This window comes from Cupressus sempervirens, chromosome 8 (genome assembly GCF_028749045.1).
Source record: "Cupressus sempervirens isolate cs-2001-9-10 chromosome 8, ASM2874904v1, whole genome shotgun sequence".
Taxonomy (NCBI): Eukaryota; Viridiplantae; Streptophyta; class Pinopsida; order Cupressales; family Cupressaceae; genus Cupressus; species Cupressus sempervirens.
In genome coordinates, this window is record NC_143125.1 from 66,836,635 (window position 1) to 66,892,989 (window position 56,355).

Below are 56,355 nucleotides of genomic sequence, written 5' to 3' on the forward strand. Positions count from 1 at the left end.
TAGCCATGGTTAGCAATAAATTGAATACTATAGAATGTCATCACAAATTCAACCACGTGGGTAGTTTTTTACCCTAAGTTATTTGTACTTTTTGGAAAAAATTAATTCTAATAAAAGGAAAAGAGACATCGCTGGATAGAAGTCATGATGAGGAACAAGTTAAAAACTGAGCCACAAAATATATCTAAAAGAGTTAAATCAGTTGTTATGTTATCATTGATGTGAAGCTAATAGTACTAATTCATGTAATTTGTAATCATATGAAGGATTTTACATTGAATAATAAAGTGAGAGATAAAGATTGAAGGTGAGATGAAGAAGTGATGTTAGGTATGAGAACTTAATTGGGAAATCAATGAATTTGTATACAATAATATAATATTGGTTTGATTATTTTACATGATCTCATGAAGTGTTGAGATGATGTACAAATTTTTTATTTTGGTTGATAAAAAAAGAAATAAAGTTGGATGGTGAAAAGGGAAGGTGCATTGAGCTAGAGATATTGGTTAGTAAATGAAGAGGATGAATGTTTTGGTGTTAATTGAGGAAGTCTCTAGTTTTAATTGAGTGCAATATTAATTTAGTGATGAAGGTGTTCGATGAAGCAAGAACACAGTTGGGTAAAAGAGAATAGTTTGTGAAAGATCATGAAAAGGATGACATTAAGTGAATATCTAGACTATTGTAGAATATTCTGAGATAGGGATGAAGTTTATTAGAAATATCAACTACTTGAATAATTTAGGAAGATTTGATGATGAAAATTTGAGATGTGTTTTGAGAATCAACAAAAGTTCAAGTTCTAATGTGGATATACAACTGGAAAGATAAAAAAATTATCTTACCTAGTGCCAGATTTAGTGTACATGAGATTGTGTGGAGGAGATTAATTCACATGAACCTTAAGGAATGACATGAGAAAGCGATTGTTGCTAGTCAAATTGACACTCAGCTTGACACAAAGTTGGTGAAGGAGATCCTATTGAGAAGATCCAAAGTGTGAAGCTAAAGTTGAGTGAAGATTTGATGTTATGGCCAATAGTGAGAAAAGATTTGAGCATAATAGAAATCAGAACAAGAAAATTGAGCTACACATTTATCAGATCATTTAACTATTACTCTCTAACTATTTTAGTACAAAATATCTTAACTAAATGAAATTAATAGTATTTATTTGTTAATCTTTATTATAAGGCAAGATTCCATTCAATGGTTGTAAGTCCTTTAGATAAGTCACTCATTGAAGGGTGATAAAAATTTAGATGGTCTATGGTAAAAATTTCCTTAATAGGGTCACAACTAACTAGTATGTTTCTAACCTTTGACAAGGTTGGCTCTTAACTGATCTCACTTCAGAAGAGTTAAATATTTTTGGGTGACTTGTCAGAAGTGGGTTTTACCCTAATCTAGGTTCCATGCTGAAAGTTATAGTGTTTAATGAGATGATTGATTGATAAGTTTAAGTTATTTTAAGTGTTTTGAATTATTTGTAAGGGACTGAGGATAATTGACTCCCTACATGCCCATCAACTATCTCATTATACTATATATATATAATATTTGTTTAGTGCTATTTAGTGGACTTTCTCTTCAAGATCTTGAATAACTTTTAATAAATTTTCATAGAGATCACTAGTAATATTTGTTTCTTCCCTACTAAAGGTAATCATAAACAAAATCAAAACTATGGTCCAATATACATATTTCAAAGAAGGGGATATTTAAGTTTTAATTCCTATCAACTTTGGATATGAAAATAAAATCAAAATTTATAGGAAGTATACAATTATAATTATGAAAGGAATGAAATAGAAGAGAAATGTACAAAAGATATAATTTAAAATTAAAGATGATAATATTAAATAACAAATTACAAACAACGAACATCATAAAAATTATAAACTAGTTCTATATATACTTGATTAAAATGGTTAAATTGAGAACATGGTCTATGTCATCTTCTAAACTTATAGTTGGTGATTTGTGAAGTTTTATTTCACTTGTGATACAAAATCATATTGTATCATGTCATCAAAATATATTACTAAGTTGAAAATTAAACATATAAGATAAAGAATAAATATATGAATTTGAAATGTATTTTTGAAATTTCATGTTAACAAGTTTTAATGTATCTATATTTTGTTATTATATTTTATCCTTTTAAAATAAACTAAAACTTAAACTTTAAGCCATTGAAATTAATTGTTATTCATACCTAAAAATGTAATGCTTAGATTAAGACTTACAGACACAAATTTTCATTAATTTGAAATTGATAAACAATTTTATTATTTTTCAGACTAAAAACTTATGACAAATGTTATATTGATTTTGTCTATATATATATATATATATATATATAAAATACAGTGATCCTAAAATATAGTTTATATCCATTTAAAACCTTTTAATTACAATTGAATAATTATTTCTAACTAATAAATGACAGGTTCCACTTTCTAATCATATACCCAATAATGAGTACAACATCTCAGACCACTACTCCGACAGAAATATTTTTGAAGTAAGAGCAATGACATTCATGAAGAAACTGTCACCCATTGTGGAGATATGATTAGCATTCTTAGCATTGATGGAGGAGGCGTTCGAGGCATTATCCCTGCAACTATTCTTCAATTTCTTGAGGAAAAGCTTCAAGTAATGATTTGTATCAGATCTGACCCATGATATACTCACAATTATTTAACATGGTTATGTTTTTAGGCTTCAAGACAGCAAATTTAACATACATTTGTTGGCAGAAATAAGATGGTCCTTGCGCCAGACTTGCTGATTATTTCGATGTCATGGCAGGAACAAGCATGGGAGGTCTCATTACCACGATGTTAACTACCCCAAACAAAGAAAATAGACCATTGTACGTGTTGAGAAACATGTGTCTCAACCTTGCAATCCTTTCTTGGAAAATTACAGAATTTGTTTGTGAAAGTTTTCCACTTGTTTATGCATTGGAAAATGGTTAGTGAGTTGTTAAAATGAGTCTTGTCCATAGTAGAATATAGGTAGGTAATTTTTAGAGTCTTGATGACTCATTTTGTGACTTTTATGGGGGTCTAGACTAAGAGACAAAATTGTGGACAAGATTACTATTTTAACCTGGTTGTTTTTCCATATTGGAAATGTAAATGTCAAAAATGGGTAACATGTGGCATGGTAGTTTTGCTCGTGGTTTTGTAAAACCATAAGTGGTTTCTGTTATCATTTGTTTTCCCCGCCAAGATTCAAATTTCAAACGTCCAGCCCGTCCAATGGCTAATTCCGAAAGTTAATATTATTTTAATGCCTAAGCCTTATAACATGGTTTCTACGGCATGCAGGTTCTCCATCGTCAGATCTAAGGCAGATTGACGCTTGGCGCTATCTCACTTTTCAGAAGTTGCACGATGGATAACATAGCGACAATGCGCCCTGGTGAAACGTTACCATGGTGGGTCCGCGAGGCAGGTCATCCAAGGTTCTTTGGCAGGTCGAAAAGTTTCGCAGCACCGTGGGTGCTATGTCGCTATCATGTGTTGGCCAAAAAATCTTCATAGTGACATAGCGCCTGGTTGACACGTGTCCGGTGGGTCCAACTTGCAAGGTAAAGGTTTTTTTTGATGGGTCAAAAAAGTTCCATAGTGCCCGATGGAAATTTCTTACGGCGGGCAGGTTGTGTCACGCCGAAAAATGTTCACGGCGAGTGGTCAGTCTCACAGGCCGGGAAGTCAGAAAAGCTGATGGGGCGCCATGGCGCCATCGAAAAACTCATGAGTTTTTTGATGGTGACATAGCACCCAAACGGAAAATTCCACCGCGACGACTCGAAGATAGATGGGTCCCATTTTGTACCTCATCTGCCCAGTTGGTGGAGTCTGGTGCCATGGTGGCGAATCATTTGAAGACACGTGCAAATCAAAAGACATGTCATCGTTTGGGAACCATGGCGCTATGGGAAGTTGGCCTTGATTTTCCCATAGTGACATAGCACCTGGGTGCCACGTGTCCCCTTAGTAAGGTCAAAGCAGTACGGACCCTCCAGGTTGATGCTTTGTCAAACCAATGATTTCCTGCTAGGGTGGTGCTTCATTAGGCCAATGGGGGACTACCACTTATGTCAAGTTAGAATACAGATAGATCGTGGGACTAGATCTTCAACATGACCAGTGCAGTAAAGGGTTAAATTCTCCACCATCAGATCTGCAGAGATCAAGGGTAGGTGCCATCGCGATATGGAAAAATTGCACGAGATTTACGATAGTGAGTTGGCGCCTAGAGGACACGTGTCCTCATGGGTCTAGGTTTGGAGGTGTAGGAAATATAAACAGTTGGCACGTGGCCAGTTCCCATTGATTGATACCCTGAGGGGTAAGGTCTATCTTTCTCGCCATCAGATCGGTTCAGATCAACGACAGGTGCCATCTTGCTATGGTAAAGTTGCGCAATCTTTACCATGGCAACATAGCACCCTTTCACCACGTGGATCAGCCGGGCCAGGTCTCACCAAAGTATCTCTGTCAGGAATTGCTAGGTGTCATTCGAGCGTAGTGCGATTGCTGAGGTGGCGCCAGGTATGATGGGCTCAGGGTAAGAATAGTATAGTGGTATGACGAGTCTCCACGATCGTCAAATTTAAGGCAGATCGATGATTGGCGCTATCTCGCCATCAGAAGCTGCACGGTGGATACCATGGTGACATAGCGCCTTGTTGAAACATGTCTCGCTGGCTTAGCTAAGGTTGATGGTTAATAGCTGGCAGTCAAAGCAATCATCACAGTCAACATGACAATTAGTTTTGATGTTATGGCTGGATGGTGGAAATGTGGCGCAGTTAGGTTGAGACCACTAGGCGCTATGGCGCCATCAGGATTTTCGAAGACTTTTCCAATAGCGACATGGCGCCCAGTCAATATTAAGGGTTGTCAAACATGGAAAGGGTATCTAGAATGGCAGAAGGAAGGAATGTGATTGGCCCGCATGGCCCAGTCAGCATGTGAAATCATTTGACCTCGCTAATCCTATTGATTCATGAACCAAGAAATGAAGGTAATCGATTTTATTGTGCGATCTGATCTTCATGATCAATCTCGACCTACCCGGAATGAATGCAGAATGAGGAAGAATACTCCACCATCTCAATCGATCCATCTATCTAGTTAGAACATCGATGGCGCCTTTTTCAGTCCTCTCAGAACACCTGTTGCAACAAAGATTAGATTTTCTTTAGATTCCCATGATTGTCCTCCGCAGGACTTAATGGCAGGTAGCTGCAGGGTCACTTTAGCTGGAATGGATCTCAATTATGCTTGAACTATAAAGGCAAGTGTTGTTTTTAGGGGGGAATTTCTCTTTGATTTTCCTCTGCTATTGCTCTGCAATTCTAGTGAAAATTCCCCTGTGCCTCTGAACTGTCTGATTCTCCACTTATCTCCTTCAACCATTGGTATTAAAGTGTGAGAATTCTTTGCCTGTGCCATTGCTTTGTGGAAATCTGTAATCTGCATGACTGTATCTCTGCTGGCCTGTGAATGATATATAAGTGAACTTATTCCTTGTGTCATTCACCTTGGTTTTTTGATTTGTATGTGGTTATTGGATTAAAGCAAGTTTGGATGTGTATATCCTTAGTTTCATTCTAGTTCAATAACGCATGTATGGGCAGAGATTGGTCTGAACACTCTAATTTGGTGCATCATCTCTTTAGATTAGAACTAGGTAGATTTGCTTTCATTCTCTCCTTCTCCCTTTTCCTCTCTAAGAGTAGTTAGGTGCGCCCTGATAGTAAGATGAAGCTGGCCTTCTCCGAAGACTCAACCTTGCAGTTCAAGTCCCACAGCTTGGAGGTTGTTTCCATGTTTCACTAGGTTGTCCTCATGCATAGGCCTTGGGGGTGCAAACCTAAGTGACAACAGTTTTTGGCACGCTTAGTGGGACAACATATTAAAGATTTAAAGTCTACTGGTGTCAAAGAAGAAAGAGTTTGAAGATTAATACTGAATAGATAGTACTGGCTTCAGTGTTTAAGCCTTCAAGAGGCTGATTATTGAAAGTACTTGGTGACTCTGAGCTTCAACAAATCTGGTCCCAGGCCAAAGTTGCAAAAATTCATGCCCAGAGCTGAAACAAGGGTGTCTTCTAGAGGTAAATTTTAATATCAAGAGCTTTCTCTTTCAAATCCTAGAAGAAGGACGACTAGAATTTCATTATCACCAGTTAGTGGTGTAATAATAGTTAATATACCTATAAGATCTGTCTCTACTCCTCCTACTGTTCGAACTCAGCATAGATTGCCATCAACACTCATCAATAGAATACTTGTTTACATGGCACAACCAAGAGTTCACACTTTTTCCACCTTTAATGGTGGAAGTCCTCTATTGTTAGCCCAAAGACATGATATACCAGTATCTGCACTCAAAAGTATACCTGATTTTACTAGTGAAACTTCCATCTCCCCTTTAGAGCATATCTAAGAAGTAGCAAATGTTTGTAACATTCATGGTATTACAGAGGATGATGTTGCTGTTAGACTTCTAGCCTCATCTTTAAAAGGAAAAAAATTACAGTGGTATAGAGGCTTAGCTCATGGTTCTATAACTGATTGGGATGGACTAGGAGCAGGATTATGCAAACATTTTGAGGATAAAAGTGACTATCTGTCACTTTTAGAGTAGCTGACTACTATAAAAAGAGCCCCCCATGAATGTATGACTGATTTTAATTATAGATTTCAGAAGACATGAGATAGAATACCTACTTCGGTGAAACCCACCCCTGGTAATGCCTTCTTGCATTACCTTAGAGCTTTTAACAGTGATATTGCCACTACAATCCAAACTATGGGAGGAGATACCTTGCCTAATGCTTATGAGATAGCCATAAAAGCTGAGAACATCTTGATACAAGGAGGCAAACTAGCTCCGAGGCCTCCTATACCCTTCTTTCCTGATATCCCAAATCATCAACCGACAATGGCCCCTCTTCTTGTAACTTCTACGTCACAAGCCCTTACTCCAGGTCCCCAAGTTTCCACATCCTCAAATGGGATAGATGAACTCAAAGAGATGCTCCAAGGTCTAGTGCTGAATACAGATAAGAGAGAGAGGACCCTAGATAAAAAATTGCAAGAGCAGGGGAGGGAGTTGAAAGACCAAGGAAAGAGATTAGAGTATAGTTTTTCTATAATACAAAAAATGAGTAACAAGGTGGTGGCCTTAGAGAGGCACTAGGCTCAAGGTGGCAAGCCTCCCCAATTGTAATATCAAGCTCCAAATGGTGGTAGGCCTCCTAGTCAATGGAATAGCTCTTTTGATCAGGGTAGGCAAAATAGTCATGCTTCTGCTTCAAGCTCAAATCAGAACAGAGCTATAGTCCCTCAAAATAACTTGGCCCAAGATCAAGACTTCTGTCCTTCCTGCAACTATTCTTATGCCTATTGCATGTGCCAAAAGGCAGAATCTTATTTGGCTCTAATTGACCAAGAACCTACAGCAAAGCAATCATACAAGGAGTATCATCCCAAGGAGGCCTCATATATTCAAGGACATGATGATTGCTCTTTCATGAATCATCAAATTGGGGAGCATTGTAATGTAAATCAGGATTCCATTGCTCATAACACAAGAAGTAAGAGGAGAGCTATGGAACATGTTGCCCCTCCTTCTCCTAAGTAGGCCTCAACTTCAAGTGCTGCACCTCATGCACATGCAGCAAATGAACAAACAAGTACTTCGCAGCAGCAAGGGCAAGATTCTAGAAGGAAAGATGCAGGTGATCCTTATGTTGCCCCATCTCAACCTCTTATAAGTGCAGCTCTCAAAGTTTCTACCAAAGTTCCTAATGCACCATTTAGTGTGGTAGAGAAAATGAAGAAGACAAATGTGAATATTTCTATGTGGGATGCTATTGCTACCATACCAATACAGAAGAGGATGCTGCAGCAAGAGTTGGAGAAGATTGAACCCAAGGATCAACCATCTATCATGGAGAGTGCCACAAGTCTAGTACAACCAGTAGGGGATGTGGAGACCAATAAAAAGGTTAGACCTCCTCCATTCTATGTTTCTCTGATTATAGGGGGTAAATTAGTCCATAATTGCATGATAGATTCAGGGGCTAGTAGCTCAGTGATGCCTAGATGTGTTGTTGAAGCTTTAGGAATGAAGTATGAGCCCATTGTTAGGGATGTGTTACAATTAGATGGTAGTACTGTCAAAACTGTAGGTATCCTTAGGAATGTGGAAATGGCCCTACATGCATGCCCTGGTTGCATTATGATTCAAGACATATCTGTTGCTAAGGTCAAGCCATACTTTGCTATTTGTTTGTCAAGAGACTTCACTGCCCAAATAAGTGGATTCATATCTGCTGATTGGTCATATATGTCATTTAAGATCAGATATGGAGCCAATGCTTCAATCAGAGCAGAGCCTCAAGCCCTTCATCACACTTAATCTTACACCCCCAACTTCATCAATATAAATTGTCCTATTCTAGAGATGGATGAAAATGACATAGTAAATCAGCCTGCCACTTCCATAGCAGAGATTTCTGATTTCTTCTTGGATGAATGGGCTAGTACATATCAGTTTGAACCTATGTTAGAAACTCTTGAGATAGGCCTTAGTACATATTGTATTTTAGAAAAAGATGTGGTAGTTCCCAATCTTGTGGATGCTAAAGAAGATGGAAGTGGGATATGGAGTATGTACTTTGATGGCTCAAGAAATAGAAATGGATCAGGGGCTGGTATTATGTTGATCTCTCATGCACAAATAAGATATTACTTCTCCTTTAGGCTCCAATTTAGTTGCACCAATAATTTGGCCGAGTATGAATCCTTGATTCAAGGTCTCTTACTTGCCCAAAAGAGAGGAAGTCAAGCCTTGAGAGTATATGGAGATAGTGAGTTGGTAGTCAATCAGGTGAGAAACTAGAACATCACCAAAAATGGCCTGCTCAAGTCTTACAAACACAGAGTCTGGGATTTGCTTGAGGGCTTCAACACATTTAATATTAAGAGCATTCCTAGGAAAGAAAATAAACATGCTGATAGACTTGCAGCAATAGGTGCATCTTATGATGTACTAGGTAATCTTGAGGAGAAGAAGAAGCAACAAATAAAGGTGGTAGTGAGGCCTGCCATCCCTGACAACAACACTCATTGGCAGGTGTTTGATTCTGATGAGTAAATTGTGAGTTTCTTGCAGAATGAGGCAGAATTCTCAGATAAAAACCAGTCGAGACTACAAGATCAGTATGGTGATCAAATCATTCATCTCAGTTCTAACAAGTTGCCCAAGGGTATCATTACCTTGGAGAGTGTCTTTAATCCTGATGATCAAACAAGAGACAAAGGAATGAATCTAGTTGCAGAAAAGGATGATCATGCCCCAGTTACAATTGCTAATGGAAAATCTCTAAATATGGGGAAGGTATGTTTTGAAACTGAGCAAGAAAACTTCATTCATCTATGTCAAGAATTTAATGATGTATTTGCTTGGACATATGATGAATTAAAAGGGTTTGACCCTAGTTTGTTTTAGCATACCATAGATTTAATTGATAAGGCCAAACCAGTAAGGCAAAAATAGAGGCCAGTGAATCCTAAGATTGAACCTCTAATGAGAAAGGAGCTATCCAAGTTGATTGAGGCTAATATAATTTTTCCCATCAAGCACTCATCATGGGTAGCCAACCTTGTCCCTGTGAGGAAGAAGAATGGAGAAATCAGATTGTGTGTGGATTTTAGGGATCTTAATCAGGCTTCTCTTAAAGATCACCATCCTCTCCCTTCCATGGAGTGAATCTTGTCCAGAGTCAGTGGGTCAAGGAGATTCTCTTTTCTTGATGGATTCTCTGGTTATAACCAAGTGTTGGTTAAAGAATCTGACAGACATAAAACAAAAATTACTACTAAATGGGGCACCTATGCTTATTGCAAGATGCCATTTGGACTAAAAAATGTAGGTGCCACATTTTAGAAGGCAATGGAGATGGCCTTCAAAAAATTAATTGACAAGTTTGTCTTAGTATACCTTGATGATATAACTATATATTCAAAAAATATAGAAGATCATTTTGATCATCTAAGACAGGTATTTCTAAGATGTAGAGAGCTTAGGGTTTCCCTTAACCCAACCAAGTGTGTCTTTTCTACGAGCCAAAGAAAATTATTGGGACACATTGTATATAAGGATGGGCTGACCATTGATCTGGAAAGAACAAAGGCAATACTTGCCCTTCCTATTCCTAAACACAAGAAGGGGTTGCAAAGTTTCCTTGGTAGGATAAATTTTGTAAGAAGGTTTATTCCTAGTCTTGCTACCATGGTGAAACCTCTTACAGCTATGCTTAAGAAAGGTATGGTCTTCTCATGGACCAAGGAAGGGAAGGAGAGTTTTGAAGAGATCAAGGCAGCCATAGCCTCAGCCCCTACTCTCATGAACCCAAATTTTGAGAAAGATTTCATCCTCTACACTTTAGGTGGTGAGTCAAGTATCTTTGCTGTCTTGACTCAAAAAAATGACAAAGATGAGGAGCGGCCCATAGCCTTCTTTAGTGAAGGGCTCAAGGAATATGAAGATAAGTACAACTTTGTTGAGAAGCAGGCCCTTGCGGTCATCAGAGCTTTGAAGAAATTCAAGCACCTCTTGTCCCACAATAAGATCCATTTGTTGGTGCCCCATGCCAGTGTAAAGGACTTCCTGTAAAGCAAGGATATCAGTGAAAAGAGAGCTAGATGGACCACTAAGGTAATGAAGTATGATGTTGATATTCACATTACCAAGCTAGTAAGAGGGAAGGGGTTGTGCAAAGAAATGTTATCAGGTCAGGATTTTGATGAAGAGGCTGCTATGGTATTAACAGAGCAAAAAGAGTTAAGAAACATTAATGGTCCAAGGAGTTGGATAAATGACATGAAGAACTTCTTATCAGGGAATGGATACCCTCAGGGATTGGACAAAACTAAAAGGAGACAATATAGACTGCAGTCCATTCTCTATGTTGTAATTGATAGTATCCTAGTTAGGAGGGATTTTAATGGAACCCTGTTGAGATGCATTGAAGAGGATCAGGCTGAGAGGATGATTAAGGAACTTCATGATGGCCCCGATGGTGGCCATTTCTCTACAAGAAAAACTACCATGAAGATCATGAGGGCTGGTTATTATTGGCCATCTCTATTCCATGATTGTTATGGATATGTGAGGAAATGTGAGAAATGTGCTTTCTTCTCAGGCAAACAGAGGCTTGCATCTCTCCCCCTTCGTCCTATTCAGGTGGATCAGCCCTTTACCAAATGGGGGTTGGATTTTATAGGACCCATTAGTCCTCCATCTAGTGCAGGTCATAAATGGATTTTGGTTGCTACTGATTATTTCACTAGATGGACAAAGGCAGTTGCCTTGAAGGATGCCACAGAACCATCAGTTGTTGAATTCCATGATGGAATTGTATCTAGTTTTGGTGCTACTTCTACTATCATCTCGGACAATGCTAAGTCTTTTGTTGGAACCCAAATTTGTGCATGGGTAATGAATCACAATATCTACCTGAGCACATCATCAAATTACTATCCCTAGGGTAATGGTTTGGCCGAGTCTTCCAACAAGAATCCAATCAGAATCATGAAGAGGACAATAGAAGACAATCAGAGGGTCTGGCATAATAAATTAAGAACTACTCTGTGGGCTGATAGGATAACACCCAAGAGATTTGTTGGGAATTCACATTTTGTGCTGGTATATGGTAGGGAAGCCAGACTCCCAATCTCATTGGAATTCCCATCCTTGGAGTTGGATCATCAGCTTGAATTGATTGAAGATAGTGCCATGTTAGTAAGAATGGTAGAGCTAATTGAGTTAAAAGAGAAAAGAAATAAAGCTATGCGGACCCTAGAGGTGCATCAACAGTAGATGAAAATGAGTTTTGATAAGAAAACTAGGGTCAAAACCTTCAGAGAAGGAGATTTAGTTCTAAAGTGGGATGCAGATAGGGCAAAACCAGGAAGACATTCCAAATTTGATGCATTATGGAGTGGCCCCTATCTGATTGCTAGTTGCAAATAGGCTAATGCATTCCAGCTACGCCGGACCAATGGAGAGATTTTGCCCATTCCAGTCAATGGGATCTATCTGAAGACCTATTTCTGAAAATTTGGGAATCCATGTACATAAGTAGTTTAGTTTCTTTTTTGTTGTTTCCTTCTTTTCAAGAAGTACACGGGCACAACCGTCTCCCTATGAGGTAGTAGATTTTGAGGTGTCTCAGGTTGTAGAGGAAGTTTTGTTTTGTTTTTCCAGTTGCAGTTGTAGTTTTTTCAGGATTTCATGTTTTGATCTCTCATAGGTAGGGTTAGGGTTTCACAGTATGCACAGACCCATTTTTTGACTCCATAGCCCAATGGATACATGAGGCCACTGGTCAAACACATAGCAGGCTTGTGTCCCCTGTGAGTCACCAGAAATGTTATCATTTGTTCGCCCTGCCAAGATTCAAATTTCAAACGTCCAGCCCATCCAACGACTAATTCCCAAAGTTAATATTATTTTAATGCCTAAGCCTTATAACATGGTTTCTACGGCTCGCAAGTTCTCTATTGTCAGATCTAAGGTAGATCGATGGTTGGCGCTATGTCACTTTTCAAAAGTTGCACGGCGGATAGCATAGCAACATCACGCCCTGGTGACACGTTACCATGGTGGGTCTGCGAGGTAGGTCATCCAAGGTTCTTTGGTGGGTTGAAAAAGTTTCGCGGCACCATGGGCGCTATGTCGCTATCATGTGTTGGCCAAAAAATCTTCATAGCAACATAGTGCCTAGTTGACACGTGTCTGATGGGTCCATCTTGCAAGGAAAAGGTTTTTTTTGACAGGCCAGAAAAGTTCCATAGCACCCGACGGAAATGTCTTACGATGGGCAGGTTGTGTCACACCGAAAAATGTTCACGACGAGCGGTCAGTTTCATGGGCCAGGAAGTCAAAAAAGTTGGTGGGGCACCATGGCGCCATCGAAAAACTCATGAGTTTTCCAATGGCGACATAGCACCCAAACAAAAAAGTCCACCATGGTGAATCGAAGATAGATGGGTCCCATTTTGTACCTCATCTGCCCAGTTGGTGGAGTCTGGTGCCATGGTGGCGAATCATTTGAAGACACGTACAAATTAGAAGACATGTCATCGTTTGGGTGCCATGGCACTATGGGAAGTTGGCCTCGATTTTCCCATAGAGACATAGCGCTTGGGCGCCACGTGTCCCCTCAGTAAGGTCAAAGCAGTACGGACCCTCCAGGTTGATGCTTTGTTAGACCAATGATTTCCTGCCAGGGTGGTGCTTCGTTAGGCCAATGGGGCACTGCCACATATGTTAAGTCAGAATACAAATAGGTTGTGAGACCAGATCTTCAACGCGGCTAGTGTAGTAAAGGGTTAAGTTCTCCACTGTTAGATTTGCAGAGATCAAGGGAAGGCACCATCACGCTATGGAAAAGATGCACGAGATTTACGATAGCGAGTTGGCGCCTGGAGGGCACGTGTCCTCGTGGGTCCAGGTTTGGAGGTGCAAAAAATACAAATAGTTGGCACGTGGCCAGTTCCAATTGATTGATACCTTGAGGGGTAAGGTCTATCTTGCTCGTCGTCAGATCGGTTCAAATCAACGACAGGCATCGTCTCGCTATGGTGAAGTTGCGCGATCTTTACCATGGCGACATAGCACCCTTTCGCCACATGGATCATTGGGGCTAGGTCTCACCAAGGTACATCTATCAGGTATTTCCAGGTGTCATTCGACTGTGGTGCGATTGCTGAGGTGGCGCTAGGTATGATGGGCTCGGGGTAAGAATAGTATAGCAGTACGATGAGTCTCCACGATCGTCAGATTTAAGGCAGATCGACGATTAGCACTATCTTGCCATCGAAAGCTACACAATGGATACCATGGTGACATAGCGCCTTGTTGACATGTGTCTCGCTAGCTCGACTAAGGTTGATAGTTAACGACTGGCAGTTAGAGAAATCATCGTTGTCAATGTGGCAGTTAGTTTTGATGTTACGGATGGATGGTGGAAAGGTGGCACAGTTAGGTTGAGACCACTAGGCGCTATGGCACCATCAGGATTTTCAAAGACTTTTTCAATAGTGACATGGCACCCAATCAATATTAAGGGTGGTCAAACGTGGAAAAGGTGTCCAAAACGGCAGAAGGAGGTAATGTGATTGGCCCACGTGGCCCAGTCAGCATGTGAAACCGTTTGACCTCGCTGATCCTACTGATTCATGAACCAAGAAACGAAGGTAATTGATTTTGTTGTGCAATCTGATCTTCATGATCAATCCTAACCTACTCGGAATGAATGCAGAATGAGGAAGAACACTCCATCATCTCAGTCAATCCATCTATCTTGTCAAAACATCAATGGCACCATTTTCAGTCCTCTCAGAACACTTGTTGCAACAAAGATCAGATTTTCTTTAGATTCCCATGATTTTCCTCCATAGGACTTAATGGCAGGTAGCTGCAGGGTCACTTCAGCTGGAAAGGATCTCAGTTATGCTTGAACTATAAAGGCAAGTTTTGTTTTTAGTGGGGACCTTCTCTCTGATTTTCCTCTGCTATTGCTCTGCAATTCTAGTGAAAATTCTCCTGTGCCTCTAAACTGTCTGATTCTCCACTTATCTCCTTCAGCCATTGGTATTGAAGTTCGAGAATTCTTTGCCTATGCCATTGCTTTGTGGAAATCTGTAATTTGCATGACTGTATCTCTGCTGGCCTATGAATGATATATAAGTGAACTTCTTCCTTGTGTCATTCACCTTGGTTTTTTGATCTGTATGTGGTTATTTGATTAAAGCAAGTTTGGATGTGTATATCCTTAGTTTCATTCTGATTCAGTAGTGCATGTATGGGCAAAGATTGGTCCGAACACTCTATTTTGGTGCATCACCTCCTTAGATTAGAACTAGGTAGATTTTCTTTCGTTGTCTCCTTCTCCCTTTTCCTCTCCAAGAGTAGTTAGGTGCAACCTGATAGTAAGAGGAAGCCGGCCGTCTCTGGAGACTCAACCTCGCAGTTCAAATCCCACAGCTTGGAGGTTGTTTCCATGTTTCACTAGGTTGTCCTTGCACATAAGCCCTGGACAAGGGTGCAAACCTAAGTGACAATAGTTTCTAGGTTGTAAAATCACTATAAAAGGAGTGCTTGGGGAGGTGTTTGTGTAATTGAGTTTAGTTTGCAAGACTGGTGCTTGAAGGAGTCTCTCCAAGTTCGAGTTGTGGTGATGTGCTCTTGTAAGAACTTGCATTGCAAGTGTATTGTAATCATCTTGGTTTGATAATACATTGTGCGAGTTTTGGAGGGTGGGGTTTTTCTCCTGGAAGGGTTTCCCCACAGTAATCATTGCGTTGTGTGTTCTTTGTTATTTTGATTATGTTATTATGCATTTCTTGAGATCTTTGTAATAGTTACTTTGATTTTCATAATCATCCTCTCAAAGATTAGTGTAGGAAGCGATTTAGCACACCTTTGCTTCCTTACAAGTGGCATTAAAGCCTGGCCAATTTTGGTTCTATTTGTTGGGTACAGGATTTTTTGAGCTAATCAAGGTTTGAGTGGGAGCTTGTGCAAAGCATTTCATTTCTATGTTGTAGGATTGAAAAGATGGCAAGCATGTCAGGGAGAATTGATGTTGAAAAGCTTTCTAGCACAAACTTTGAGATGTGGAAGCTGAAGATGGAAGATCTGTTGATTGATCGAGATCTATGGGATGCAATTGATGAGAACAAGCTAAGGCCCACAGATGTGACTTTAGCCACACAATATGATGTGACTGATAGAAAACCTAAAGGTCTCATCAGATTGTGTCTTGCAGACTCGATTCTGATTAATGTCCATGAAGAACCTACCGCAAAGAAGCTTTGGAAAAAGCTTAGTGAGATCTATCAATCGAAATCACTTGTGAATAAGATTTTCTTGAGGAAGAAGTTGTATTCCTTGAGAATGGAAGAAGGTGGACAAATTTCTGAGCATCTAGAAAGGTTTAATATGTTGGTGACTCAGTTGACCTCAGTAGGGGTGCCAATGGATGAAGAAGAAAGGTGTTAAATCTTGTTATGTTCATTGCCAGACTCATGGGATAGTCTTGTGATGGCTATAGGGAGCACTTCAGTTGTCTTGAAGATGGAGGACATTGTTGGTTCTCTACTTTCTAAGGAGATGAGAAGGAAGGTCTCTCTGAATGCCAAAGAGGCTTTGAGTGTTCGCGAAAGACCAAAAGAAAGAGGCAAGAACGAAAAGCAGCATGGCCATTCTAAGTCCAAAAATAAGGGGAGATCGAAATCTCCTAGTAAGTCTAGGGCAATTTGCTGGAATTGCGGCAAACCTCGACACTTTCGAAAAGACTGCAAAGAGGAGAAGAAAAAGAAAAAGAAAAAGAAGAAGAAGAAGCAAGATTCTGATTCTGAGTCCGAGAAGGAAGATGGAGATGCTTTCATTGAAGCCTTGGCCACTCATGCAGGTGAAAATTCATGGTTAATAGATTCAGGTGCGTCGTTCCACATGACTCCTAATAAGAACTGGTTTATTAAGTATGAAAACTTTGATGGTGGTAAGGTGTATTTGGGTGATAATTCAGTACTTGATATTGTTGGTCATGGAAGTATTCGTGTAAAATTTTCTGATGGTAGAAATAGAAGATTTGATGGTGTCTTGCATATCCCTGGATTAGCAAGAAATTTGTTATCTATTAGTAAGCTAATAGATGTGGGTGTGCATGTATAATTTTCTGAAGCAGGTGTAAAAATGGTGAGAGGCGCTATGGTAATAGCAAGAGGAAGTAGATTGGGTATATTGTACCAATGTGATGCACACACAGTCGACTGCAATAGTACTTTTGATAAGATTGTGAAAAAGACTACTCAGTTGGAGAAGGAGAGAGTTTCTCTTTCAACAGATGTTCATGGTTTTTGGGTACCCAAGGGTGCTCTGTCTACCAAATCAAAGTTTCCTACAGAGAAGACTATGTTATGGCACCAGAGACTTGGCCACATGGGTGAGAAGGGCCTACAAACTTTGAAAAATAAGAACCTTGTTGATGGGTTGAATGATTGCAATCTTGAGTTTGATTTTTGTGAGCATTGTATCTATGGTAAACAAAACCGCATTCAATTTTACTCGAGTTCTCATAAGTCTTCATGTATTTTGGATCTAATTCATTCGGATGTATTTGGTCTAGTTGATGTTCCTTCTATTGGTAGATCAATTTATTATGTTTCTTTCATTCATGATTTTAGTAGAAGAACATGGGTTTATTTCCTTAGGAGTAAAGCTGAAGTTTTCAGTCGTTTCAAAAAATTTAAAGCAATGGTTGAATTGCAAACTGGAAAGAAAATAAAAAGCTTGAGAACTGATAATGGTGGTGAATTTTTCTCCAATATTTTTGACACATTTTGTAAAGATTGTGGTATTAAAAGAGAGAAGACAACTCCGTATTCTCCACAGCAAAATGGAGTTGCAGAAAGAATGAACAGGACCTTGATGGAGAAGGCTAGGAGTATGCTAAGTGGTGCTAGACTAGAACAAAATTTCTGGGCTAAAGTTGTAGCCACTGTGTGCTAGCTGATAAACAGGTCTCCTACATCATCTCTTGTTGATAAAATGCCAATGGAAGCGTGGTTGGGCCACAAGCCTTCACTTAGACATCTGAGAGTGTTTGGTTGTGAGGCATATGCTCATGTGCCAAAGGAGAAGCGAACAAAAATTGACAACAAAGTTGTCAAATGTATCTTCATCGAATATAGTTATGGTGTGAAAGGATACAAGATTTGGTATCCTGTTGCACAAAAGGTATTTTATTCTAGAAGTGTTATTTTTAGAGAAACTAAGCCTTCTTCTGTTACAGTACAGCCAGAACAAATTAAAGAAATGAAAGATGTGATTCAACTTCCTACTACACCTGAGAAAGTTGTATCAAGGCCCTTAGAAAGATGAGATGTTGAAGAGAGCTCTACAAGTTCTGAATCATTAGAGGAAGAGGGAGAACCTAATCGTGAACTTGAACCTCCTGAACCTGAACCAGATCTTGTTCGAAGATCTACTAGACAAAGGAAACCACCTAAAAGGTATGGGTATTCTCCTGATGATTGGAGGTGCATATTTGCATTGAATGCTAACATTGATGAACCGAGATCTGTAGAAGAGGCTCTTGGTATGAATGATTCAGAGTCTCTAAAAATAGCCATGGATGAAGAAATGGTAGCTCTTAAGAGGAATCAAACATGGGACCTTGTACTATTGCCTGAAGGACGGAAGTCTGTTGGTTGTAAATGGGTGTTCAAAAGGAGGATGGGTTTAGATGGAAGCATTGAGAAGTATAAATCACGTTTGGTTGCAAAAGGTTACTCTCAAGTTGAGGGAGTAGATTACGGTGAGATTTTTTATTTGGTAGCCAAAATGACATCCATTAGATTTTTGCTTTCTATTGCAGCAGCTTATGATCTAGAGATCGAGCAAATGGATGAGAAAACTGCCTTCCTTCATGGAGATTTGGAGAAAGAAATTTACATGTCACAGACAGAGCACTATGTGGTGAAAGGTAAAAGTCATTTGGTCTATAAATTGAAGAAATCCTTGTATGGTTTAAAACAGAGTCCTAGGATGTGGTACCAAAAGTTTGATACATATGTGTTGAGTTTGGGATTTGTGTGATCTAAATCTAATCACTGTATATATTTCAAATCTGATGGTGATGGTTTCTTGGTTATTTCCTTGTATGTTGATGACATGTTGTTTATTGGCAAAGGAAAATGTTTGATTGTAGAGTTAAAATCTCAACTCTCAATAAAGTTTGAAATGAAAGATCTTGGTGCAGCTAGGCACATTCTAAGAATGGAGATTATACGAGATAGATGGAACAGAAAGCTTTGGCTAGGCCAAAGTAAGTATGTTGGTACTATTTTGAAAAGATTCAATATGCAGGATACAAGACCATTGAGTGTTCCTGTTACTATGGGAACAAAGCTTTCTAGCTCACAGTGTCCTACATCCCCATTGGAGATGGAAGAGATGAGTCGAGTACCATATCAGAGTGTTGTTGGAAGTTTGATGTATGCTATGGTTTGTACAAGACTGAACATTGCCCAAGTAGTGGGAGTACTTTTCCGTTATATGTCTAATCTAGGAAGAGCACATTGGGATGCAGTAAAAAGAGTTTTTAGATACTTGTGGGGTACCTCAAAGTACTCAATATGTTTTCATGGAACAAGAAGTGAGCATTCCTTGGATATTCGACGCTATGTGGATTCAGATTGGGCTGGTGATGTTGATAGAAGAAGATCCACCAGTGCATATGTGTTTACATTATTTGGTGGTGCAATCAGTGGGATGAGTAAGCGACAGGCTATGGTTGCTTTGTCCACTACTGAGGCAGAGTATATGGCAACGACTCATGCTTGCAAAGAAGCCATCTGGCTAAAGAGATTGTGCTCAGATATAGAGTTCAAACAGGGTGCAGTGACAATTTATAGTGACAGCCAGAGTGCAATTTGCCTAGCAAAGAACCCGACTTTTCATGCGAGGACCAAGCACATTGATGTACAATATCATTTTGTGAGAAATATGATCGAGGACGACAAGGTGAAGCTGGAAAAGGTAGAGACTTTGGTGAATGTTGTTGATGCATTAACTAAGCCTGTGAGCACAGAGAAATTCAGATGGTGTTTAGAGTCTATGGGCCTCTCGGCCCCTAGCAATTAAGTCCATGATATTTCAGATCCCCTGACTCTTGCAAGGTGTTCGACAAGTGGGAGAATGTTGAGAAACATGTGTCTCAACCTTGCAATCCTTTCTTGGAAAATTTCAGAATTTGTTTGTGGAAGTTTTCCACTTGTTTATGCATTGGAAAATGGTTAGTGAGTTGTTAAAATGAGTCTTGTCCATAGTAGAATATAGGTAGGTAATTTTTAGAGCCTTGATGACTCATTTTGTGACTTTTATGGGGGTCTACACTAAGAGACAAAATTGTGGACGAGATTACTATTTTAACTTGGTTGTTTTTCCATATTGAAAATGTAAATGTCAAAAATGGGTAACATGTGGCATGTTAGTTTTTCCCATGGTTTTGTAAAACCATAAGTGGTTTCTAGGTTGTAAAATCACTATAAAAGGAGGGCTTGGGGAGGTGTTTGTGTAATTGAGTTTAGTTTGCAAGACTGGTGCTAGAAGGAGTCTCTCCAAGTTCGAGTTGTGGTGATGCACTCCTCTAAAAACTTACATTGCAAGTGTATTGTAATCATCTTGGTTTGATAATACATTTTGTGAGTTTTGGAGGGTGGGGTTTTTCTCCTGGAAGGGTTTCCCCACGGTAATCATTGTGTTGTGCGTTCTTTGTTATTTTGATTATGTTATTATGCATTTCTTGAGATCTTTGTAATAGTTACTTTGATTTGCATAATCGTCCTCTCAAAGATTAGTGTAGGAAGCAATTTCGCGCACCTTTGCTTCCTTACAGTACGTAGCCAATGAAGTTAGACAGTTCTATTTGGATGAGTGCCCTAAAATTTTCCCCTACAGAAAGTTAGTGCTCACAATTCTTTCTCGTTTTGTAGAATAGAAGTAGAATAAAAAATGTAGACAAAGCTAAGTTGTTAAATGAATCCTCAACAGGAGATATTTGGAACCTTGCCATCAATTTACACTGGTCTAACATCACACACTAAAGAAGAAATTAAGTCTGAAAAAGTAAGTCAAACTTTGACTATTTAACACTTTTGCACTAAGAATCAAGCCTTAGTGTGTGATGTTTAAGCTGTTCGATCTGCGAGGCCCCAAATATAATGGGGATTACCTGTACAATCTTATTAAAAGCGAAGTGGGTGGCATTCGATTCAACCAGCTACTCACCAATGTGATAATCCCAACCTACGATATCGTTTTAGAGAAGCCCATAATTTTCTCTACCATTCAGGCATTTGTTTTCCTCTTTATTTAACCATATTCTTTCAATGACAGTTTTCCAAAATCAATAGAACGCGATCTGTACATGTGTTATTTCCAGGCCAAAGATGTGTTGAAAAATGTATATCTATCAGATGTATACATCGCTACATCGGCTGCCCCAACATATCTTCCTGCCGACCATTTTGGAGCAAAAGATTCTTATGGAAATTCCAGAGAATTCCACCTCATTGATGGAGGAGTGGCCGCTAACAATCCAGTAATTCTTGTTCCATATTTATCCCCGCTACTTTGATAATTGCTACCAACTCATATGCTTTTGACTCCACTTTCGAATTCTATTTGCAGACATTGATAGCTATAAACGAAGTGGCAAAAGAATATCTCAAGCACGAGAAAGATAGGGTAATTATACTATGCAAAGCTCACAAGTGAATTAATTAAAGAGAGTAACTATATCTTGGCATGGCGATTTCAACATTTATTAACGGTTGGCACATTTTAATCAGAGGAATAAAACGATTTCGGTGTTATCTCTTGGAACTGGATACAAAACGGCATCTTTCAAAGCCAGTGATATTTCAAAGTGGGGATGGTATGGATGGGCTCGTCAGAAAGTGGAGAAAACGGTACACGTGCCCATAGTGGACACTTTTATGCAATCAAGTTCCGATTTGGTCGACATTTATGCTTCCTCAGTCTTCCGATGCTTTCTCCCTGAGAAGAACTCCAAGTACCTCAGAATTCAGGTATATATTCAAATTTGTTCATCTATGGGATTTGTTTACCCATAAAATTTATAGGCATCTGTACCCATGAATTGTTTTATCTTAGGAGGACAAATTGACTGGAGACGCAGCCTCCACTGATATCTCTACTCCAGAAAATCTGAAGAAGCTTGAAGAGATAGGCAAAAGGCTTCTGGATGATCCCGTTTCAACGGTTGATTTCGAAAAGGGATCAATTCTGCCAGTTGACGATAAGGTTACCAACAGCGATGCCTTGATCAGGTGAACATCTAATATAGAAAGCGAAATACGTAATAAGTTTTTTTTTTTTGGTTCGTTATTAATTCATTTACGAAATGAAAAGCAGAAAGAAATACCTGATGTTTGGAACATTAATGATAGTTTCTCGACTTCTGAGCAGCTTTGTAAAGGAAGTCTCGGACGAAAGAAAATTAAGAAACCAGCGATTTAGTTATGCAGCTCATAGTTCCAATCCGGCTATCTAATTAATACTGCGTGTAGTATATGAAATACCGGAGCTATTATATGGAGTAAACCAGTTTCTGTGTTGACGCAGGATTTTCTCCCATTGCGTGAAGTATATGAAATACTGCAGCTTTCTACAATTTTAGCTGCATAACTTTGTAATAATTAAATTTTCAGTTTTGTAATTTTATAGAGTTCGTTTAACCCGTTCTAAGATTTTATTCATCGAGCATTTTTGTATATTAAATTTTATAAATTAATTATCCTAGAGGGACTTGTGTTGGTGGGCAAAGACAAGGAAGAAGATAAACAAACTCACATTTAGATGCACAACAAATTCAAGTTGTATTGCCTTGTGTAATTACATGCATTACGTTGGTTTCTATCTATAGAGGTCTCAGAAAAATTTGGAAGCAATCACACAACTTTTTATACGCAAAATAGGACACATCTAGAAAGGAGGAGAGTCAACAAAAAAAAACATGTGAAATGTGGTAGAAAAGAATGTATATGAAGGGCAGTGGGAAGCTTCCATATTAAATATGGTGGTTGAAAAGTTGTGTTCACGTCTAGATATTCGGTGGTGGTAGAAATCACCACATGCTAACACTCCCCCCTAATTTCTACCATTAATTTCATCAAAGTTTAAAATATTCATTTTATCTCTTAAATATTCAAATTGTTCTTGTGGTATGGCCTTTGTAAATATATCTACCAATTGATCTTCAGAACTATAATGCTCCATGCCGATTTATCCATTGTTGACCAATCCTCGAATGAAGTGATATCTGGTATCAATGCACTTTGTTCTCTTATGAAAAACATGATTCTTTCATAGTGCAATGGTAGACTTGTTATCACAATAGATTGTAGTAGACTCCTTTCACACATGCATTAGATCTTTTAAGACTTTTTGCATCCATATTGCTTGACATGCTGCTGATGTGCTTGCTAAATGTTTCACTTCTACTGATGAGATTGCCACAATAGGTTATTTCTTTGATGCCCATGCTAAAACACCTATTCCAAGATGAAATACATATCTTGATGTACTCTTTCTATTATCAATAATTCCTATAAAGTCATTGTCAGTATATCCAACCATCTAAAAATTATCTACAGAACAATACAATATCCCATGATTCACAATCCCTATAATGTACCTCAATATCTTCTTTCCTACTTTCCAATGTGAGTTCTTAGGTGAATCTATAAATTTAGAAATTACACTCACCACATACATAATATATGACCTTGTTGTTGTCAGATACATCAAACTATCAAAATGTTTTCTAAATATAGGCATGTCAAAATTCATCTCATCATCTTCTTTGCTTAGTTTTGTGCCTTTCTCCATAGGTATACAAATTTGATTGAAGTTTACAATTTTGAACCTTCTCAAAACATCTTTTGCATATTTATTTTGAAAAATAAAAACACCCTTATCATTTTGTGTTACTTCTATGCCAACACAATATTGTTAATCTCAAATTAGTTTTGACATATGAGTGACAATACACTTAAATCATTTACAAGATAGAACTTAGTTCATGATGAATAAATAATGTATGCTTACCATAAGCTGTCAAATACTATATGTTGAGCAAGATATATAATATGTGCTGAGTAACTAGTAAGTGCCGAGTCACTCAATTGTTGACCAGAGAGTTGATGTTGAGTGATCAATGGACATCGAGTCATTTAGATTATGAGTTAGAACATTAAAGATATAGAGGACGTCGAGCACCCAAGACTTCAAGTGCCAAGTAAAATGTTTTTCGACATAGTTGTTTGTAATGGTACAAACTACTATGTAAACCATTTTAAAATTGACTTAAGGACTATTTTGCTATTCTAGATGATAAGGTGAATCTATATTGAGGATCCTCATGTAGTACATGCAACCAATCAGTAAAAGGGATGGATTAAGCGGATAAATGGGTGAATCATAATTATTGATTCATACTTAACCCTAAGTCACCTAGGTCTTGATCTTAAGAAGGAAAACCCTAAACATTGTAATATGTAGAGAGATAAGTTTGCATGCACAAAAAAAGCATTCATGGTGGCTTAGGATTTGCGAATTGAATTATTAATTGCAGAATAAGTTAAAGGAGAATAGAGGAAAGGAGTTAGAGGATAGAAGTGACACTTCTGATTAGAGAGGATTAAGTACACATCAGGAAAAAGGTGACCTATTATCTAATAATAGAGTGGTAACTGCAAGATCATTGCTAAGACATTCTAATAGGTGAATCAATTAAATCTCTTAATAGAGTAGTCCTAATAGGCTAGTGTAAATTCTTTGATAAGGTGCTTACTTCATTATAATTTCAAGTCCTTTAATTAGGCACACTTCTAAGATGATGTTCAAATCCTTCAATAGGGTAAGATTTAACAGTCTTGTAAGCCTTTAACAGGGCAGATCTTTCACAAGGTAGATCATAGTTTATGATCAAACATTGCAACCTTCATTGAAAACACTTTACAACTATAGTAGTGAAGATTTGTGGGTGTCATCCCCACCCTAGTTTTACCTTCTTATTGGAGGGTTTCTAGGTAATTAAATATCATGTATCATATATATGTTGAATGTCATTTTCTTTCATTCTATGGATAAATATGTTTAGCTAACCATTTCAGTTTACATGCAAACTATGAGATGGATGTGTGCTAAATGATTTTATGGTTAAAGTTTTGAAGGACTAATTCATCCCCCTCTTAGAGTTAATTTTTTCTGTATTATTTCTAACAATTGGGCTCTTCTAAAAATTAGTATGAGAGACCAGATCTCTAGAAAGGAAAGCTTTGCAACTTTGAGGAAATATATTGAAGATGGAAGTATACAAGTTGGGAAAGACTATTAAAAATTGGAAGATTGAAATCTAGTTTGCCCTATATTAGCTGAATGTAGTAAGAAATGAGTTGAAGCACTCATTGAAGAAAAGGAAAGAGATGGCTATTAAAGAGAATGAAACACATTATCAAGAGATTAACACTACTAAATTGTTTATAGATGGAAACATAAGTGAATTTTATGTAGTACTTGAAGATCTGATGATAAAGAATGATGCCCTACATAAAGGGGTCAGAAATCTTAAGATAAAATAAGAAGTCCAATCACTATTACTATGTGAGGTGACCAAGTAGAAAAAGAAAGTTGAAGAAGGCAAAGAAATGATTAAAGATGATAAAAAGATATAGACCATCAGACTAGAAGAGAAGACATTAGAGTTGAATAAGATTGCTCACATGAAATTGGAGACAATGAATTAAATGATGATGGCAATTGAATGGAAAGGATATTGAGATCACAACACTGAAGTTGTAAAATGAATAACTGAGCAATAATCTGGAAAGAGAAAAAAAAATTTGTTGAAAGTTTCAATAGACCTAGTGAAGCCATCAAGTATTTCAAGCAATTGATAAGATATTATAGATCTAATAGTGATACTATTGGATTGGGTTGCACCAACACTGAAGAAGGAGAATCATCTAAAAGTGGTGAATAGAGAAGAAAAAAGGTAATAACTACAAAGCTACTTGTTATAATTGTGAAAAGATAGGTCATACAACAAATTTTTGGAGGAGCAACAATGCAAACTAGAACCCTAAGAAGAAATTCATGGGTGACTATCATAAGTGCAACAATCAAGGACATTAAGCACATGAATGCAAGACCAAGACATTAAGTACAAAAATATTTCAAGGTTACTGCTAAAATTGTAAAAAAGTATGGACATAGAGCATATGAGTGTAGATCCAAGCCTAACTAGTCATCAAACAAGCAAGCTAAAGTAAACCATACTAATAGATCCTACAATTAGGATTACAATACAAGGTATAGTTTTCACTATTGTCAAGATTATGCATCCACATGTTGCTGAAAATTGGGTTAGAAAACATTTTAGAAGTGACTACAATAGATGGTTGAGTCAAGCTACATGTTTTAGCTATTTGAAGACTAGTCCCATAAGTAGAAATTGTCCAACAACGTCAAAAGTACCTACTAGTGAACTCAATAAAGGAAAAGGAAAGGTTGATATTGAAAAAGTCAAAGTGTAGAGGAATGAGACATGGAAGAAAAATGAAGATTTTAGTACATCAAGTTTAGATGGGATCACTTCATCCAATGGGTTAGGTGATCACACCACCCCTAACTAGGAAATCAAGAGTTATGTGTGGGATTGATATTTCAATGTTTAAATACATCAACTCCAAGAATTTAGTTTTCAAAAGATCATATATGCATGAAGTAAGATGTATTGGTTAGAACATAGAAGAAATCTATAAGTTTTCATATTACTACCAAGCATGTAAAGTTTCACTGTTGTTGTTAAGTGAAAGTTTAGTTGTCGCCAAGATATCGAAGGTGATAGTATTGGCTAAGCTTGTTTTAGTTGATGAGCATAGGATAAATTACATGGAAACTAAGTGAGTCAAAATTTCGATTGGAGTTGATCTTACAACTATGTAGGCACTGAGCATTTATTAAAAAGTTTTAAGGTATATATGGTCAATTTTTGACTAATTTATGATCATTCAAGACTAAACAGAGCACAAATAGTAGAAGACAAATTGGAGAAGACAATTCAAGCATTTGCATGCTGAATTCAACTACTACTCAGCACTAGACAACATATTTTTCAAAGTATTTATCATGTGTTGAGCTACACTATTTGAATTTAGGCAAACCATAGCTAGTTGTTATGGTGTCTAGCTCTTCTCCTACTATGGTTGAGGAAGGAAAGGAAGTTTTAAATGTTCAATTTATTAGTAATGGGATAAAATAACCACATTTTTGGGCAATTCCTAATATTGGATATAAAGGATACCCATCTGGTGTGTTATCTATGATACCACCATAAGTTTTAATTATACACGATGTAAGGTGTTGCTACACTAGTAAGGTAGGAAGTATAAGAGACATGGAAATTAGAGACTTGTATGAAAAATTGCATGAAAATTGAGTGCTGAAAGAGGAAAATGAAATTGTAGAGAGAAAAGAGTTCACCCATGCCCTATATTTTCCTTATTTATTCAAGATAGAGTGGATTAAGATAGTTCTCAACAAAACACATGAAAACTTTGTATGGTTAGAAGATGACCTTATAAAGATAACAAAGAAAATTATTCAAAGGGTAATAGGGTATCCTACCCTAGATAGAGAAAAAGCTTTGAGGAGTGATGCAAAAGAGGCAACTAAAAAAAAAAATAGGGGTAGCGTGGAATAAGAGAGGTATGACCATAGATACAATCATTGACACCCTAATTACATTTGGAGTAAGGATCATTGGTCATAAGTTCTTTCAATCTAGCAGATTGAACAGTGTACCATGCATAGCTATGGATTTAGGCTATAAGATTGTAAAGAAGGATCATTCTCATGACCTTGTTGAGTTATAACTCTAGTAATTATCATAAACATTGGGAGCCATAAGAAAGAAAAAAGTGCATAATGCAAATTTGGTTCAATAATTGTTTGTCTATTTGTCTATGTCCATAACACTTTTCTCTCATTTGGAGAAGTTGCTTGGAAGACCAATAGGTCTATTGCAATGCAGATTAGAGAATACATAAAACAACTAGGAGATAATTTTGAGACTATAATGAAAAGTTGCTATGAAGACTTTAAGAAGTCAATGAAATGAAGATAGAGGATACCATTGAGTTATTTTAAGGTGGTTGTATATTTTTGGTCTTGGTATTTGTATGTTGACATGGTATGAGATGTTAGTGTTGGTATCAGTGTCCTTTTGATTTTGATTATCTCTTTTTCTTGAGTAGTTTGTGTTACCCATGAGGTAGTTTTAGATATTAAGATTATTTACCTAGGATTATTTTATGATTTTATTATCTATGTGTGGATCATACATTATCTCTCATGTACAGTGGGAGTGGGAGCTAGATTAGGTGACTACACAATTGGTAAGTTGTGTATTCTTACCATTTGGGCTCCCCTTAGATTTATAGATATTGGATGCTCCTTGATATAGTGGTACCATTATCATTCTTCCCCTTATCTTGAAAACTTCTATTTATTTGATGTATCTAAGTACCATGTGTTTTGAGATCCTATGGGATATTGTATTGTATATTGATATACTTGTATCTGTTTTCACATACCCTGTGACATGTGCAATGGATGTTATTCATTAGATGTGCTTTCATATTATTAGTTGTACTTATGAATTTTTATTATATGACTATGTATGTGTTTATTCATTTTATGATTATGGACATTGTAATTGAGACTTAAACTTATTAATAAAACTTTCTTAAATGTGACTCAACGTGAAGGAACCCTTAAGAAATTGGAACTGTATTTGTAATTGATGACATGTTCTTGATGTCTATGGATATATTGCTTCCACATTATTGTTACTTTGATGTTGTTTAAAATTTAAGAAAAAAAAATATTTCAGTAAAATTTGTAATGTGTTAGGTTTAATTCTTTTGGGTTCTCGAGCAGGGCATTACATCTGGTATCAGAGTCAGAGTTTCAACATTGAAAACTCTAGGCATATTGTGTGCCATTAGTTAGAAAGTAGTTTGAACAATAAATATTTATCAACATTAAACTTGAACCTAAATAGTTTGAACAAAAGTTAGAAGTAGTGAAACTTTTGAACATGAAACTTGGAAACTCTTAACAATTTTATTCTTGACTTTTGATTTATGTGTATACATTATAAATTCTATGTTTTTAGATAGATTGAGAGATGTTGATATTTTATTTGGAGTATTTTAGGGGATCTATTTTAGTATTTATTAAAAAGATGAATGCTAGATCAATATTATTTTTAGTCTATCATTAAACCAGAATCATATTACTCTAAGTGACTAAAAGTGTATACATAGTTGACTTATTTGTATTAGTTTCTTAAATGACCCTTTTATTTGACATTATAGAGAGTACAATTTTACTTTTAGTTACCCCAGTTATTGTAGTAGGCTTCCAGGAGTAAGCCTAATTCTAGTGGGGGTGGATGTAGTGCTAACCCATAGTTTATTTTTCTATTATATTTATTAAACTTTTTTATGCCTATGTCATGGATGTGTTAGTTTCAAGGGTATTGAATTCATAATTATGAAATTATTTCATGACTTTGATTGCATGTATATCAATAATGAATTACTTAGTTGATTATATTTCACATGTTTATTGATGATTATGATTACTAGTGCATTAATGATGCTTTAATTATGATTATTTCATATTTGTAATGATGCATGATTTTATTTGAGCATTTGATATTTGACTTATAATTATTATGGTATGTACCCCATACTTGGATGTGTATGGTGCATATGTCTATTATATCTTTCTATTTGTCATGTTTGATGTGGTCAAGGGAGGGAGTCGTCATCACCTGCTAGTCAGGATCTACATGATGCACCACTCCCCACCATTGCTTGTTTAGTTTACATATATTTATATACATGTACATGCTCATCTCTTGTGCAAAATGTAGGTACCAAGCATCGGCTTCCTTGAATTTCCAAAATGAGCATGCCCTATAACAATAACTCAATGGTAAGAATGGGGAGATAATGTTTAGGTCCAACCCTAGCCATAGCCCAAATACTTTTCGTGCAAGGAGGACTTGTAACTAACTTTCCACCCTTTTAAAACCCATGAGTTTATCTCAGTTTGTGTTTTTTGATTTTGAGTTTTGGTATATTTTGGCAATATTGCTTTTATGTGGATTTCACAATGTGATTTATTTGGTAAATGATTTAGTTATAATATTTAAGTTAATCATACAATATTAAGAATTATTAAATATTATTTGATTAAAAAGGAAAATATTAAAGCATGAGAATATTTAATTAATTAAATATATACTTTAGTTTAAAGAGATTTAATTTAAAAGTTTAATTTAATAAGTTGGATAAAAGTAAAATTAAAATATTAAAGATTTAATATTTCTTTATTATAATTATTTTTTTAATAATAATAAATTAATTAAAGTTGCATTTAAACAATGATTTTTGATTATTATTATTAATTTAAATAATAAACTATGCTTTCCTTTAAAAAAAAATAATAATTTAATCAATAAGAGGCCAAAGCCAAGATTAATTATTATTAGTTATTAAGCTCAAGTGTATTCGAACCAAAGACCTCCCACATAAGAGGCTCACAATTTACCATTGCATTATAAGCTCTTGGCTATAAACTATGCTTTAATTAGTGCTTACACTAATTAATAAATTAGAAGAAAATAAAATATGAAATAATTAAATTTAAAAGATTTGATTAAAGTTATAACTTAGGCGTATTTCTATTTATTTAATTTAATAATAATTTATTTAGGAATTTTACTTTTTATAAACTCTAAATAATATTATTAGTTAAATTAATAAATATTATATTAAAAATATCAGATGATTTAATGAGGAAGAGAAAGTTTTAATTTAATAAAGTTTATTTTAATTAAATTGCATAAAGTGTGTGCATGAAAATTAAAATATAGTAATTAAAGACAGAGTTTTTTTTTCATGATTGCATGATTGAAACCTTAGTTTGGGGGAAAAAGATCATTTTTAAAGAGATTTGAGCTCATTTCTAGATACACAAGTTTTGGGAAGCAAAATTGAGAATTGCATACAAGGAATTGTTGAAACTTTCAGAGGTTTGGATTTGCATGCATTTACAAATTGTCTTATAATTTAGTTGTGATTTTGAAGTAGGGTTTGAAAACCCATTGTAAAATTTTATAAAGGAAAACTTATTAATCAAGAAAACTTGACTACAGAAAAATATAGAAAAAATTGTAAAAAATTATAATGATTGTATTCTTATAAACGCCTTTCTAAAAGAACAAAAATTTTGATTATTGAAGTTTGGAATAAAATAATAAATTTAACAGTTAGCATTTGAACATTAAATTTGTTATTAGAACTATGTGATTATCATGAATTTTTTAAATATAGATAAATATTATTCCTATATTTTAAATAATTTAGTTGAAAAATTTATTGAAAAAAGGAAAAAAAATAATTGAGAGGAAAACATGTTGTAACTAAAATTATCCATGCATGTAAAAACAAACATGCTAAAAATAGAAACTAAGTATATTAAGGTTACATGCATGTGAAGATAAATATGCTAAAAAGAAAAAGCTAAATATAATATGGTTACATGCATGTCAAAATAAATATGCTAAAAATAGAAAGCTAAGTACAGTATTGTAACATACATGTGAAAATAAATATGCTAAAAATAGAAATCTAAGTATAGTAGGGTTGCATGTGAAAACAAATATACTAAAAATAGAAAAATAAGTATAGCATAGTTGCATGATTTAAGAGATTAAAGACATACAAAAATACTAATTGCATGTTTATTTTTATTTAATATAATTTAGTTTTCAGATTTATTTATTTAAAAAAATAATTAATTAAAAATAAATTAGTTAATGAAAAATAAAATTTTAAAATTATTTTTTAATTTCTAAAAATTTAAATAAATATTATTCATTTAGTTAATTTAAGAGATTAAAGACATACAAAAATACTAATTTCATGTTTATTTTTATTTAATATAATTTAATTTTTAGATTTATTTATTTAAAAAAATTAGTTAATTAAAAATAAAATTTTAAAATTATTTTTTAATATCTAAAAATTTAAATAAATATTATTCATTTAGTTAAAGCGAATGCTAGTAATATTAGTGATTCTTTAAGTCTAATTAAACTCTTAGTTGCATATAAATAATTTAATATTTATTAATGCAAGAGAGAAGTTAATAAATAAATATTTATAATTTTATTATATTTTAAGAGAAGTTGTGGTAGAGTTCACTTTGTAATCATTTAGTTAATAACTATTTGACTTTATGAGAGAAATTATAAATAATTAAATTAAGTTTATAATTTTATCACTAGTTGCATTATGAATTAAAGAAAAAGTAAATATTAATATTAGACTTAATTATAAGTCATATTAATATTTTAGAAATTGAAATTAATATCAATATTTAAACATAATAATATACATTTATGTTATTAATTAAATCATTTATGATTTAAGATTATTTAAATTAATAGCATGATAATATTGCATGATACTTTATATGCACAAAAAGATTGAATATTTAAATACTTATTATTTTAAATAAGTATATTAGCATAACAATTTATATTAACATGTCTATTCTTACTTTATTTTTGAACGCACCCTTATGATCCAAACCAAACAAGAGAAATTTTTAGAATTAAATCATGTGACTGAAAACTATGTGTTTTCTAATATTCTATTTATAGTCTTGTGATGTTTATTTTCTTGATAATTTTTCTTTGTGGGTTGTTTGTTGGCTAAGTTAGGATGTGAACTAGAGAAAGTTTTTGAGATTTCATTAATGATTATTTGACTGAATGTTACGATGAACTTTATTATTTGAATTGAGATTTATATTTTATGAGTTTTATGCTATCGAGCAATTATGAGAACTTGGGTTTTGATAACCAATATTTTTTTCAGGTTGCCTATCAAGGAACCAAATTTGATCAATATTACTTTTTGTAGTATGGGACACTATTGCGGTTTGCAATTTTTGAGAAGGTAGTCTAGGTGCATGTCTACGGGAGTGGCTACTAGGGTAACTCATTGTAAGTTGTGTAACAAGTGATAATATAGAAATTAAAATATCTTGCCTAACACTTTTCCTTGACATATATTAAAAAGATAAGTTAAAGATTTTTTCTAATCCATGCCTTGAGTGTTTGTATAGACTTAGGATGAGATGGAGATGATACCTTTAGAGGTATGACTAGTTTTCTTGTCATCATGAGTGGGTATTCTAGTTCTACATAGAGTCACTAGGGGGCCAGGGCCTTGAGAGACTGGCAAGGTAACTCTAGAGTTGGCTCATGTGATGACACTCTATAGCATGTAGCTTGAAATTCTTCATGGTTTTTTAAATATTTTCCTCTAGTAGTGTACTTCTTAGATATTAGTTTTGATGGTGTATTTATTGTGAGTTGTTACTCATTGATTGGATGCCATTTATTTTTGATAATTGACTTTTATTAATGAATAATCAGTTATTCATTGGTGATTTTTTTATTGTTGGAGTTGGTGAGTAGTAATTTACTTTTATTGGTGATAGTTGTTATCTATTGATCATTGTTCTTATGAAATTTGTCATTGATTTTCAGGTGGTTGTATATTTTTAATCTTGGTATTTGTATGTTGATTTGGTATGAGATGTTAGTATTGTATGAGTGTCCTTCCAATTTTGATTATCTCTTCTTCTTCAATAATTTGTATTACCCTTGAGGTAGTTTTGGCTATCAGGATTCTTTGCCTAGGATTATTTTATGATTTTATTATCTATGTGTGAATCGTACATTATCTCTCTTGCACGATGGGAGTTAGAGCTTGATTAGGTGATCATGTAGTCGGGAGGTAGTGTATTCTTATCATTTGGGTCCCCATTAGATTTATGGATGTTGGAAGCTCCTTGATACAGTGGTACCATTATCATTCTTCCTCTTATTTTGAAGATCTCTATTCATTTGATGTATCAATGTACCATATTTTTTGAGATCCTATGGGATATTATATTGTATATTGATGTACTTGTATCTATTTTCACATACTCTTGACATGTGTAGTGGATGTTATTTATTAGATGCACTTTCATATTATTAGTTGTACTTATGCAATTTTTTTATATGACTATGTATGTGTTTATTCATTTAATGATTATGGACATTGTTATAGTTACTTAAACTTGTTAATAAAACATTCTTAAATGTGACTCAATGTGAAGGAATCCTTGAGGAATTGAAACTATATTTGTAATTGATTACATGTTCTTGATGTGTATGTATATATTGCTTCCACATTATTGTTACTTTGATGTTGTTTAAACTTAAAAAAACTAGTTTAATAAACTTTGTAATGTATTAGGTTTATTTCTTTTGGGTTCTTGAGTGTAGTGTTACAACTAGTTTCACTAGTAGAGAAACATTTCAATGATGTTTATTTTCTAGTTGATGTTGATTTCACATATGTTTAAGCTATTGTTCCAAGGGTTAGATGGCTTAGGCCATTACCTTATGAAATTGTTGTGGATGAGGCATCTACATTGATCAATGCTTTACTAGTAGAGGAAGTAGATAAGAATGCTACTGCATTTTGAAATTATGATGTAGCCAAGCCTAAATCACAATAGACTTAAAGGCATATTTGGTGATTAGGAAGAAGAAAAAGATTGTGAAAAATATCAAGGAATATTTTCGTCAAGAGCTAGAGGGAGATGAAGAAGAAGAGGATAATGAAGATGATGAAGAAGGTAAACTTTCCTCTGCACCAGTTACTCTTGCACAGGGTCAAGGTGAGGACCAAGGAGAAGAAGAAGTAGAATTTGATGAAGGTGCCAAGGGAGAAGAAGCCATTGAAGAACCTATTGCTATAGATAAGAAAAAGAGAAAAACAAAGAAGTGAACAATACTAAAACCAAATAAAGTTGTGAAACCTTCACAACAAAATCCTATAGTTACTGTCACTAGGGTTAGCGCAAGAGCTACTACTAAGAAGGCTGAGGAAGCCTAAAGGCAAGAGAGCTAGTAGAATTACTAAGGGAGATGAACCTAAATAGAAGTAAAAAAGAAAATGCATAGCTCTAGCTGAATCAGATAAGGAGAGGACCAAATTAGATGACAAGAACTAATTCAAAGTGGTAAGTCATAGTCTCTCTTTTGATTTGGACAACTTGTGTGATAATATCAAGAACAATGCTAATTTATTAAGGTTCACACATGTTAAATTTGATAAACTTGGGAAGATAAAAATGAGTAAAGTAGAAGAATATATGTATATCATGATGGAAACTTTTAAGACCACTCCAATTGAGATTACTAGCTCTTTACCTAAAAGTCTATATGACAGTGTTGAGAAAAGGTGGAAATATAGTCTCTTAACTGAAAGGAATATGAGAGAAACCAATCTAGCAAGAGTGATGCTAGACTTGGGCAAGTCTACAATGAAAAAGACAATTAATAAGTAGAAGGGAAATTTTTCTCCTAAATATAGAGCCTTTTTTTGACATGGTGGTCAACAACTCCTTTGGGGTTTGTGACATGGCTTAACCACCTCTCATGGATCTAGGTAAATTTAGTGTTTGTGATGTTTGTTGGTAGCTTGAGATTTTGTTGCAATGATAGAAAAAAAAAAATGGTATTAGATCCCTAAGTCATGAGTTTGAATCTCAGGAGGTCTCTTCATTCTGTTGGTGTAGAACTCTCTGTTGGTGTTGAGGGGGATATTTTTGACTTGGTGTTCAGTACCTCCTTTGGGCTTTGCCACATGGATTAATGACCTCTCATGGATCTAGGTAAGTTTGTGTTTGTTATGTTCATTAATAGCTTGAGCTTTTGGTGCAATGAAAAATATACCAACACCTTTAATATTTTATAGAATAATATTGAGGATAGTTTCCAAAAGATCACCTAGCTATGGAAAATGATATATGCGTTGGCAACATATGAGTCAATTGAATAGATAGTTGTGGAAGTAGGTGGAAAAAGGAAGAACAAGAGGTTGTTGAGATAACAAAGCATGAATCTATAAGGGAAGGACATTAAAAAGGCATAGTAAAAGAAGCAATTATAGAGACTACAACTGAGGAAGAGGAATAGCAGGAACATAATGTACTGAAGGCACATATGCCAAGTGCTAATCCACCTCATGTGGATAAAAAGGATCAAGAAGTAGAAACTATAAAGATCAAGGATGTCTTTGACAACTCCACCCAAAACATAAATCCCTTAATAGAGTTGGATATGAAGAGGATATTGATTGATACCACCACCCAGGAAAAACTATGCAGCCATCCTATTTTGGTGAGTGTGGATGAGGTTGAGAAGGCAGAACTAGCATTTGAAAGAGAGAAAACTCAAGAGTTATCTAGTGCCTCCCTTCAATATAAATAAATTAAATCTACTATTCCTACGGTAGTATATTAAAGGAAGGACACAATTTCCTCACATATCAGCACATTGGTGCAAAATATTTTAGTACATGTAGTTTCAATAGATGCAAAAAATGGGACATCAGTCCAAACATATTAGGAAGTCAGTCTTGCACCTACATAAGCTCAAGGTAGTAAAAATATCATAGAAAAGGAGAAGGATAGGATTGAAGATTTAGTCTTCACTATGAAACTAGAGGAAGTAATAGAAATTTAGACAATCATTACCCTACTAGATACTATAATTCCTATTCCTAGTCAACCACTTCATAGGCCAAGTGTAGAACCTACACTTTGCAATCATCAAGGCCTAGTCCTAGCACATCTTAGGATGATGAGGTCACATATTATGGTGATATAAAATTCAATGAGGTGATTGAACTACCAAAGTTTGATCTTACACCAATTACTATAGAGCAAATGAGAATATTGTAGGATACTTTAGCCAAAAAGAAACACCAAGAACTACTCAAAAGGGATCATAGGTAGAGAAATGAACTTCATGACATCAAGGACATATTTCTTAATGCATTCAGCCACCTACATCTGATGAAGCCAAGGCAATCATTAAGCAATTGGAAAATATTATGGAAAAGATCAATGATGAAGACCTAGACACACATGTCAAATTATAAGAATGGTCTGAGAAGAAATTTCATGCCAAGGTCACTGAAAAGATATCAAGTGCCATTGAACTTAGTTAGGTTGAGTTAGTAACCAAAATTGATCGTGTGAAGAAAGTGTTGGAGAAAATTTTCTCCCTTTACACCAAGTTGTGTGATGTATCCCTATTCACACAAGAAGTACAAAGATACATTGACCACCTGGAGGGAGATTTGAAGTCAACATGCAAAAGCTTAAAATATTCTCTTAGTAAAAGTGAATTTGATTTCATAAATTTGATGTCAGCATAGGGTTAGTTAGTAGCATTGCAAGCTCAAGATGCCAATATTTAGGCTACACTAATTAACATCTAGCCCATGTTGACCCCTCACATCGAGGTGTTACATAAGGAACTAGCCTTTGTAGAAACATTGATGAAGAAATATCCCAATCTTTCTATTCACGAAGGTCTAGTCAACCTTGCTACCAAGATAGCTATTCAAATCAAATCTCTAAATCTAGTATGTGACAACTAGGATTCAACACTCAAGCTAATACTAGAGGTCCATAAATCAGTTTTTGTACAAATACACTATATGTATACCACCCATGACATAAGTGTCAAAAAGAGGGAGAATAATATAAAAGGGGAGAACCAATAATTTATGGGAGAGAGACCAAACAAAGGGGGAATTAGAATATAGAAACAAAGCTAGCATGACAAAATTACTCAGTAGGAGTATTTAGATTTAGGAAAGAATAATCAACTTAGGGGGAGTTATAGAATTTTGCGAAATTTTGAAGTTTTGAAAATTTGTATGTAAGCTAAATACTGAATAGATATTATCTAAATTATGCTTGTAAGTTATGGTTATTCATGCATGACCAAGTATTTTTGCCACTCATATTGAAGGGATAGATAGTTAATCTCAAATTTTTTTTGATATATGAGAGACAATACACTTAAGGAATTTAAAAGATAGAACTTAGTTTATGTTGAATAAGTAATGTATGTCAAACATAAGTCATCAAATAGTATATGTCAAGTGAGACATAGAGTATGCATTGAGTAAGTGTCGAGTCACTCAAGTGCCAAGAAGACAATTGATGTTGAGTGATCAATGGATGTTGAGTCATTCAGAGGCCAAGTTAAAACAATGAAGATATAGTGGATGCCAAGAATCAAAGACTTTAAGTGCCAAGTGAAATAGCTTTGGATATAGTTGTTTGTAATGGAACAAACTACTATGTAAACCATTTTTGAGCTGACTTAAGGATTTTTTTGCGATTCTAGATGATAAGGACAAATCTATACTAAGGATCCCTATTCAGTAAAAGGGATGGATTAAGTGGAAAAATGGGTGAACAAAAATCATTGATTCATACCTAAAGCTAATTCACCTCAGTATTCTTAAGGAAGGAAAGCTCTAAACATTGTAATGTGTGGAAATAGAAGTTTGAATGCACAAACAAAGCATTGATGGTGGCTAAAGAATTGTGAATTGAGTTATACATTGTAGAATCAATTAAAAGAGAATAGAGGAAAGGAGTTAGAGGATAGAAGTGATACATGTGATAAGAGATGATCAAGTACACATAAGGAAAGAGGTGATATGTTATCTAATAGTAGAGTGATAACCACAAGATCATTGTTGAGACATTCTAATAGGTGGATCAGTTAAATATCTTAATAGAGTAGTCCTAATAGCTTGTTGTAAATACTTTAATAGGGTGACTAATTCATTGTAAGTTCAAGTCCTTTAATCAGACACACTTCTACTAGAGTGTTAAAGTCCTTTGATAGGATAAGATCTAACAATCTTGTAAGCCTTTAATAGGGTAGAGATTTCATGGGGTAGATCAATGTTTATGATCAAACATTGTAACCTTCATTAATACAATTGACAACTATGATAGTGAAGATTTGTTGGTGTCATCTCCACCCCAATTTTACCTTCTCATTAGAGAGTTTCTGTGTAACCAAATATCTTGTGTCATATATGTCTTGAATGTAATTTTATTTCATGCTATGGATGAATATGTTTAGCTAGCTATTTCAATTTATATGAAAATTGTGAGATGGGTGTGTGGTGAATGATTTTATGGTTAAACTTTCAAAGGACTGGTTCACCCCCACACCCCCCACCCCCTCAGAGATTACTTTTCCTATTGTATTTCCTACAAATATTTCATTAAACCAAAACCTGTCATCTCAAATAACTTCTTTGCTATCAATTTAAATATTTCTATAGAAAGATTACCTATTGTAAGAATTTTTCTTAGGGAAAAGTTCACCCAAGATCAAGGAACTCAAGCACAAGTACATAATAGACCAAAGTATGATCAAAATAAAAATATAGTATTCAATTTATGTACAAGTATAGTAGGAGTGCCTATATATAAAAGCCTCTGGTATGATTCTAGATCGTCTAGGATTCAACACACTGATAAGTCTTACAACCAAGCACATGTCCACAAGGAGTGGATTATCCTCCACTAAGCATAGGATTAAGTGTGATGATGAGAAGATAAGCCTACAAAGGTGTAGCATGAAAAATAATGTTGTAGACACCATGTTCTTAATTAAGAGTGCAAATAACTGTGTTGTCTACTTGACAACTCAATTAATTATGCAAACTCCAATGTTGTAGAAACAATGTGCTTAATTAGAGTTTCTTACTTCTGTGTTGTCAACATGACAACTCATAAAAGTATGTAAACTCCTAAGTGTCAAACTAATAAATAATTAAATAATGCATTGCCCTAAGTAAACTTAAGTAAAGTGTAAATATTGAATACTTATTTACACCAACACCCCCCTAAAGTGCAACTTAGTAGAATGCACTTAATCTCACAAATACATGATGGGCCCCAGATATAAGGCCATGTTAGGTACACATGTACAAGAAATTCTCTACATTCAATGTGATGCAATGAAATCTCTCATAAAGTGGAGAAAGAGAGAAAACCTCATGGGAAAAACTCTCCTCCAAAAAGAGAGATAGGTACAATAAAGAAGATGAGATAGAAGAAGACCTCATATGAGAAAAAGATCCCTCCTAGAAGAAAGAAGAGAGAATTCAAGGGAATCCTCTTTCTACAACATCTTGCACCCATAGGCGATCTTGCAAATGAATATACTTGACCTCAGTGAAGGGTTTGGTGTAGGTATCTATGACATACTCTACTATAGGACAATATTGTAACACAATAATCTACTCATGTATCAGCTCTCTAATGTAGCCTATATGAACCTCAATATGTTTGGTCCATTGATGCTGAAATGGATGTTTAGAGATTTCAATAGCACTCTAATTATCATAATGTATGACTTTAGGTTTAGGTAGATCAAATCCAAACTCCTCTAGAATATGCTATACCCAAAGTGCCTATGTAGCTACATTAACAACTCCTCAATACTTAGCCTCAGTTGAAGAATGAGAAATATTATTTTTCTTCTTACTCTGTCACATAATAGGGTTGGAACCAAGGTGAAACATGTAACCTAAAGTAGACTTGTGAGAATCAAGGTCCCCTGCATAGATCAAGTCTATATATCCAACCAAAAAATGTTTTGTACCTACTACATAGTGTATCCCATGTGTATGTGTACCTTATATGTAGTGCAAGATGTGCTTGGTGGCCTTCCAATGAAGATCGTGTGGCTCTTTCATGAAGAAAGAAACCCCACCAACTGAAAAAGCTATAGTAGGGTGGGCATATATTGAGTAAATGAGACTCCCAACCAACTTTCTATACAGTGTAGCATCAACAAGTGGAGTGGTACACTTGGCCTCTAAGTTGACACTTGAGAGAAAGGGAGTAGGAGCAAGCTTGCAGTCACTCATCCAAAATTTAGAAAATAAGTTAAGAGTATACTTGGGTTGAGAAAGTGTGATCCCTCTTGAATACTATGTAATCTCAATACCAAGGGAATAATGTAGTAAACCAAAGCCTATCATAGAAAATCTATCCTACAAAGAGGTCTTGACACTGGCAATGATAGGTGAAGTACTTCCTATAATGATCAAGTCATCTACATAAATCAAGAGTATCAAATGTGAGTCATCCTACTGAGGAATGTAGACATTGAATTAGAATGACACTTGGTGAATCCTAATGAGAGTAGGAAGGAATCCATCTTAGCATACTAAGCCCAAGGAGGGTGCTTAAGACCATAGTAGAATCCTATATGAACCCCTATGGCTGCTCCATATAAATCTCCTCATGAAGATCACCATTCAAAAAGGAACTCTTTACATCTATCTGATGTACAACCCAACTATGAGCTGCAACAATAGCTAGTCTCAAAAGAATGGAGTTCATCTTAGCGGCTAGTGAAAAAGTCTTTGTTTAGTCAATACTTGGAACTTGTGAGAAACCTTTGGCAACTAGTCTAGCCTTATGTTTATCCATAATTCCATCTACTGCAAATTTGGTTTGATAGATCCACTTATACTGAAGCAACTTTCTTCCCTTAGGAAGGGGAACTAAGTTCCAAGTGTTATTTTTCATCGAAGATTTATATTCTTCCTCTATAGCCTTGTCCCATTCTAGAATCCCTAATGCTTCTTTAAATGATTGTGGATTTGAAGTAATGGCAATATAAGTATGTGGAAAAAATTTGTGTTGTAACCTTGTCCTCCAAGTGTCTAAAGGATTTCCCACCAATGAACCTCTTGAATCAAGATTTTTCTCTGGCCAATGAGGTTTAGTGGAAGAAGGAGGAATGTCCTCAACTATTTGTGGACCCTACAAAGGTGGTGTCTTGCAAGTCAAAGTTGAAGGAATCTCATCTTTTGAGTCACTATCATCACTATTGTCACTTTCCATGAAGGAGGAAGAAGGAGGAGTTGAAGAAGCTAAACTTGGACAAGTTTCTTCAAAGTGAACACTCCTCTCAAAAAATATTTCATGTGTTTTTGGATCCATGAGTTTGTATGCCTTAACATGGTCAGGATATCCAAAAAATATAAAGCTTTTTCTTTGAGTTTCTAACGCCTTTCACTTTTATGGAGGTATCCTTGCCCATGATTGACAACCAAAAACTTTAAATTACTTTACGCTTGGTTTTCTACCACACCACTTCTCAAAATGTGAAATTCAATCTAAGGCCGTATAGGGACTTCTATTTTAGATGTAATTGGCACAACACATATCTTCTACCAAAAATACTTGATCTAGAGACTTATGTTGAAGCATACAAGTGGTCATCTCCTTAAGGGTTCTATTCTTCATTTCAGCAACACCATTTTGATGTGGTGTGTGGGCAACTGAATGTTGAAGATCAATACTCTCATGAATGCAAAAATCTATAAACCTAGAGTTGACATATTCCCTACCATTATCTATTCATAAAATCTTGATGGCCTTTCTTGATTGCTTCATAGCTTGAGCTTTGAAGGTGATAAATTTAGAAAATACTTCACTCTCATGAGCAAGAAAAAAGGCCCAAGTGTAGCATGAATAGTCATCAATAAAGGTCAGAACATAGCAAGCCTTACCAAAAGATGGTACTGGAAATGGGCCTGCTACATCACTATGAACCAATTCAAGAACAGTAGTAGCCTTCCAAGACTTCCCCTTATCATATTTCTCTTTGGGATGCTTGCCTATTTTACAACCTAGACACACACCATCCAAATACTTGACTTGAGGTAGACCAATGAACATATCCTTCCTACTAAGTTGTTGAAGGTAGTGATAGTTGAGATGTCCAAATCTCTCATGCCATAGTTTACTTTGTGAATTTGAATGAGTCAACAAGGCAAGAGAATTGGACTGAGGCACAAAATGAGAAAAGGAATAAAGTCTTGTCTTATGATTAGCCTTTCCAACTACCACCATAGAATCATCCTTGATATTTTCACCACAACTATATCAGGGAAAAAGTCCACTTTGTTGCCACATCCATAATGAGTTATTTGGTAGATGGAAAGAAGGTTGGTGCTAAGGTTAGGAACATGTAGTACATCCTTGAAGATGCAATTGTCCAACTCAACATTCCCTTTCCCTTCAACTTCCACTTGAGTATCATTGCCCACATAGATGTAAGGTACATTTGATGGTTTCAAAGAGGAATAATGCTTCCTTGAAGCACCCATATGATGTGTAGCTCCTGAATCAAGAACTGATTCATTAGCATTATTTGTACTTGCTACTAGAGCTAGTCCCTTACCCTTTGAAGTGGTTGAAAATCGCTTATCGTTATAGGCATTTGGTACATCAATTTTGTTTTTCTTCATTAGGTTTATCAATTCATCAATCTACTTATCCTTACACTCATGTTCATCATGACCATTCTTCTTACAATAGGCACAAGTTTTTTTCTCACTTTTGTTGGAGTTCTTCCCCATCTAATTATTTTTAGAAAAGACTTTCCTTGATGTGAACAAGATTTTTGAGGAGGATTGTTGTGTGTCATCTTGTGCTTTAGCCTTCCACTACTTCTACTTCATGTTGGATTTTTTACCACTTGAATTTCCTTAATTAGCTACCAAGGCTTTGGTCTTCGAAGACTAGAGAATTCCCATACTCACTAAATTGTCATGTTCTAAGACCAACATATCTAGAAATTTCTTAAATGAAGGCTTAGTGTAGGCACTACCCATTGTTAATTTGTGAGTATTATAAATGGAAACAAAAGTTGCATATTCAGGTGGAAGATGAGTCATTATATGTTCTATCATCTTTCTATCCTTCATGGGTTCACCGCAATCCTTAAGTTGTGCCTTATACATGTCTACTTGGGTAAGATAATCTTTGATGGTGTTGAAATTCCTAGGATCCAATTTGAGAAGTTTGTTCTCAATGGTGTAGGCCATGTCTTCATCTACATTCCCATGCAATGCTTCAAGTTTAGCCCAAACTTTTATAGAACTAGTATGTTTTGTAACATGATATTTGATGTCATCTAAGATATTCTTAAGAAATGTTCCTAGGACTATTTCTTGTTTGGATTCCCAATCTTCTATCTGAGCCTCATCAACATTAGCAAGAGGTTTCTTTGTTGTAATAGTTGTTAGAAATATAGAAGAAGTAACTGTAAGGGGGGAATTAGTTACTACTAAAATAAATCTTAGATGCCTTGGATGTTAACAATAAAACCAATTGTTGCTATTATTTGGTAAGCACACAGAAAATGTTATAACTCATTAAATGAAAAGCATGATTTAATTTTACTGATATTAAAACATTAATAGTTATTAATTTGCAAAAGTAAGAGAAATAACATGAACACATGAGACACCAGAATTTAACATAGAAACCCAATATGGGAAAAACCACCAATGTAACTAGTTACTATTTTCACTCTTCTAAAGTGAGCTTGATTAGGAGCCATCTTGGTTAAAGGTTACAAAACACACTATTAGTTGTGACCTTGTTAGAGGATTTAATCACCCTATAAGGAGTGACCTTGTAAAAGGTCTTAAAACAATTCAATGGAATTGTCACCTTGTTAGAGGATTTACAGTTGGCTGTTAAACCAACTCTGTTAAGTGATTTTAGATCACTACTAAAATGGAAAGAAAGTAACAATGAAATGACTTGATTGTGATGTAATTGAATTGCTGATTATAGATCTCTATTCTACTTCATAATTGTTCCTTCTTGATTGTATATGACTTTTCTGCTCCACAAGGATACCTACTTATCCTTGAAGTCTACTTTTACTCTTTCTTTCTCAATTTAATTAGCATATTTGCACACACACTAAAATGTCAACTTGACCTATCATTTATATCATCCAGATTGCCAAGTGGACTCAATTAAAAATTACAATAACCAATAATCATCACCATAGTTGGTCAAAAACAATACTTGAAATAATTTAAGCTTCTTATGTCAAAACAACAAGATCCTTAATTGGCTGATCCTGCTCAAAATAGTAGTTCTGAGATGATTTCCTATGTTAACCAATAGAAGCTTGGTTGACACTATGACCTTGAAAAATCCTTCGACAACCGAGTGAACTCAGTGAACACTGACTCTATCCAACTTTCCTTCATTACCCATGAGAACTCGGTTAACACTGTTTCCTACCAGGATTCCTTTGACAGTCGAGTGAGCTTGGTAAACACTATCTTTGCAGAATAATCTTTAGGAATGCTCAGTAGACAAAGAAAATTTTCTTGTTAACCAAGTGAGCTTTGGTAAGTACTGACTAACAACTAATATTTAATTTGTGTAACATCAAAGACAACACACAATTAGATGATTGTATCCAACAATCTTCCTCTTTGGCATTGATGGTGACACAACATGTCATAGCATAATGAAATTTGAGAACAAGACTTTCTCTAATAGACAATTTCTCCCTCATATATTTTTACCAAAAAAACTTCCTTTCCTTTTCTTAATTTTATGTAGTATTCTCCCTCTATGAAAGAATTACATAGCTTCTATGATAGCATACTTCTCCCTTAGAAAGTTATAAACAAATTTAAAAAAGATATGATAGTAATCTTATCCCTCTTTGACAACACATGCCAAAAACAACCCATATCAAATTAGTATCAATGTACCTTGAGTATTGATTCATATGCAATATTTACTTTGACTATGTTGCATCAACTAATTGATCTTCAACTTGGTTCCTATTGATGCATCACTAAAAATTTATTTAGTAAGCTTCAGATAGGGGAATGACCCTAGCTTACCTCTTAGATACAGGAATGCATCCTTAAGTAATGGCTTGGTGAATATGTTTGCAATCTAATCTTTTGTGTGAACATATTCCAATTTGATTTCTTTTTCCTACACTAATTCTCTAACAAAATGATATTTTATAGCAATATGCTTAGTTTTGGGATGCATCACTAGATTCTTTGATATGCTAATTGTGTTGGTGTTATGAAAATGCACGAAAACTGGTTCTTTGATCTCAACCTTCATGCCTTCCAACAACTATTTAAATGAAAAAATATTGGAACAATTTATTGCTACTACAACATATTCTACTTCAGATGTAGATTGGGATGTGTAGTTTTTCTTTTTGCTTGTCCAAGATACTAACATTTTACCAAGAAAGAATGCTCCACCATTTGTACTCTTTCTATCATCAAGATTTCTTGCCCAATAAAGATCAGTGAATACCTTTAGGTCTAAATTTCCTCCAAGTTTGTACCATAAGACATAGTCTTTAGTACCTTCCAGATATCTCAGAATTCTTTTGATTGCCATCATATAATTTTCTCTAGGTTTAGCTAAGAATCTTGCCACTATCCCAACTACTAAAGCAATATCAGGCTTTGTATGAACTACATACTATAATTTTCTAATGATTGATTTGTATAAGGTCTAAACTTGAATCATCATTTTTGGTAAGCTTTAGTCCAGTACACACGGGGGTTCTAACTACTTTAGAATCTTCCATTCCAAATTTCTTGAGTATCTCTTTGATATAGTTAGATTGAGTAATTTAGATACCATTCTTGCTTTGCTATATCTAATATCCAAAAAAAAAAAAATTTATCTCACCAAACATGGACATTTCAAAGTCTATGTTCATTTGTTGTAAAAATTCTTTGCATAGATCATCATTCCCTATAAATAGAGTGTCATCCACAAACATCTCTGCTTATAGAATCTCGTTATCTAGTCCTTGACGTAAAAACTATTGTTATCATTAGTTCTCTAAAAACCAATTTTTATAAGGTAGTTGTACAACCTCTTATACCATGTTCTAGGAGCTTGTTTCAAACCATACAATGCCTTGTGTAATTTGCAGACCATATCCTTTTTGTTTAGATCAACAAAACCTTCTGGTTGCTCAATGTAGACTTCTTCATCAAGAATACCATTGAAAAATGTAGATTTAACATCCATCTAATATACTTTGAATCCTTTATGAGCATCATACATAAGTAGAGTCCTAACACCATCTAATCTTGCAACAGAAGCAAACGTCTCACCATAATCAATTCCTTCTTGAGAATATTCTTTACACACCAATCTTGCTTTATTTCTTGATACTTGTCCATCTTCATTTAGCTTATTTTTGAATACCCATTTTGTTCCAATCACATTTTTATCTTTAGGCCAAGGAACAAGGGTCCAAGTTTTATTCTTCTCTATTTTCTCTATTTCCTCATTCATAGCCTCAATCCAACTTTCATTACGCAATACATCTTTAACATTTCTAGGTTCAAAATCAACAAGTAAGCATGTACCTTTTAGCTTACTTCTTCTCATAACACCTTCTGATTTATTTCCAATAATTTGATCAAACGTATGATGCCTTCTGACATATTTAGCCAAATATAGGTTCCTTACCTTTTGAATGAATTGCACTATCTTCATTTTGAATTTCAACTTCTGGCTTTGGTTGCTCAGACTTGGTAGGTATTAGTTCGGTAGCTTCAAAATGTGTCTTAGGTCCTTGTGACTCAGTTTGAACTTCTTGTAACTCAATAACTAAGGAAGACTCATGATTTGAAATCTCATTATTGATAGATGTGTTTGACAATGTATCAAGTTTGATATAAACAAATCTCCTATAATCTTTTGGTTCCTTTCTACAAACTCATCAATTCTCACATGCACACTTTCTATGATTTTATGAGTAGACAAATTCAAACATCTATATGCCTTGCTTTTGTAAGAATATTCTAAGAATATACCTTCATCACCTTTCACATCAAAATTACCTTTTCTAGATTCTTTCAAGATATAATATTTACTTCCAAATACTTTTAGGTAACTTACATTGGGTTGGTAGACATACCATAATTCATAGGGAGTTTTAGATGAGTACTTCTTCAACTATACTTAGTTGAAAGTATGAATTGTGGTGTTGATGGCTTCCTTCCAGTATTTGATATCAATGTTCTTTTCAATCATTAGAGCCCTTGCATAATACCTATCTTTCAATTCCTCTTTGAATGCAAAAATTATTGAATTGATTGGAGATGAATTCACCACCTCTATTTGATCTTAAGAATTCCAATTTTTTTCCTATTTCCTTCTCTATTCTTGCTAGATACCATTTGAATTTCTCAAATGCTTCCAACTTTTCTCTAAGATACATGATAGTCATCATTCCTAAATAGTCATCAACAAAAATAATAATGAATTTTTCTCCACTATAAATTTCTATTCCAATGGGTCCACATAGGTTAGTATGCATAATTTCCAAGACATCTTCAGACTGATAGTTTTTTCTTTTAAAACTAGTCTTTCCCATTTTGCCAATCTGATAGTTTTTGCATAAACCAATGTCTGGTTTCTTCAAACTAGGAATAACTCTTACTTTTCTGAATTTTCTTATCTTGACTATATTATCAAATTTTACATGACATAATCATTTGTTCCATAACCAACTTTATTTCATTTGAGCAATAAAACATGAACAATCACCAAGATCAAGATAAAATAGGTTACCTCTTGTTTGTTTGCCTGATCCAATCAGATTAAGTTTATCATCCAGCAATCTTGCATTGCCATGCATGAATTCCACCTTGAATCCAATATTGATTAGTTGTGCCACACTCAAAAGATTATGTTTTAGTCCTTCAACCCAATAGGAATTATCACATACAATTTCTTTGGCTAATGAGATTCAACCTTTCCCTTTTATGCAACAAGGTTGATTGTTTCTAAACCTTAGACTACCACCATCATAGTCTTCAATGTGTTCAAACTTTATTTTTTCTCTTGTCATATGATGTGAACATCCACTATCTATGATCCATGTGTCATTCTTAGTGATGTGAGAGATAAGTTCCATCTTATCTTCTTCCTCGTTAGATTCATCTTTTATAATAATGGATACTATTTCATCTTCACTGTTATCAGAATCTTTAGCCATAAAACAAGTCTTCTTACATTTTTCCTTGAATGATATGTGATTTTTGAAATCCTCCTTGCCATTGTACTTGTGACTTTTCTTATCATCCCTGCTTTCTTTGTTTGGGCACCTAGTAGCAATATGACCAATTTCTTCACATGAAAAGAAAATTAGGGTAACTTTACCTCTGTATTTTCCTCTGCCTCTAGAATATTTCATTGCAAGTAAAGATTCAACAATTTCAAGATCACTATCAAAACAATCCTTTGGTTCTTCTTCACTTTCTAACTGAATGTCCTTTATTTTCTTACCTTTCTCCTTAAGTGAAAGTTTGGCCTCAAATGTAGATTCAATATTCTTGGAAGTTGGAACATAATTATTAGAGTTGTCTAGCTCAATAACTATCAATCTTCCTACTAAGGTATCCAAAGTTATCTTGTGAATTGGCTCACACCTCTTTTCTTGAATATCAAATACTCTAATTGCATAGATAGGAAGTAATGTTATGAGAACTTCACTTACAACAGTTTCATCCTTGTTTTCACCTCCAAAAGCTTTGATTGCACTAACACTAGCTTTGATTCTTTCCACATCCTTGGCAACATTTTCATCTTCTGTGATTCTTATTTGATCAAACTATCCTCAAAGGCTTTCTTATTTGGCTCTCCTCACATTTTCATCACCACGATAGATGTCCTTTAGCTGAATTCACATATCAAAAGTAGTTTTACAATCCTTGATCTCATTAAATTCATCATAGCTAAGAGCTAATGCAATATCAATCATCATGGTGTTATGGTTCTTTTTCTCAGCAATATCTACAATAGATAATGTACCAGTAGGAGTTGTGTATTTTCAATCAAGATACTTAAAGCCTAATTCACTAATGGAAGCTAGATGAAGTATCATGAGTCCCTACCATGCTTAAAAGCTATCTCTATTTAGCTTTGGAATTTCTCTCTTGTAAGACATCTTGATCTTTAGCTTAGGTCCTTGAAACCTTCCTACAAGCACCAAAAGCTCTAATACCAATTGTTGGAAATATACAAGGAGTAATTGAGGGGAGGGGGTGAATCAATTACCACTAAAATGAATCTTAGATCCCTTGGATGTTAACAATAAAACTATTTGTCGCTATTATTCAGTAAAAACATAGAAAATCCTGTAACTCGATAAATGTAGAGTGTGATTTACATTTAACTAATCTTAAAACATTAACAGTGATTAATTTACAAACATAAGAGAAATAACATGAACACATGAGACACCAAAATTTAACATGGAAACCTAATATGAGAAAAACCACCAATGTAATTAGTTACTATTTTCACTCTTCTGAAGTGAGCCCTATTAGGAGCCAACCCAATTAAAGGTTACAAAACACACTGTTAGGTGTGACCTTGTTAGAGGATTCAATCACCTCGTAAGGAGTGGCTTTGTAAGATGTCTTAAAACAATTCAATGGAATGGTCACTTTGTTAGAGGATTTACCACTGGTTATTAAACCAAGTTTGTTAAGAGATTTTAGATCATTGCTATAATGGTAAGAAAATAACAATGAAATGACCTAATTGTGATGCAACTGAATTGCTGATTACAGATATCTATTCTACTTCATACTTGATCCTTCTTGATCATATCACTTTTCTACTCCACAAGGATACCTACTTATCCTTCAAGTCTTCTTTTACTCTTTCTTTCTCAATTCAATTAGCATATTCACACACACACACACTAAAATTTCAACTTGACCTATCATTTACATCATCCAAATTGCCAAGTTGGCTGAATTAAAAATTACAATAACCAATAATCATCATCTTAGTTAGTTAGAAACAATACTTAAAATAATTTAAGGTTCTTATGTCAAAACAACAAGATCCTTCATTGGCTGAGCCTACTACACTAGTTACATAATGTAGCAAACCTTTTTCAACCAATGGTTCCTTTATGTTTTCTTTTCAAGTAGCATAATTATGTGGAGTTAACTTTGAAAAAGAACCCATAATGGAAGAGTACAATGTCATGGAGACACAAAACACAATACACACCCCCTATTTTCACTCAATAAAATCTCCCCCCCCCCCCACAAAATGGACAAATTGGGCTTTTGATTTTTCTATTTACAACCTCCTTTTGGAGTTCAATCTAGAAGTTTACAATGTAGAGAAATACAAAAAAAATTGAAGCAATATAATGCAAAATAGGACCTATTTTTGAAAGTGGTATTTTTTTCCACACAAGCTTGTAATCTGATTGTAGATTTGGAAATAGATGAAAAAATATACACTTTGAAAATAAATAGAACCTAAAAATGTGTCTAGATGAGCTCGTATGGAGGATTTGAAGTTGCAAAATGCAGTATTTGATAGGTAAAATCACCAAAAAATGCTATTTTTGACAAATTTGTGGACCAAAACTATAAAGAAAAATACAACTAAAAAGTTCAAGAAATTCTACCCAAAAAAAAAAAAATGCACTTGATTTAGAGTCTAAATGACTAAGTTATGGCCTCTCAAAATCAAATTGTCAAATCAAAACTGAATTTGGAGAGGGGCTTGGATAGGAAAATATTGTGTTAAATTTGATTGTCAAATAGTCATCATAGTAGTTTAAATTTTCCTCTAGATGATGGTTACATGATCATGAATTTCAGGCCAGCAAAAAGATAACGTCAGCAAACTCGACCCTTGTTGGGTGACATCATGTTGATGTGTCCTGTATGATCTATACAAAAAATATGATGTGGCCTACCTGCATGGGTGTATAGTCACTACTAATGTGGTGTATGATATTTCCATGTGGCTACTTATGTGTTGCTAACATGACTATTTTACATTAATTTGGTGGGGTTAATGTCACTACGAATGTGGTGATCTACATGTCATCAAGCTGATGCGTGTCAGGTGCTACATCAAACACATGGTGGGATGGAATAACCTACTGCCACCCTAGGCTACATGTCACTATGGTAGCCACCTGCACAATTCTCAGTAATTTAAAATCTATGATAGTCAACATTGTTTAGCAGGCAGTGGGCAGTGGTCTAGATGTTGAATTTTTTTAGAAAACACTGTGGGGGATAACTTCAATTTTTCCCACATGCAATGTGGTTGAGAGTTTCAATATTTATAAGAACAAGGCACAATGTTGTTAAAAATAGCAAAGTTACTTATTGCTTGGTAGTCTACTATGAGTTGGTTGCTGGTGTGACTATGGAATTTTCCAAAGATAGATATTGATATCAGATTAATTTCCAATTGAATGCAAAGTTTGTTGGATTTTTAAAATGGCTAGTCAGAATGATATTGCACTAGTTGGAATGCTCTAAAAAATGTAATATTTTGCCAAATATTCTCTGTGTGGGCCAAGGTTTCACTGCCTAGTTTTTGCAAAACAAAATTCTCTACAGGCCCTTTTAGCCTATTTTTTTTTGAAAAAATACTCTAAAAATGGAAAATAAATTAAAAATGATAGATTTGAAACTTAAATGAATTGATCTATAAATGACCATACTAGATTTGCAAATTGGGCCTTCAAATGCTAGTTTGCAAAAAAAAATTCCCTCAAAATTGACTATGGCCCAATATAGGTGAATTTATAGTCAATTTTTACCAAATTGATGCTTCAAACACAATCATGTGGTTTGCTTTTGCTCTAGATGTTCCCAATAATTGCAGATGCTCTGGATCAGAATCAGGTCCCTTTAAGAGATGAACCAACAATATCTCCAATGACTATGTGAAGAGAATCTCCCTTAGCCCTAATACCATGTAAGAATTTTCCTTAGGACAAAATCACCCAAAATCAAGGAACTCAAGCACAAGTACATAATAGACTAGAGTATAATCAGAATAATAATATAGTATTTAATCAATGTACAAGTACACTAGGAGTGCCTATATATAAAGGCCTTTGGAATGCTTCTAGAATGTTTAGGAGTCAGCAAATTGATAAGTCTTACAACCAAGCACATGTCCACTAGGAGTGGATTATCCTCCATTAAGCATAGGAGTAAGTGTGATGATGAGAGGATAAGCCTGAAAAGGTGTAGCATGGAAAATAATGATGTAGATACCATGTGCTTAATTAAGAGTGCAAATAATAGTCTTGTCTACATGAAAACATAGTTAATTATGCAAACTCTAGTGTTGTAGACACCATGTGTTGAATTAGAGTTGGTTACTTTTGTGTTGTCTACATGAAAACTCATAAAAGTATGTAAACTTGTAAGTGTCAAACTAATAAATAATTTAATAATACATTGACCTACATAAACCTAAGTAAAGTGTAAATAGTGAATACTTATTTACACCAACACCTATAAATATCAAATCATCAAAATACAAGAAAACAATCAAAAGTTGACCTTCCTTATTGACCTTGGTGTATAGAGTTGGCTCACTAGTGCTTCTATTGAATCCATTCACAATCATGTATGAGTCAATTCTACTATACCAAGCCCTTGCTACTTGCTTTAACCCATAGAGTGCCTTCTTCAATCTATAAACCTTGTATTCTTATCCTTTTATTTCATAACCTAGTGGTTGTTGCACATAACCTTCTTCCAAATATCCATTTAAGAAAGAAAAATTTTCATCCATTTGATAAACCATACATTTTTTTGATTTTCAATGGCTATAACAATTCTAACAATATCTAGTCTAGCTATGTGTACAAAAGTTTCATTATAATCAACTCCATATTCTTGTGCAAACTCTTTATCCACTAGTCTTGCCTTATATTTGTCAATTTCCCCATTTACCTTATACTTAGTGTTATAAACCCATTTTACACCTATGTAGTCTCTATCTTTAGACAAATCAACTAGTTCATAGATATTACTCAGGAATGTAAGTAGGATGATGTTCAACCAAACTATACCCTTAAGTGACAATGAAAATTCAATAAATCGAGGTTATGCCAACTTTACATGCAATTTTAAATTTGTTATGAACTTTCTATCAACAATTTGAGAAAAAATAATCTCTAGGAAATTGAATTTAGTTTCTAAATTAATAGGCCTCATCTCTAAAAAAATGAAAATTGATTAGTCAAAAATTTGAATTATAATGCAATAGTACAAAAATTTTAGGAAAAAAATAAGTAGAGGTATGTCTGACCACCTTAATCAAAATTAAATGATAATTAAAAAAAAAAAAAGATTCTAGATAGAAGAAGAAGACTCAAACTCATATGTGACCCATATTTTTTATTATTTTATTTTAAATAAATAATTAATTATGAATTTTCTACTAGTGTATTTTTGGAAAAAAAATCTTGTGTCTAACCAAATATAGAAAGTGAAATATGTAATCATTTTTTTTGTTATTAATTCATTTATGAAATGCAAAGTAGAAAGAAAAAGCTAATGTTTGGAGCATTAATGATTGTTTCTTGACTTGATCTGAGCAGCTTCGTAAAGGAACTCTTGGACAAAAGAAAATTAAGAAAACAACAATTATCTATTGATGCAACTCATACTTCTAGTCTAGCTATCTAATTAATATTGCATGTAGTATATCAAATACCATAGCTATTATATGGAGTAAACTAGCTTCTATGTTGACACAAGATTTTCTCCACATTGCATGAAGTATATGAAATACTACAGTTTTTTGCAATTTTAGGTGCATAACTTTGTAATAATTGAATTTTAAGTTTTGTAATTTTCTAGAGTTTGTTTAACTTGTTCTATGATTTTATTCATTGAGCATTTTGGTATATTAAATTTTATAAATTAATTATCCTAGAGGGACTCGTATTGGTCGGCAAAGATGAGATAAAAAAATTCACATTTAGATGCACAAAAAAGTCAACTTTATTGCCTTGTGTAATTACATGCATTACATCTACATCTATTTATAGAGGTCTCAAAAAAATTTGGAAGCAGTCACACAATTGTTTATATGCAAAATAGGACATATTTATAATGGATGACAGTCAACAAAGAAAAAACATGTGAAATGTGGTAGAAAACAATGTATACAGAAGGGTGGTGGGAAGTTTCCATATTAAATATGGTGGTTGAAAAATAGTGTTCACATCTACATAGTTGGTGGTAGTAGAAATTACCACATGCTAACACCCCCCTAGTTTTTACCATTAATTTCATCAAAGTTCACAATATTCATTTTATTTCTTAAACATTCAAATTGTTCTTGTGGCAATTCCTTTATAAATATATCTACCAATTGATCTTCAAAATTATAATGCTCCAAGAAAATTACTCCATTGTTGACCAATTTTCAAATGAAGTGATATTTGGTATCAATGCACTTTGTTCTCTTATGAAAAACATGATTAGTTGATAGTGCAATGGTAGACTTGTTATCACAATAGATTGTAGTAGACTCCTTTCACACATGCATTATATCTTTTAAGACTTTTCACATCCATATTGGTTGACATGTTACTGATGTGCCTACTAATTGTTTTGCTTCTAGATGAGATTGCCACAATAGGTTATTTCTTTGATGCCCATGATACAACACCTATTCCAAGATGAAATATAGCTCTTGATGTACTCTTTCTATCATCAATACTTCCTATAAAGTCATTGTTAGTATATCCAACCATCTAAAAATTATCAGAAGAACAATACAATATCCCATAATTCATAGTCCATATTATGTACCTCAATATCCTCTTTCCTACATTCCAATGTGAGTTCTTAGGTGAATCTATAATTGTAGAAATTACACTCACTATATACATAATATATGACCTTCTTATTGTGAAATACATCAACCTACCAAAAAAATTTCTAAATATAATCATGTCAAAATTCATCTCATCATCTTCTTTGCTTAGTTTGGTGTCTTTTTCCATAGGTATAGAAATTGGATAGAAGTTTACAATTCTAAACCTTCTTAAAACATTTTTTGCATATTTATTTTGACAATTAAAAATACACTTATCATTTTGTGTTACTTCTATGCCAACACAATATTGTTAATCTCAAATTGGTTTTGACATATGAGTGACAATACACTTAAGTCATTTACAAGATAGAACTTAGTTCATGACAAACAAGTAATGTATGCTTAGCATAAGTTGTCAAATAGTATATGTCAAGTGAGATATATAATATGTGTTGAGTAACTAGTAAGTGTTGAGTCACTCAATTGCTGAGAAGACAGTTGATGCCATGTGATCAATGAATGTTGATTCATTTAGATTCTGAGTTACAACATTAAAGATATAGTGGATGTCAAGCATTATAGACTTCAAATTCCAAGTAAAATAACTTTGGACATAGTTATTTGTAATGGTATAAACTACTATGTAAATGATTTTAAAACTATGATAAGGACTATTTTGTCTTTTTAAATGATAAGGATGAATCTATATTGAGGATCCCTATGTAGTACATACAACCAATCGGTAAAAGGGATGGATTAAGTAAAAAAATAGGTGAATCATAATTTTTGATTCATACCTAACCATAAGTCACCTAGGTCTTCTTAAGAAGGCAAACCCTAAACATTGTAATGTGAAGAGAGAGAAGTTTGCATGCAAAAACAAAGCATTCATGGTGGCTAAGGAGTTGTGAATTGAGTTATACATTGTAGAATCAATTAGAGAAGAATAGAGGAAATGAGTTAGAAGATAGAAGTGACACATTTGAACATAGAGGATTAAGTACACATCATGAAAAAGGTGACTTATTATCTAACAATAGAGTCGTAATCACAGGATCATTGCTAAGACATTCTAATAGGTGAATTAGTTAAATCTCTCAATACAGTAGTCCTAATAGGATATTGTAAATCCTTTAACAAGGTGCTTACTTCATTGTAATTT

At 34.6% G+C, this 56,355-nt stretch overlaps 1 pseudogene; it reads left to right on the forward strand.

The window, feature by feature from the left end:
• The first annotated feature begins 2,539 nt into the window (after positions 1-2,539).
• On the forward strand, positions 2,540-22,191 carry LOC149541641 (patatin-like protein 2; annotated as a pseudogene).
• The last annotated feature ends 34,164 nt before the right edge of the window (positions 22,192-56,355 follow it).